At 40.2% G+C, this 61,447-nt stretch overlaps 2 protein-coding genes across 2 annotated transcripts; both read right to left on the bottom strand.

Moving 5' to 3' along the window:
* Positions 1-19,394: 19,394 nt before the first annotated feature.
* On the bottom strand, positions 19,395-31,128 carry LOC139212249 (protein LBH-like). The gene is made up of 4 exons (XM_070842755.1): positions 30,900-31,128; positions 25,293-25,371; positions 22,796-22,970; positions 19,395-20,486 (listed from the first exon to the last, which is right to left on the bottom strand). Exons 2-4 carry the CDS (start codon positions 25,368-25,370, stop codon positions 20,419-20,421), a joined length of 321 nt encoding a protein of 106 aa, XP_070698856.1. The 5' UTR covers position 25,371; positions 30,900-31,128; the 3' UTR covers positions 19,395-20,418.
* Positions 31,129-34,560: 3,432 nt separating this feature from the next.
* On the bottom strand, positions 34,561-54,840 carry LOC139212019 (neuroblast differentiation-associated protein AHNAK). Its single transcript, XM_070842459.1, has 9 exons — positions 54,648-54,840; positions 50,020-50,069; positions 48,625-48,735; positions 46,908-47,021; positions 46,631-46,784; positions 46,100-46,260; positions 41,374-46,011; positions 41,106-41,295; positions 34,561-40,925 (listed from the first exon to the last, which is right to left on the bottom strand). The coding sequence occupies exons 1-9, from the start codon at positions 54,838-54,840 to the stop codon at positions 34,576-34,578; spliced, it is 11,961 nt and encodes a 3,986-aa protein (XP_070698560.1). The 3' UTR covers positions 34,561-34,575.
* Positions 54,841-61,447: the final 6,607 nt, after the last annotated feature.

The raw sequence follows: 61,447 nt of genomic DNA, 5'->3' as shown, positions 1-61,447 counted from the left end.
CTATAGATTCATGTTCATGGACACAAGTTTTCCAAATTCTTCCATGACACTCAGCATGGTTTTCTTTCACAAAACACAGAAACATATATACACACCAAAACTAGATGGTTAGGTTTAGGAAAAGATGATGGTTTGAGTTAAAACATAAATCAAATAATCCACATGGGACACAAACAGCTAACCACATAGAAACATCAGCAATAGAAACTCATTGGATCTGACCATCACCATCTAACTCAGGCTAGTTTCAACTAATCTGATCAGCGTCTCATGTAATGTAGTTAAAACTGTTGTCAGATGGGAGAAGTGCAGCTCTTCGCTCCTCCTTCGATGAAGAAATACTGTCCAGTTCAGATTGTCACGTCTGGCTCCCAGGCCACAACAAAGGAAGAGATGCAAGAGAGGCTTTACTGTAAATAAAGACCATTTTATTACAACATGGGTGGCCGGGTGTGAAGAGAGAGGGCTCTGGTTCCACAGGCCGGCCTATATAACCTGGTACACTGGCCAGGTGTGCCAGGTTAGGTGATTGCATGCTCTGCCCAGCCAGGGACCTGCAACAGAAAAATAAGAGAGAGAGAGAGAGAGAGAGAGAGACGACCAAGGCTCCAGGGCCGTAACAAGATATCAACAAACAGCATTCATCCATCCATCCTACTCAGACTTTGTTGCTCTTTATGCTACTACGACGAAGGAATTTACTTTCTATCAGCATTGCTTCTGTTAGAGACATTAGAGATGAGCGAGATCGGTCTGGTTTGCACATGATTACGGCACATTTACCACAAAATAAATGGACGGTCGCTGTCGCCTGCACTCACTGACATCAAGGACTCGTTGTTAAAAACATTAACCTGGTCAACAGGTCAAGTGTTAACCTTGTTTACCAGCTCACAACAGAGAAACCCGCTGGACAGTTGGCGGATTTGAGGGTTTTTCATGTTTTTAATTCACATTTTAGTGAACTGAAAGCTCATGTGAAACAGTCTCATCTCAGATCATGTCTCAACAACAAAACGTTAAGTGCCTGAGTGGGATTTTTGACACTAAAAGCATTTTGGGAGCCACTGGGTCAAACAACAGAACAAATACAATATTCAGGAGCAAAAAGAAAAGTCAACAGGCAGATGGCAGGAGAGTGTCACCTCCACAAGCAAAGTGATTTTCTTTTCTTTATCTTCCTGGTTGGGTTTCTGCTTCGTGACTCATTCTGTTTTCAGTTTGCTCTGCTCAGGGGAGAGCAAAAAGAAAAGACAAAATAACAGGTGAGGTGGGGTTTTTTTTTACACTTGGTGCTGTCAGAGACGGTTTTATGAAAATGAATTTTGGGAGAAAGAGAGACAGAAGAGGAAGACAGAAACACAGAGAAGATGAGCTTCAGAGAAAATGTCAGGCTGACAGAGAGGAAGAGAGGGAGGCGGGAGTGAAGGCATGATGTGAAAAGAGAGTAAAGGAGGGAAGCTGAGGGGAACATGTAGAGGAGAGATGGTGAACTGGAGGTAATAGATGTATGAAAACTGGGTTATGGTGATAAACTGACACTGGACAAGTCCAACACACAGTCAAAATATGATATGAAGTAAAGTAAAGACAATAAAATCAATGCCTACCAATGGGTTTGGACTACAGGGAGTCATGAGATGAATCCAAAGGGTTGCCACAAGATGACGGGAGGAGAAAAAGATCCAGTAAAACAGCTGCAGGAGGAAAAAATCACTCTTTGAACTGCTCACAAACCACAAAGCAGGTTTCCATCCACCTGTTTTGAGAAACCTGAAGCATGTCAGATACATACTGCCTACGTTTGCACACGACTCATCTTGAACAGTCCGACTTAATCAGTGGATTTGCACATTCAAATATTTGTATATTATGTTATATTTTTGATTTACGATGGTATGATTACATTTTAGATATGTTTTATATTTAGATTACATAAGTAGGCTTACTTTTCAGATATAATTTGTTTATTTTAGATTCACTATAGTTGACGCTATTATATCATCTCATTGTGTTACACTTCCTGGAAGTATACATTCCTTCTTCTAGTGTCAGGGTTATTTTTTAATCTATCTATCTATTTTCCCAGTCTGTTTTAGGTTCGACTGGCACTCCTTTTAAATAAAACTTCATCTCGTTGTGCTTTCTTCTTTTATGATGGTACAACGCCGCCTGTCTGGAGCATCAGCACCACCTACTGCTCGTCTCAATCGTCACAGCAGCTCAGAGGCTGCAACAGAGCAGGAGACGGGACGAGAGGCAAATGCAACCAAGTGGCTTTATTTAAATAACAAAGAACCAACTTCTCTGGATTCTTCACATGTGGTCAGATGGTTCATAGCTTCCTTGGCGGATGTAGCTGCTGTACATGTCCGGTACTCAGCGAAGGATCCTGGTTCACTGGAAACTCCGAAAGGTGAAAAGTGACAAACAGCTCCTGTGTTGTCAAACGAGTTTTGTAAAGGCAAACACACACACACACACAAACACACACACACACACACACACACACACACATAAACACACACAATAACCCCCATAGAATCCAGCTGTGGGCTTTCTTCACAGAGGAAGGTCACAGATGGCTCCTAATGCCCCCATCACAAAAACATCAACCTCTATCTTCATCTCCACCACTGCAAGCTCTCTAAACACACACACACACACACACACACACACACACACACACACACACACACACACCATCTTTTTCTGAGGCTAAATTAACCTTAACAGGAGCTTTTTTCGCTGTCATGCGTTGCTCCCGTGTTGCAGCATAAAGTGTTGCCAGTGAAAACAGCGCTAAAGCAAATGCATTATGTAACACATTAGCAAGTTGTCAGTCACTCGTGTGTTTAATGTTGTCTGTTTATCAGATGTGAGACTGAGGGATTTTTAGAGGCAAAAATAAATGCAAGATAAATTTTGACGTGATATGACTTGTTGTGAAATACATGTAGGGTATGTAAGGTAAATAAATAAGCTTTACTGTTGTGTGTATTATCATTTATCACCTTTTATTTTCACTTTATATCGCTGCGATATTTATATTTTAGCAAACACTTCCCTTCTACATTGTTTATAGACTTTAGCTCCAGTCAGTCCCACATATACACCATCCTGCTGTTAGTAATACTCAGTAGAGCACCAAATGTGTATTAATCCACCGCTGAAAATAGTCCCTGACAAATAAACTATCTACTCTTATTTGCATAAATGTTTGCTAGGCGCTGCAGTGCCCAGCTGTAATAGAAAACTAATTTTTTTAAACTAAACGTATAGTTATAGTGAGGTGTTTTTAAATATTTACATCCTCAGTAGTTGCAGCATCAACATTAGAAGACATTTTTGGATTTGCTCTTTTAATGGGAACTGAAAATCGCCAGCGTTGTTCTTTAAGAAATCTGTTTTCTTCCATTTAAAGGAATGACACAACTGTAATATCCACAACATCTCAGGTATGTAGGACATTTTGACACCATGTTCCCGCTGAACGTCACCCCAATTTGCACAATCTATATGTCCCAGCCGTGATAATGAAAATCCAACTTTAACCTCCCTCCCTGCTTAATAGGTGAAATCAGCAAGGGACTTGTCCACCTGTGCTCACCTGTTAGATCTATTTCATTTAAAAACTGTACAGTCTGCGAGCATGAGGTACATTCAGGTGCTCTGTCAGATGTATATCCTCTCCTATATTTCGTTTATCCAGTGAAAGTGGCGTTTGACATCACAGGTCTGCTTTCAAAGACCTGTTCCCTGTTTAGAGGTTGAGCCGCCTCGCTGCTGCGTGGTGCAAACATCAAACGTACGTTCAGTCTCAGATGTATTTTTATTCCCTCAGCCCCCCACACACTCCCCTTGTCTGTGGTGAATAGACCCTTTTAGAGGATGTTGTCTGACCACTTCCTTTATTCTCGCCGCTGAAGGCTAATTGAGGTTGTGCAAATTAACAGAGGGAGCTGTCAGACGCCAGGAGGCTGGGAGCTGTGAGTTGAGGGAGGGGGGAGGTTTGGATGGCGGCGAAAATAAGCGCTTCCTCCTCAGTGGTTCCCAAAATAACCCGCGCCCCCGTGGCTTGATCGCCCCACTACTGAGGACCTGGTATCCCAGCTGTGAGACAGGCTGTCAGAGTCGCTTTCTCTCCGACACACACACACACACACACACACACACACACACACACTGAGTCTCTCCTCTGTTGTGCAAAGAGAGCAATATCAACATCTACACACATTCCTTCTCCATGATTTATTTATTGCTTCCATTTTTTTTTTTATGTTATTACATTTTTAACTTTGGTGTCTTTCTATGCTGATAACCACATCTTCTATCTAAGCAACGTGGCCAAAAGTCATGACGCCCAAACATTTCACCCATATGTGACAGCTGAACTGAACTTATTCCAGAGCGATGAGCGTCAATCTGCTGCTCTAACAGCCTCCGCTCTCCCGGTCCTCTTCAGTCCTTCCATCAGATATCGGTGCCCGGCTGCATCAAGCATCAGCGACGTCCAAGACTGATGTTGGCCGATGACGTCTGGCTCTCCTGGATGAGGCTGAGCTCAGCGTCTCTGTGCAGGCCGGTCAGGTTCTCCCACACCAAACTGGGAAAACTGTTTATTTATGGACCAGTCTTTGTGCACTAGATGTTTTTAGTCATGTCACCTCAAGAATGGATGTATTCTATTCTCGTTCTTGTATTGTGTAATGTGTTTTCATTGTTTCTTTTTTAATTGCCCAATTAAGCTGAATAGTGTTGATTTTAAGTCTTAATTTCTCATGTAAAGCACTTTTTTAAAAACTTTTAAAGTGTTTACATTTTAGATATGTTAGGTTTATATTTAGATTACATAAGTAGGCTAACTTTTCAGATATAATTTGTTTATATTTTATTTTAGATTCGCTACAGTTGACGCTATTATTTATCATTTTAATATTTATATATTATCTTATTGTGTTACACTTCCTGGATGTATATATTCCTATCTATCTATCCTAGAGGTATCTTTTTAAATGCTGCGTGTAACAGGTACCCATGATTAGGACACTTCTTTGATTTGATTTGCTTTTAATTCAAATGTAAGTAGCTCCATTAGTCAAGTAAATCCATAAATCAAACTTCATCACACCTCCTACAGTTCAATTTTTTCAGTGAAAGTGTCATTTTTCTCCTGTTCTGAGTTTGAGAGACGACGCTCTCGCTGTTCTGTGATGCAAACAACAAACATACGTTCAGTCTCACTGTAACGTTGGCGTACAGCTCTGTCACTCACATTTTCAAGTGCAAAATATAAAATATAAATAAATCATTGCAAACTCAGGCAGCAACACACTGTTCAAATACATCTTTCTGTCTATCTTAAACACACCATACTACTTAAAAATGGCACCAGTATTGCAAGTAGCATAACGAATGAGCAGCTTTCTTTACAACAGAGAGAAGAAATATGAGAGAAAATGAAAGATATAAATCACCTTCGTGTTCATGTCTGGATGAGGCTTCGTTATTTTCAAGTTTGCAGACAAAGCCTGAGAAAAGCTTTGCCGTGTTTTTTTTTCGATCTGATGTAATCCCCCCTTGTGGAATTTGTGAGCACTGACTTTTAAAACCTGGCTTTGATGTCAGAGGACAGAGTTGGTGAGAGCGGAGGAGCCCCAGTCATAGATATGTGGATGAATTTGCGGACCTGAAATAGTGAATAAAATCAGTTCAAAGAGGAAAATCTGACTGCAGAATCCACTGCAGGCTCCAAGGAAAGAGTGGCTGGATTGTAGGAGAACATGGAGGGTGAACCTGAGACGGTGAGTGATGCTTTTATTTCCCTCAGCTGGGGTTGAGATGCCCTCAAGCAGAGCGTTTGAATCCTGAAATGTCCTCAATGAAGCCGACAGTCAGGGGCTGCAGTTGTACTGGCCGGCATCCAGGTACGACGATGAGACTGAAGTTGAGAAAAGCAGCGAGCAAAGCAAAGTTAATAACATGAGAGCCAGATATTAATAAAACAATACTGGAGTCTTTATTTCCATATGTTGTGACCAAAAGCTTTAAGAACGACTGCAAGGTGAAAGTCATGTTCCACCTGCTGCAGGAGCTGATTCAGGTGATGCTTGGAGCTCGATAACACACCTGGACGCCACCAGGGGAGGAAATGCAGGGCGCCACTGGGGATTATTGCATGTTAGACATTACCGATCTGTCTCTGAGCATAGAGCAGGAGACTTAAGAAATTATGTTAATGACTCTAATTCAAATAACACTGTTGTTGTTAAGATTGTGCAGCAGAGCCTGATCAATGCCCCATATTCACATTATGATACAATTTGGTTAAAACCAATTTTACAATCTTCAGCTGTTTCAGAGGGGAAAAAAACAACTGAATGTTTTTATCCACAGCTGTGTTATTGGATATAAGAGGAGCAGATGCAATAAAGGCTGATATATAAAAAACAAAGACAAAAAAAAAACAGAACATCCTTCTGCTTCTTCTACTTTCTGTTAAATGTTCTGCGTTGCAGAAGAAGTGTTGCCTCCACACTGCTGCCAATCTGTTCCCTTAATGCTCAAGATGAGTATTCATGTCTGCATGTCTCATCCTACATGGACTCCTTGGGTGAAAGCAGGAGAGTAACTGGATCCATTTTGTCGTCTGTCTTTCTTTTCTTTTCTTTCTCCGTGAAAAGAATGACATCATGTCGAGATTATTTTCGAGTTCAAAAGAGGCAAAATATCACAATGTCAGCATCAGAGCTAATTGTCAGATTTTGCCGTCAATCCCTCAGAAGACAAACTGCTTCTCTCTGGGTTCATCACTTTGTGCCAACATTCATCCTTCCAGACAGAGAGGAATCCTTTACACAGCTGGAAAAACCTGTTTCCTCTGGAGGACGGGAGATAAATGGGGAGGCATTCACAGCAGCAGGTCACACGGCTCTACTGTACATCATCAAACTCCCACAGGAGCGGCCGTTCTCGTCGGCCATGTTGCTTTGGGAACAGGTTATGTGGGAAACCTTCGTCTCTGTCGGGTTTTCCTGAGAAACATCCTCAGCATGACATACAGGAGCGGGACGACACTTCACAGGTCATTTTAGCCAAATCCTTTTACAGCTTCCCTAAAAATAACTTATACTATACATAATATTTACCTTTATCTATATTTATATAGTTATATTTATTGACTGCACATCCAGCAGAGCAACATTAGCATAAATCTTGTGTCCACATTATAATTTGAAGTCCAATATTAAGGCTGTGTTCAGAATCCCATCCTAATAATCTGCCTACTACTAAAGCCATTACTTGTAGACTGTTCATACTGAAGCTGTTATGATTCAGTCTATTCTCTCTCCTTCCACTGTTGTTTTCCTGCTCTCCCTCCTCCCATGTGTCTCTCAGTGTGTGTGTGTGTGTGTATGAGCAGAGCTGCCAGCTCCTCTCTGGAGGATCACTCACCTGCAAGCCATTCAGCTGCACACCTGACGCTCATCCAGTCAGCCAGCCTACACAGCACTTAACCCCGGCTCAGCACTTCACCCATAGCCAGTCGTCCCTGGCCAAACCTCCTTCCTTGTGTTCCCGTGTTATATCCCAGTGCTACTTTTGTCCTCACCTGCTGCTGACACCACAATCTGGATCTTTGCCATCTGTTCGCTCCATTCACCATCAGGGAGATCTCCAAGCTCAAGCAACATGTCTTCTCTGCATCACATGACTGTATCGACACCACTGGTCTGAGCTGCAGCAACATTACCGCTTCCATTTAGTGCATTACTGTATTATCTTAGCAATCTAAAATTATTACAGGTTTTCTTCAGTGCATTATTTATATGTGGGTTTTTTCACGCTCACTCACCATCATTCCCAATTATTCTGTCCAGCGGTGCCTCTCACCAGCCAGTGTGGTGCTACAACCTTCAGGCTCAGAGATTCGTGGTGATGTAGCATAATACATCCCTGCATAAAAATCCACATACTAGATTTCAATTCGCAATACAGCCTCACTTTATTTATTTTTTTAGCTCTGTTTTGGTCTCCACCAGCTCCTATCTGGCTCCTTAGCTGCTAAATGTTCCACTTTCTTTACCAGCTCGTCACTAACTGTGTCTGTCTGCTGTTTGCTGCTGAGCAGGTGGTGTATAATGTGTTTATCAGAGATTTTGTTGAATGTTCAGGCATTTTGGTTCCTTTATTTTAGATTGTAGGAAACGAGGCAGTGAGAGAGGACATTGTGGTTCATGGTTCAAGTTTTAACACTTCATCAGAGCTTTTTAGCTAAAAACACCTGCCTGGAAATGAGGTTATGGGCTAAATGAATAGCTACATCACTGCCCCACTACCCATAATCATTTCATGCATCATATTAGAATAAAAGTATTAAGTGGACCTTTTTTGGTCGATAGTAAACAGGAGACACGGTAATTAACAGCAAAATAAGTGTACCAATTTAAAAAATTTACACTGGGAATAATTAATAGAAATCATTTGTCGGTACAATCAAGAATCTTTTAGTCCAAAGACAGTAAACACAATAATAATCAGTTGTTTTTCTTGGGTTTAAGTGGTTTTATTTGCAGGAAACGCATCACAAAATAACTGAAATAACAGGACTGCCTCTACTTTCCCTAAAATCACAACCAAATGTTACAAAAATGTTTTCAATACTTCCAGTAATTTCTGGACAACAATGAAACTGTGTAAAGTTTCTGCCACACAGCCAATGTTGTCGTTGGCTTTGGTCTCTTCAGGGAATTAACTGACAAAAATAAAAACTCTGCCTGTCAGCACCACCAGGGGAATGTAACAGAAGCCCTGCAGAGGTTGCAGATTAAAATGACACTGTGAGAGCTGGATAGACTTTAAATAATGCATGCACAATCATCAGCTCCGTGTCAAGACGATGAGCTGAAGATGCAGAGGCTCCGTTCGGCCTGAGGGGCCCCCGAGGCTCCGTGTGACCCGCTGGCTTGCCAAGATGTTGAGCAGGTCAATGAGCAAAATGAGGAGTTCATTTTCAATAAGGTGGTATTTACTTACAGCAGAATGACACATCGCATTAAGAGAATAGCTTTGTAAGTGTCTCTCCGCCCTTTGATTGCATCTTCTCCTTAAGACTAAAGCAGGTTTGAAAAGTAAATTACAATACAGAAATTATATATTTTACTCTTCTGTATTTTTCTACTGTTCCCTCATCACATTTCTGACAGGAAATCAGACAAATATTGCATCAGACTCACATTTAAATATAGTTCTGGTTTAGAAATCTTGTATCTGCAGTCATTTCTTTTCTGGGAATCTGGAAAAACACCCCAGTTTTGACTTGGTCCCCCATCTTTGGATCTGGTTTTTAAGTCAAACGCAGCTGATCCGACACAGCCTGAAAACACAGACATCTTCAGTGTAAGAACTAGGGCATCCTCCTGCAGAACAGCACGAAAGGCTTCATCTGCACGAGTTTGTTTTGTTTTTGTGGGCTTGCAGCGACTCTCAAAAGAGAAAATAATACAGTCTGCTGCTTGATTATGCTCTCCCTGCTGTCTACGCTCTTGTGTTTGCTGTTCAGGTGAAATTGCCGGGTGAGGTTTTACTGCTTTATTAGAGAGTACGCAGCAGACACAGAAAGGGAAAAATGAGAGGAGAAAACATTTCGTGAGCTGAATTTTGCCTCCTTATCACAGGCATGCACCAATATCATCCACAGAGCCCGCAGGACAACATCCAAAGGCAGATTTGAATTTTTATTTATTTATACACAGAGTGAGAATCAGGAACACTATCATATTCATTCACATTTCCCTTTCGCTGCTCTTCCTCACCCACTGCACTTCTAAACCCAGTATATGGAAGTGTTTGCATTCACCATTCAGCAGGACTCCATAGTGTTAAATCCCCCTCTGGTGGATGTGTAAATGGGGAAATGTGCTAATGTGCTGTGCTGCTCTCAAAGCTCTGTAGACCTCAGCTGTAGGTCATCCTACCTCAAACCACTGGCAGCTGAATCTGGTGATATCACACTGTGAAAATACTCCACAGCAACAAAAACCCTGCATTCAGATCCTTACTCTTCTATCTGAAGTTTCTGGATTAATATCTCTGCTGCATTAATGTGTTCAAGTTGCATTTTACTGTTGAAGATGTTTACGGTTGATCGATTTTTAACGCCTTTATATTCTGTTAGTCTGCAGCAATGCATCATGGTCTATATGATCACCACATGTTTGTAGTGTTGCTGTCCTGTGAGAACAACGCGTCTCCAAAAAGTCTTAAAACTTTTAGGGTTTTAGTTTCGTTTATTTATTCTATTTGTCTTAAGAAGGAGAGTTTTCTTAATAAAGGAACTGTAATCTGAAAAGTAACTAAAGCTGTAAGACAAATTTAATGGAGTAAAAGGTACAATAGTTGCCTCTCAGAGGAGTAGAAGTACAAGTACTCAAGTAAAGCACAAGTATAACATAAGTTATACTTGTGCAGCAAATGTGCACAACTGGAATCCAGGGATCTGCAGCCAGTTAGAGACCATCTGGGGCTTCAGAAAGATTGAGAGATGCTGATTTGTTTCATTTTAATTAACAGTTTACTAATGTAAGTTGTAGTTTTGTATCTTCCCAGAACATAAATCTCTTAAACGCATTTCCTTTCTCATAAATGTTTTACGTCCATATTTACGTGTGAGCAGTTTTCCTTACTCCTGTCTTTGTTCGTGCATTTCTTGGCGCGTTACCTACACTTGTGGAACAGTTGGATAGTGTGAAACCGTTGGCAGGGATGTGTGTCCCATCTGCACGTGCCTGCACAAAGACAAACACAACAGGAGGGGAAAAAAAGCCACACAGCATTATTAGTGGTCAAAAACCCCACGGGGAACCTTTAATTCCTGGCCAGGAGATTGCTGCCATTTTGTTTCCTTTAATAATGGTAAATATGAAATACAACAATTAATAAAAATGGAAATTCATACAATATATTCATACACACCATCTATTCCGTTTTTAATGTTTCTTTTTGAATCATTCTTTATCCTGAATATATAAATATATATATAAAATGGGGATGTGTGGAATGAGGAACTAGTCATGATGGGCAGAGCTGATTGTATGAGATAATGTGGGTGATTTTGTTATTTCAAGTTTCTCTGGATGAACTGCAGGAAAGGAGACCAAAGAACGGGATCAGATTGTCCCTCAGGGTTGATGTGAGCTTCCCAAGATGTGTGCGGTACGTTAAGAGATTGAGCCGGCGGTTCATTGATAACTCTGTTCTGTCTTTCGTAACATCGTTATCTTGGCCACAGTTAACGCTATTCAGACCAAGGTTTGGAGATGTGGGATTGTAAAAAGGGAGAGATCTTCTAAAAGAGCGATGGCAGATGGAGGGGGATGCTGAGGTTGAGGATTTCAGACTTTTCAAGGAAAGAAAACACTCAGACATAAAGAAATCACCTGTAAAGCTTGTGGTGCAGTCCACAGTGCAAAATTGGAGTATTGATGATTGATGTATCCCCAAGGGCACAAAAGACGTGTGAGCAGGAGCATCAACGTTCAAGGTGTGGATGTCTGTCCCATTTGTCTGCATGCTGCATGGACAGTGTGTAGATTACCAAACCAACACATCATAACAAATGTTAAAGAGATAAGTTTGTCATCCAGGATCACAGGCTCAGCAGTGTGTGATGAATAAACAAATAAAAATACCATTCTGATAAATAATACCATATCCCATCATAAATAGAATATGTATAAATTGCTATTTGGCCTCTTTAAGTCTCTGTTTACCTCACGACGCCTTTATAAAACCATCTACGGTAGGCGGGGGCTCACATCAGCCTCTCTTCCTCCTCCAAACCTGCTCCAGGCTCCACCTGCAGAGCCGCCCCATCTAAAATTGATTACTGTGACATTTACTATTCATAGAAAAGGTTACTAGAGTAACCCTGTGCTGTGCTGCATGTTTGAGAGGAACATTATTCCCAAACAAATGAAGAGGCTCTCTTCACTGAACAACTGTGCACCACAGCTGAATGACAAACTGGTTGTGTAATTATGAATAATATGCATTTCTGCTGTGCATTTAGTTAAGATCATGATTATGTTCCCAAACTCTGTTTAGGAGGGAAAAGGGGAAACAGTGAGCGTTGAAATCATTACTGTAAGATCAATATTCCAGTGTTTTGATGGAGCATATTTACCTGCAGCTGACTGACTTAAATCTAATATACTGCTGCTTTATGACATGAAGTCTGGGAATCTGATTGACTGACAGGTGTCGGTCAAAACCGTGCATCAGAGTGTCGCTTAACAGTTTAACCACTGCTCTTAATCACTGGTGAAAGGCGTAATATCAACCTGCTGCTGGTAACCATGGCAACGTTACATGTGTTTCATCCTACCTGAACTCTCGGAAAGTGAAACCGACCAAAACGCGGGTGAAAACTGACAACTCATGTTACAATAAAAGCACAGTGATTCACTCTGAGGTGACCTGGTAATGAAGAAAATCAGTGGACTCAACGATGACTCAAATTATTCTAAAAGTGTTTGAAAATTCATTTTGAAGTCCAGAATAAATCATAAAAGATCCCTTTTATAGTCAGATGTCGATTTTCTGATTACTGATATTAAATGACTTCTAATTTCCTACTATTGCTGCTTCACACCTGATCAAAGTAGGTGCTTGTTTGATCCACTGACAGGCTCAGATTGTTATTCTAAGTGTGTGGCAGCATTATGGAAAGGATCCCTACAGAGAGAGACCTGGAAGATCCTTTTGGTTTAACCACAAACAGCCGTTATATCGCTCTCTGCACACACACCAGACTACATTCACAAAAACAGGGATTTTTACCTCACTGAACACAAGGGCTGCTGATGTAGTTGCTGTGACTTTTGTGTTATAATATATTAGTTTGAATCTGTATTAAGTCTTTAAAAGACCAAAGTCACACAATAACACAAACAAACTAACCGATTGAGGCAACGGTAGACCAACAACACCCATGTTCTGTGAGGTAAAATTGCTGATTTTGTCAATGTAGTCAGGTGGTTAAACAAAAAGGCTGAGGTGATCTACTGAATCGATTCCAAACAATTTTGTACCAGTCATTTCAAACCAAAAATTCACTCACTGTGTGTCGCCAAATCAACCAGGACTGAAATCTTGAGGTTTAAAACTTTAATTTACAGCACGTCTATCACCACACTATTTACTTAGTATATACTTTATACTTTAATTACTTAATATGTTTATTTTGTAGTTTAGGGTGTAACGATGGATGGTGTCCTATGTTGTACAGATAAGAAAACCCATCTGCTTTATGCAAACAAGTTTTAGCTGTACAACCAACATGTTAAAAAGCTTGAGGAAGGTGTTTAATTGGATATTTACAAAAAATATATATCTGTCTTTCTGCGGGGGCACAAGTTTTTTCTCAAAAGAGAGCACAAGACATATTTTTCAGAGCAGATCTTTATGCTTTAGCAGAATAAAACATGTAATTTAAGTTGCACATTTACTCTTTACTGCACAAACCCTTCGAGGAAGAGGTCATTTTAAAGTAGTTTTTCATTATTATGTGAGTTCTGACATAAAAATGACATAATTATGAATAGTATCTCGTTAAATAGAAGATGGCACATCACAGTTATGATACTTTGCCATAATTATGAGTGAAAAAAAAGACACCACACATAGCTGCATGTGAGCTGAACTGTTTCAGTACACTTTGGTTTGATTTGGCTACCTGCAAGCATCAGCCGCACATGAAGTCACCCAAACAATTTCAGCAGCAGCTACAGGTTGGCGGATGAATGTTTATCTCTGTGATAAACACTTCCAGTCACAGCGCCGTGCTCTGCAGCCGCGATGAGTCGATCACGGGGGTGTTTTTACATGGAAGTGTGGGCGTCCAACTCGAAGGCTGAGAGGCCTCAGAGGAGACGGAGCTCCTCGCTGGCTGCCGTCCATACAGTAAGAGCTCTTCATACAATCAGTCACACTGCATCTCGCTGCTCTTTAATTCAGTCGGTGCACATTCAAGTGTTTCATCAAACTCACGCTGTGTTTCATCAGTTTGGCCTTTCAAGAAATCTCCGTACTTCTGCTGTGTGGCACAATATCTGCATCTACTCTTTGTAATGAGATCAAAGTTTTGAAACATTTCAAGGAAACACTTGAAGCCTCACAGCATGTTTCCCAAAGTGGTGCTTTTACTGACTTGTATGAAGTTACTGACGGCTAATCACAAGTATTTTAAAGAATGAACTACATAGGTGTAAAAACAGAATAAAGAAAATTAAAAGAATAAAGAAATATGCTTTCTCAATTTCTATCTGGGGAAAAAAAAACTAGCCTGTCGCTGTCTGAAGACAACAAAGTTCACCTAGCAGCATCTTTAGAGCTCTTTAATTGAACTAGTTATATCTGATTTGTTTCATTTGAACAAAAACTCAAATGACATAAACTCCAGGAAGTCACTGTTTCCAGCCAAGAAACACTCCTGACAAACTACAACTGAGAAACCACATTTTAACACTTTAATGTTTGCACGGATTAAACGACGAAGCTACAATGTGTTGATGAGTTAACTTGGTGCTGTTTCCAGTCTTTATGCTAAGCTAAGCTAATTGGCAGCATCATATTCAGCTTTAATTCATGTCCAAATACAGCCTGAAATAGGGACATGGTTTAAAATAAGATTCTCTCTGATTAGATTAATAAAAATGAATCTGAATCTGAATGATTTCATTTCACAAGCTGTCTTTCCACACTTTGTTTGACTAGGTACAAAAACTCACCCTACTGCCACCATCAAGCTAAATTTTTCATTATAACATAAGTTCCTGTTTTTAAAGAGACAGTTACCTCCTTATTTTATGCTATAATAACACATCTTCCTTCCATAACCAAATTATTCTCTTTTTTTAAACACTTTATCTTGTTATGTCAGAAATTGTTCTCGTTTTTCTCTACATATCTCATTAAAACTTAAAGAACATAAGCTGTCATGGAAAGAAATCTGTGATAACACGAAAAGGAAAACTGGGCAAATATTCATTCGCATGGTGGCAGAAATACACCGACATATTCTATAAATAAAATGTGTTTTTATTAACATAATTAATTCAAATTTATTTCTAGGCGGTATGCCATTACCCACAAATGATGCACTCACTTTTGGGCCAATCAGTGCCAGGAGGGAGCATCACTTAAGTATATTCAAACTAGCCTGGACTGCATCTTGTTTTGTCTCCAGTGTGTCACACTGCAGCCGTGCTAAAAGCCTCGTTATCCCGTGGTGGTGGGCTGTGAGCGGGCGCTGTTGGGCTGCAGGCGGAGGGCGGGTGTGCATTACCTTGGCCTATCACGGACTCATTTGAAAGACCTGTTTGAAGCCAGCAGGAGTGGGAGATGAAAGTCCTGGCACAGCACACTTTGACATCATCAAAACACAACTCCCTCACAACACTCAGCGGCTCTAATGGCTGTGTTAAAAGGTACTTTTAAATACACACATTTACAAGTGGCCGCTGGCATGGTCTGTGCGGTCTTTGTTCTGGACTGAACATGAATGAATTCTACATAATGAAACAGGAGAGCAGCCGGAGGAGATACAGCAGAGGAAAGTAATGGTTGTTTACCGAGATCGAGCCAGTTAACGGCCAGGTAAAATGGTGAATTTGTTCTGGAGATTCAAAGCAGTAAAATGCAAAGAAAGAAAGAAAGAATGAAGCCAGATTTAGATTTAGAAGGGGGGAAAAACAAAGAAGGAAAGGGGCAAAGGGAAGAGAAGAGGAAGCTGAAAAGGAAGAAGAGAACAAAGGAGTGAAGAGGAAAAACAACAAGGAAGGAAGAAAGGGGAAAGCGAAGGATAGAAGGAATAATATATCAATAATAATACTAATGTTTTATAGACCATATAAAATATACATGGAGTCATGATTCAGAAGCACTGATGTCTGTTTTACATGCAGCATCAGTGAATGTTGTTGCACAAATCTGTGGCCATGTTTAACCGATTGTTAAATGTTAAAAGCTTCCACCTTTGTGAGAATTGTGTGTGAAACACGAGCGAGACGGCGAGTGTGTGTGTGTGTGTGTGTGTGTGTGTGTGTGTGTGTGTGTGTGTGTGTGTGTGTGTGAAGAAGAGGAGAGATGAGTGCTTCAAGTCTTCATTCCTCTGAAAAACAGCATGTGACATTTGAGAGATAATTGACCCTCCTCCCCCTTCGCCAGCCTCTCTCCCCACAGTCCTCCATTTTCCCAGGGGTGACCCCGCTTGCTCCGATGAAGTGCTCTTCACAGGGCTGTCGTCAGAAAAGGTCAGATCCAGAGAGCGAACGAGGCATGAAAGGTATAAGATGGAGATGCGGCCATCCATCTCGCTGTCTGGATCAGGACACCCGTCTGACCTTTAGCAGTGTATCAGCCTCAACAAGCTATCAAAGTGTACGTGGGAGCGCAGTTCCTCTGAGTGTGTGCATACAAGGCCAAAGGAAGAAAGAGACGAGAGACACAGAGACAGAGTGAGACACGAAGCCTTTCGACTGCAAACACTCTCACTTCTAATATTTACCTATGCAGGTGTTGTTTTCTGGCTTTCACTGCCTCTTCGTCTAGCTTCATATTAACTTTAAACATGTCTTCCCTTTGAAGTGGACGTAGTGAACCAGCGGGGCAGCAGCATGAGGAAATTAGACAATTAATTCTCAAAATAACAAGAAACTTTCATCACAAGTCTTCAAAATGCTTGTTTCGTCCGATTAACCATCCAAAAACATTCAGTCCAAACTTGCAGAAGACAGAGAGGCTGGGACGAGAGGATATCTAGAAGTTTTTCTTGACTTAAACCTGAAGGCAGTTAGTTTGTTTCAGCTTTTATTGAACACTAAACCTTTAAACAACCAGAAAAGAAGAAAGCCTGAAGAGTCTCTACATACATTTGGATTAAAGCCCACCTAAAAGTTTAGTTATTTATTTAAAGTTTATTTAATTTATATCATAGTTTTTCTGTTCTTTTCTGCCTCTAGGAATTATCATTAGTTGTGTTTTATATTAGACATTCATTCATTTGTTTGTATCCTGGGTTAAAAACATACCAGTCACCAATACCGTCTCCATTGATGATAAGTGTGCCAACATGTGAGCCTATTTGTGTTTTATGGATGAGTTCTTGTTCAAAACAGACAGAGAGAAAACCATTAATCAAGAAATAATTGATAAATGTACAGCAATTATCTCTGGAAGCTCTGTGTTCTTTGTTTTGTTGATTTACTTGTTAAAACTTTTCTTTTATCATTATAATACGTTTTCAGTCCCAGTTTGGTTTAGGCACCAAAACTACTTGGTTAGGTTTAGGAAAAGATCATTGTTTGGGTCCAATATAAAAGGCAGCAGACATTAAACATATAATATCCTCTTTCCCACACACACCTGGTTGTCAGTAGCACCTGCCTTTATTTATTACCTTATTTATTCATACTCATATCTGTCCTGGCGCTGCTGGATCAACAGGATTTTAAGTTTATCTTATCTTCTTCTTCTGTGATCTGATGAAATCATTTGTTAAAGACGAGGAGCGTCTGTCGCTGTGTGCACTCCTGCTGATTTGTGGATGAAATTACTTTAGAGGTCACGCTATCCCAACAGGTGACACACTGAAATGCTTCCTCTTCCTCGGCTGCGACATGCGGCTTACTGCGGTTTGCTTTCCTCGAATAACTACGAGGCAACACACATAAATCAGAGACTAAAGCAGGAACAGAGAGTTTGGAGCCTCCAGCTCGGAGGAGAAGAAACACACCTGAACTGAAAAAGGTAGAGGAGCAGAAATATTGCAGAGCTACAATCCCACAGGACGTCATTGTTTTTGTGAGGGGAATATTTTCCACGAAATAGTGTGATTGTTCATCTCTATACGTCTAGTTAGTGCTGCTTTTTGTCAGCTGTGTCAGAACAAATGAGGTAACTGGAAGTAAATAGGTCTCACCTCACTCCTCGTGACAAAAGGGGACCACAGAGACCTGATGGATGACTTTGGACTCAGGACTAAGCCAGCAGAATACCTCAATATCAATATCAATACCTCAAACTACACCTGGACGACTCTTCTTCCTCAACATCTGCAACAAGATGCTGCAGATGTTCCACCAGTCTGTGGTGGCCAGGGGTCGAATTCACCTTAACCCTTTCATGTACAGAGGTCACTGCAGTGTGCAGCTCTTCAAAAGCTGTTTTCTTGTATATGCATGAGTTTTGATGGCGTAGCTGCACATCAGCAGCTACAGTGGAAGCTACTGCATCATCTCATCCACTCAGAGTGAAGCCAAGATGGCCGACAGACAGCCAGAAACACCAAGGTGCTCATTTTTTTCTGGTCAAAAAAGAAACCCTTGCAGGTAAGAAAAATATGGGGACATCAAGTAACATCTAAGGAGTGAGGCAATTGCTAAATCTTCCAAGTATTGGTTTTATATTGGGAGGAAATTATGATTAATCACATGTCCACTGAAGTGTACATCATGCATCAGTAGCTATATTTCAACTACTGGACATGTAAATATATCTTTGTAAAATTTGGGTTTCAAATCTTGTTTTTCATGCTTAAAGATGAATAAAAACACTTAGTAAAAAAATAATTCATGCATGAAAGGGTTAAAGGCAAAGTACAAAGTCAAGGCTCCACTACATTTACACACTTATTAAATTAAATGCGGTTTATAGAAGTACAGCTGGAACAATCTGTCAATTAATTAATCATTCAAGTGGCAGAAAATTAATCAGCAACCATTTTAATAATCACTAATTTAATCATTAGCTATTTTATCGCATTGAAAACATGTTTTATGACTTCAGCTTCTCAGTGTGACTTCAACAAGTCAGAATAAACACGAAAATTAAACATAGTGATTTCTTGACTTTAACATAACTGATATTATGTCAGGGTGTTTTTTTTACCAGAGCTTTGTTTTGGAGTTTTTCTTTCCTGTTACGACACAAACGACACTGTTGGATCCAGATGTGTCTCAGCATCAGGAAACATCAGCAGCACTTAAGCAGTGGTGGAATGTAACTTAGTACATTTACTCAACTTCACTTGAGTATTTCCATCTTATCCTACTCCATTCTTCTACTCCACAACACAAATATTGTACTTTTTCCTCCACTGCATTAACATTAAAGTGATTTATACATAGTGTATAATCCAATAATAGAAAATACTGTATATTATCCTGCATAATGAGTATTTTAGCACCAAATTATCTGAATACTTCGTCACTAAACGCCACTTTTTCACTTCCAGGAGACCGAAAATCTCGACCAGTCAGAGAACACCTACTGTAATCTTCCCTTTGACCATCACAAACCACAGGGACAATAAATTAAAGAGCGTTTTACGAATTTTGAAAAGGTTTATTACTTGTGCAATAATTTAGGCTTCCAGTATTTTAAAAAATATCATGTCTGTGACAAGCGACACACATCTAAAATATACTGGTCATTTTTTATTTTTTTTATTTAACTTCTGTACTCTGTAACAAAATGTACTACCTTTAAATTCATGTGAACATATTGCTCCAATAACTTAAGTAAAACAGCTCACGGTTACATTCCCTTTAACACCTACTGTATGAAGACAATGCTTACATATAATAATATATTAAAGAACGAATCATAATAACATCGAATAAAGTGATGACGGCTTTCTTAATCAAATACTGCTCTTCAAAACATCGTAGCTATTATTACAAAGTGAATAGTGAGACCAAAGATCACCAAACTACAGCAGTCAGCACTTAACACACAGTGATGTAACTTACATCTAGAGTTAATGTAAAAACTGTGCACAAAATACAGGAGCTACTATTAGTAGTAGTATGGCACACATGAACTAAATACTTAAGACAGCATTTAGAAACATCTGTCCAGATCAGATGTGATATCGTGAGTATCTGGACGGCGAGGGCTTGGAGCCAGATTCAAAATCTAGATTTATATTCAAACCACAAAGCTGGAAATGTGACAGCAGCCATATTAGACAGGGGGGGAAACATTATTTATTGTCTGTGCGCTTCAAAATCTGACATTAAAACATATTGCTGCCAAGAGTTAACGTATATTTTGTTAATTTCCAGGCAGCCAAAAGGAGAAAAAATAGGTTCAAGACAGCTTGATTCCTTCAACTATCTTTACATGCGTCAAAAAACAAACCCTCCCTCATCAGCGTATTGTAGATGAGCACATGAAATAAGAAAGAAAAACTCTGGCTCCAAGCCCGTGAGCTGGGGTCTGGGAATCTGTTTTTCTACCTTTCCTCCTCTGTCGCCGTAACCTTTCTACCAACGCTCCTTTAGTTGACTCCTTTTCGTTCATCCGAGTCCAGACGCACTCACAGTAACGGAGGATTCACGCAGGAGGAGAGTTCGTTCAGTTGGAGTCCTGCATCTCTGCCGCCGAAGCTTCTTCATCCACGCCGACGTTCAGCTCTTCTTCATCTGGAGATAACAGGCAGAGTTAGTGGACTGCTCTCTGATTTTTAGGATTTAGTGTTTTTGTTTTTGTGCATTCACCACAAAAGTGAGGGAGCGAACAGGACATAAAGCTAAATGTGAACCCTTTCTCAGATCTAGCTTTGACTGGGACGTCATACGTTTTGCAGGTATTTAGCCAAATAACAAGTTTGAGTGATGATGGATAGATAAAAAGTCAGAGGATCGTCAGAGTTATTACATTTCATTGCAAAATGCCATGGCAATCCATCCAATAGTTGTTTAGACAAGTCCCTGAAAACCCACAAATAGAGAGGAAAAGTCAGGAGATCACATTAGGATTCATTGTCTGGGGACCATGAGCGTCTGTGCAAGATTTCATAGTAATCCATCAAACAGTTGTGGAGATATTTCAGTCTGAACAAAGTGGTGGACCAACCACACACTGCCGTCCCTGAGGCAGCGCGGCAAAACATGAATTTAGTCTGGACTGTACTGTTATCCAATTTCTAACCCCCTGAATATTTTCATTAGTATCTGCCTCAAAAACCCCAGTATTGTTCGGGCTCTTCTGTGAACACTTTAAACGAGCAGCACAAGTCTTTTCATGCTCCAACATCTTTTTTTTTCTGATAGATCACAAGCTGGACCCAATTTCACAAAAGCAATTTAGGACTTCTGCTGGACACCGAGGGAAACGGTGGCAACGGCACATTCCACAAATGATTGTCTCTTGCAAATCCTGCAGACTTCCTGCATGTGCATGCACGGGCTGCAGGCATGGCATGAGTTTTACTAGTTTAATAAATATTAAAAAAAGAGGAAATTATCTCATGTTGCTAATCGCAGGCCCCAGATTCACACTTAACAGGAGATAAAATAAAATCTAGATAGAATGTAAACTTTAGAATAAAGCGCTAATGTCTGAACTCAGTCAAACAGCTTTGTTGGCTACAAATTTTTATAGTAAATGTGTTAAATGTTGCTGTTAAGCTGCATTTCACAACATCAGGTGGACTTAAAGGCAGCATGAAGGCTGGTAAAGTTCAGATCCACACTGGACGGCATGAACTGGGGAGAAAATGTGTTTCTTCTAATGATTCAATCGAAATGGAAACAACTATTTATCCCGAGTTGTAAAACTTCCAGCAGCCTGATGATTGGACTGGCTCAATATTTCCAACTCAGTGATGCATTTCATCACATTTAAACTAAGTGAGTAAGTAAAGTTTATTTAGTTTGTCATTAAGTCACAAAGGAGTAAAAACAATATTCATGATAAAACCATTTCCTTTCCTGTTCAGAGAGGCCTGCTGGCGATGTGAGGATGAAGCAGGCGGGGCTTAATGTGTGCAAACATGAACCTTAAAATGAATCCTGAACGTGATGGGGAGCCAGAGTAAAGAGGAAAGGACTGAGTACGATTTCTGAGCTAACTGTCACGCCACAGAGTATTTGTTGTTTCCCCTTTTTTGTTCAGTTCATCCGGTCAGGTGAGAGTGACTGCAAAGTGCCTCATTAGCATAACTGCAGGAAGTCATTACAGGAAATAACCTTTTACAGCCATCATGTTTGAAGAGACACTAAAAAAAGACAGCTGCTTGTATGATCTTTTACTCTTTTACTCAAGTACTGTACTGAAGTAGAAGGCCGAGGTACTTTTCTTGAACATTACCTATTTCTGCTGCTTTATACTTTAAATAAATATTGTCCTTTTTACTCCTCTACATTCATATGGCAGCTTTAGTTACTGATTACTTTGCAGATTATGATTTTACATTAAAAACACATGAGATTAGAAATGAAAAACACAGTTAAACATTAAACAAGTTGCTCCAAACCTTGTGACTCTTTACAAAAGTCATGTTTCAGATGTTGTTAGCAGTTCAATTTAAATATGGCACAAAGAGGTAAGATTATCTGATCTTTTTAAAAATAAGATCAAACATTGAAGAAGAGGCCAAAAGTGAACACTGATTTGTGTATCTGAACTTTATTTTTTCTTCTTTTCTTCCTCATTAATCAGCTCACGACCCCTCAGATTTATCTTGGGACCCTTTAAAGGGAGCTGAACCTCAGGCTGAGAAACACTGGACTGAACAACCAAACTGTACTTCCACTTTAAATGCAGACATTCTGCGTTTAATAGACGATCTTTACGTGGTTTTAATTACTATTTTTACTTAAATCCAAGCCCTGGTTCACATCTAATCATCTGATTTGAATCTAAATGAACCAAATATGAAAAATACTTTCCCACTGTGGCTTCAGACCAAAAGAAAACCACCTTTCAGTGACTTCACACTCGTCCTCACCTGCAGTTTGTTCCTCTGCAGCCTGCCTCTCAGTTTGGGCGTCCGGAGAGTTGGGCTCGTCCGGCGGCCAGCGGAGCTCGCCGCTCTCCACCTCGGCTGCGTCCGTCGGCTCTACCACGATGGAGGGAAGCCTCTTGGACAGCTTTGGATACCTTTCGTGGGTATCTGGGAAGATCTGTTTGAAGCTTGTGTAAGGTTAACTGAAGGGTTCATCATATTTGGTGGGATAAGAACATCATGAATCACAATACGTGAAAGAACAACAATGCGGTAAAGATCGGATTAGGAAAACTGAGTGCATCAGATAAAAGACGAACAGCTGAGTTGTTCCTTTGATCTCTAACTTCACATGCTCATATGTGATGCTTTCTTTTCTGTTTTCTGAATAAACTGTACATGAAATGGAACTGATAAATCGCTGGTCTAACAAGGATAAATAAAACTAGGACATTTTTTATAGAAGGCTTTGCATGAAGAAGCTATAAGCAACTTTTACCAAAGTGTGATTCTTCAGCTCTGACTGCAGCCAGAGTCTATTTGCATCAGGGCACAAATAGCCAGACAGACGCTATCGAGCTTTTTACATCCAGCCTGGTGACACAGTATAAAGACCAATAAAATACCTGCTTGGATTGATGTGGGTATGGTGGGGGAATGGTTTAGCTACAGGTGAGTTCACCCAGGTGAACGGGGTTCAAATCCCAAACAGTTCATTTGTTTGTTAACTGTAAACTATTTCAGTTTTCCTTTTATTATCAGTTTTACAGTTTGTTTAGTGTTGTTGATTACTCACACAAGGATGCAAATAGCATCTGCCTTTATAAAATAAGGACTACAAATATGCTCCCAAAATCCCCTCCATCAATCTCTCACACTCAGACAAGTGTGGCGTCCGTTTTGATTAGTGGAAAAATCAAAAGGAGAGGAAATTATCTGGTGTTGCAAATCACAGGTCTCACATCATTTATCAAATGAAACTGAATAGAAGATAAAATAGAAACTATCTAGACAAGTTTAAACAACAACAGGCGCCTGGACTCAGTTTGACTAATATTCTCTCCTTGTTAACCTCAAATAAAATACGGTGAGTACTGCTGAAGCGGTGCGCGTTGATATCTTATTAGCATGAATGCCAATAAAGTCAACGGAAAGAGCCGACCAGAGGCCTGAAGGGAGGTGAAAATGTGTTCCCTCTGATGATTCAGTGACTCCATCAAGCTCTGAATCAGCCTTCAAAGGTGACGTGTCAGATGCACATACTTAGCGTACAGTGTTGTGCTCATAATATCACTATACTGTGCATGTTACTGGGGATATAATTCATCTTTAATGAGTTCAACAGGAATACAGTTTGAGTCAGTGCCTCTTTATGAACAAACTACATGTTTAATAGATAAAATGTTTGAGTAGGAGTTTGTTTAAATGTTTAAACAGAGTTTGAGGAGGTCATGGATGAATGTAGAGAACTACAGGCACTAACAGTTACAACGCCTTTCATGTTTCTGCATGAATCTCTCATCAGGGAGTCAAACAGATCTCGTGGAACAAAGTGGACCTTTTATTGTAGGAATAGGAATCTTACAGGCATTTTAATTGTTCATGAGTTTTCTTGTGTTTTCTTTACATGTTTAATTGCCTCTGTTATTCCAAAAGAGATCATTCTGTTTCAAACTCAACATAATTCTTGAATTTCACAGCTAATATAATTTGTGTTGCATTCAATAACTGTCTGTTAATATGAAGCCAGGATTGATCGTATCATAAGTGTGGGTACTCACAAATACGGAAAATGTGTTTATTTAAGAGCAAATGTATGAATTCTCTGAGCAGCTTTTCCTTTTGCAGGACAGAAACATTTTTTAGTCATCAAAGTTGGTTTCGACTCCATTTAAAAAGCAATATTTCAGGGGGAAACAGATGCAAACTCCAGTGGTTATATGTGACCTAAAAAAAGGAAATTCAACCAAATGAAGCCCAGTTTTAACCTAGATGCCTTCAGCCCTGCCCTGCAATGAAAATACAGTGCAAACATCCTTCCTCAGTCCATTTCCTTGTAGTTTTCTTGTGCCCATTTCATCAAACAAGGTTTCTTTCAGTGGACATCAAGACTGAAAAGTTGAAAAACAGAAGTATAACACACAGAAATTGAGAGAATGTATCCAACAGAACCATAAACTAAAGCATGAGCGATCACCCTCTATGCTTCACCTAATGATGACACATTATGTTTGGGAAATAAATCGCACTGTAGTGAATGATAACTCATTTGTCCTTTTAGCTCAGCTGGATAAGACACGTACCATTTACTCACAGCGGGACGCAGTCCAACTAATGACCTCGGTCGTGTCAACCCACATTTTACTCCTGCTCATCACTCCTGTGACTCACCGCTGTATGCTTTACTCTACTCAAGCAAAAAAAAAAAAAAGAAGAGCTGCTTTGAAATAATCTAAACACACACGATCACGCAGACGCTCGTGCACGCCGGGAAGGATACTGCGTCCTGATCTGCTCCAGCTCCACCGCCGCTGAAGTCCTCCGTACCGGGCTCCAGAGAGTTCATCACCTCAGTCATCCTGGAGGGAAACACATGCTGATGATCTCAGCCGATAAACTGTCTGCACAGTGTTTCTCTACATAGACCCCTGATATTCAATCTGTAATCTGAATAATAGCCTGATCAGGATAAAAATGCCTGTTGAGGCCTCATGGGGAGCAATTTCCAATCAGGTTTAGAGGGTCGGTGTAAAACCTTGATAACCTTTTACTGGGAAAATATTAGTGCTTAATAACCATTTGTTCCCGTAGCTTTTCTCTGGTTGGAATAAATGTACTCTTTCTGTGTATATTTGCCCCTTGTGAGAGTAACAGTCATATTTTTTATCTATAGTTTTATTCAGATAAAATGCTTTGGGGCATGCATCTTATCATTCATCACTTCATTTGCATCCACATTAACGGTTAAGTTGGCATCTGTAGTCAGAGTGAGTTCAGTGTAACCGCAGCTTCTGCTTCCTGTGGCGTTTTTTTTTTTTTTTAAGTCGGCTGATTGTTCAATGCACTCTTACTTGAACTGATTTCACTCACAGCCAATAGATTTGTCCAATGTGTCACTCCTCCTCAGTGCTGTCTGTGACGAACCCTCCCACTCCTGCCTGTCTGTTGGCCCTGCTCGGCTGCCTGTTATGCAGATCCGGTGGGTGGGAGGGCGTCCTGCTCTCACCTGCCCGTCTGGGCGTGGTTTCTGAGAAGGCATAAAGCTACTTCGTCCTCAGCCATCTACCTTTGTTTGGTTTGCCGCACCATCCAGCACTCATTCATACATTACTAACATGACTGAAGCTTCTCCTACTTGCACTCTCCATTAGTCATTTGTGATGTTTATTAGTTTGATTTATTAGTTGAATAAATCACTTTTTGATTGGTTGGTCTGTGCGAGGCCTTCCTTTTTGTGAGCCGGATGGTAGCATGTCTGATTACCGACCAAAATATTCTAAATATTTTAATAATTTTCACACCTACAGTTTGTTTTCTCTGGTTTAAAGCAGAGACCAGTTTGTTACAGTGTTGTTTTTTTGTCTTGAATTTCATTTTTGTTCACACAGCAGCATTTAAGAACAGAACAAAATGTATGATGTGCGAGGAAACTGTTCTCTGATTGGCCGAAATTTCCATGTGGGAAAACTTGTGGATGTTAAAATAGACACCCCTCAGTCTGGGAGCCTTTCTATCTGATCATAGTTGGCTGTTTGTGCAACAGTAGTGACAAATTAGTGTCAAAGGTGCCACATGTGCCACAGAAACTGCAGCTGGCGGTTAAATAATAAACACATCTTAGGTCAGGTAATATCTAATAATGTAAAGAAGGTTGTTAATTTTCAGCACATGATGCTACAGAAACTTTTTGTTCACAACAATAAAAGTATTCAGGTTTGATATCCACCCTGATCTTCCTCCTCGCTGCTGTCAATCCCACCGACCGGCCACCGATATGCATCATGTTTCTTTAAAGTTTAGCAAACTTAAACCTGCAGTAACTGATTTTATTAAGGGGCAGCGGAGACAGCGAGGAACTCGTCACCTTATAGGTTGGCTCTTGTTGTCCACTTGATGAATGTAAGTCAGATATTCACTCCCTTTTTAGCTCTGTTTTTGGTCTCCACCAACACCTGAAAAGAGTCTTTTTGAGCTGCTAAATGCTCCACTATGTTGTTCACCAGCTAGTCTAAGCTAAAGGTCTCTTTTTTTTATCTGAAAACAGCTGCCGAAAGCAACCAAAAGGAGACGTCTGGTCGTGAATTATGACTAAAAATAATACTGAAAGCAGAATTTGTAACATAAATCTATGATTAATGTCTCTTTAAAAACAACACACACACACACACACACAGCGCCAGTCTTCTGCTCGCTACTGAAAGGCAGACTTTACATGTGACAAGTTATCAGAAACACCACTTTCCATACAATCGCACCAGCAGTTGCTGTTGCCATGGGGACGAGCGATTGAGATTGTATGCCTCTGATTGTCTGAGTAGTGCACTTTGCCTGAGCGCACGAGGCCGAGGGCTGATTTGGGGGGGGGTATTCATGTGTGCCGTTACGCAGCAATTACCGCCGTCAGGACGGGGCCGCGTTGTTGTGAGACTTCTCTGTGAAACCTGGAATCGCTTCTGCCCTTCGTGATCGTGGCGCCGAGACAATACAGCCTTTATTCCTCATCAGAGGCTCGTATTGTTCCTCTGGAGAGAGTCTGTGTGGTCACTCCAGCTGGTCTCATGTTCAGTTTTTTTTTTTTCTTCTTCTTCTTTTCTTGCACTGAAGGTAGCAACTGAAGAGGCCTGCACATGATTTCACTCTGATCTTATTTCTGACATGTGCCTTCATTGTGCGGTGACGTGAAGCGTAACAGACACGAGAATTTAAATGTTGACGCCAAGCGTGACGGTTCTTTCTTTTTTTTTTTTTTGTCTCTCAAGATGAATAATAATTCCTAATCCCAACCATCAGGTCTGAACATGGTTATCCATGTGTTAATGGATGCCTGATTACTCTGTGGGTAGCCGCCTGAGTTCTGCCTCAACAGAGCAATGAAATGTTGGTAATTAAACTTTCTTTTGGCTGGTTGAAGATGAAGCAGCAGGTGTTTCAGATTCTGGCTCAAATTACTGCATTTTGCATTGCAAAATATGCAGTGCATCCATTCTTTGGGATGAATTGAGAACAGGGTTTTGCCTAAAGAACCTCTTTATTTAAAGTAAATGCCACTTAGGTGATGATTCCATAGTCCTTGATTGACTACATGCTGCTTTAACCCTATATATTCTATATTCACAGCCCAAGAATCCCCTCATAACAAGTGTCAATACCACATTTTGATCTATTTATAATGTATAAATCGCCTGTTTGACATTAATAAATTGGAGATTAATCCTTAATCTTAACATTTTAGAGAGCAGCGAGAGTGTATTTGCTGTTTGTTGAAGCCAGAAGTGGCATTAATTCAACATAAACCTCCCCTGATTGGTTATTCACAAGGTAGTCTTGCTCTAAAGCGAGCGCTGCCATTCACGTCCATTTTCCTCTGGACCATAACTTACTGAATGAACATCATGTTCTCTTGAAGACGGCTTGAAACGAGACCATGAACTCATTAGGATAATGTTCACTGAGCTGATAAATCTACTGATAAGTCGGCTCATTTTCTCATTGACTTCCATCCAATCAGACTTCAGCCCCCTGCTGGACAGCAGAGAGAACGAAGACAGGCACTATGTGTCCACTTCTTGTATACAGTCTATGGCGATATAGAAACTATTAACTAAGGGTTGAGTTGGTAACTTTTATAAAAAATATCCTTTTGTCATTTATTTCCTGAACTGTATCTTCACAGTGACACATAAGGAAAAAATCAGCCTCCTCGTGCTCCCAGTGGCCTCTGCAGGCGTTTCCCTGAATAAAAACAACCAATCAGAGCAGGAGGAGAGGAGTCTCTAATGCAATGTCAATCAAATCGGAGGGGAGATGGCGACCCAGCAGCTCCACGGCATCTGTAGCGCTACTGATGTGTAGCGCTGTGGATGCTGTCGTGGTTAGCCTGCACGAGGATAACAGCCTTCCTCTGCTGGGAGGAGCTTTGGAGGCAGAATTGAAGCTCGGTGGAGGGAGCTGACGTCAGATTCTGAGTTTAGCTTTGAATAAAAAGAAGTTAATGCTAATTGCAGAAAGGTTTCAGCTTGGAAGAGCAGTTTAGTGACCTCTTGGACTGCCTTCATAGCCACATTTATATACTTATGACACAGTTTAGACACATAAAAGAAGTGGGCGACTCTGCTAGCTGCAAAATAAGTCGGAATGAATGGAAGTGAATGAGAAAATTAGCCGACTTCTCTCTTGATTTATCAGCTCAGTGAACATTTTCCTGATGAGTTTATGGTCTCAGTCACTAGTTTACAGTCCATTTAGAGGAAAATAGACCATAAAGGATCAATGTTGATGTGATAACCCAATCAGATGTGGTCTTAGATCAATGAATCGCACTTCTGGCTCCAAAAAACCAAGATGGCGACGCCCGTGAAGCCAACCTGAAAGCTTCAAAATCACTGGGTGACGCTACTTCTTATACACAGTTTAGAGTTTTGAGATTATTTCGTAACATAGCAGCTTCTTGTGCTTGCAGGTGCAGATCTCGAACTCAAACAGTACGTAAGGGTCATGGCAGTGGATCAAAATTGTTCAACATTAGTAAAACATTAGCAATAAGCAACGAGTTTGTTAATAGATTCACGGTTCAAATCGCCTTTTTCCAGTTTCTTAATTGTGAGGATTTGCAGCTTTTATTTGTCCAGCTGATAATAATCAGAATATTTTGGACTGTAAGACGTCATGACGCATTTAAGGAGATTTTAACAGGTTTTTTCACTGTTTTTTCTGATTTTAGAGACTAACAAATAATTGGCAGATTAATCAATAAAGAAAAGAAGTGTTATTTGGAGCCCTGAAATCAACTGTGTGAGCCAAAAACCCACAGGAACACCTTGATGTGCTGCTGATGTTGAATCGCAGACTTTGGGCTTGAAGCCACAAGCTCGCGCCTGCTGGTGTTTATTAGAGGAAAATATGATTTTCCTGCAGCCGCTGTCTCATTTCCATCCTTCACTGTTTGCTTTGAAAGATGTGCATCTGGTGTGACCTCGCGGATTAAAATTCCTCCTCTCTTCTGTCCATCATGAGATTCACCACGGTGGAGACTTTCCAGTTAAAGGGGCAGAACTGGCATCCTCCAGGACCACTCGATTCCAATATTTCATTTTTTCCACATATCGGATATTGATGGGATGCTGCTAGAATGACAGCTCTCCTCTCTTATCGCCGCAGCTGCACTTCAAACATTTCTTCCCATTTCTGCTCCAAAATCAGAGCCAAGAGCATCACCACCTCCTCAAATGCAGGTTTCCGCAGATAAATCCAGTAAGTTTTTACAGCCCAGGGACATGAACAAACAAAAAAAAAAATCAATCCACGGCTACATTTAGAGATATTCTTCTTTACTTACCACTCAGCCTTCTGAGATGTTCCACTGCTCTGGTTTTCTTGCAGTTTAATTTAATTTCTCCTGTGTTTGTTGCCTTAATTCAAATTCCCATCTATTTTCTTTAATTTCACACAGATGCACCTGTGGCACAGAAACTTTATTCACTGAAAAGTGTGATTAATAAATGTCTGCACTGTGCAGGTTTGGAGGTTTTGTGAGGTTTACCTGCATGGCACACAACAGGTAGCCAGTTTACTGCAGGTAGCAGATACTATTAATAGATTTAAATAGCAGTGAATAAAAGCACAGCTTCTGCTACACCTACACTTAAACACAGGCTGATCAATCCCACACACTGAGCATCACCAGTGCGGACAATCCACAAGGTAAAGCAGCTTTTAGGATTTTTTTTCTGCACCTCTGAGGCACAGTTTAGATAATAAACCTGATCAGGCTCTCACTTACTTTTATATCAAATAAATAAAAACTGCTTTTAGCTCAGTGTCTGGCATGAAAAATCAATAATGTGAGATTGTTTCCAGAGTGGTTAAAAGGCGGATAAAGGCTCCGTACCTGTCTGCGGGCTGATCCAGTGTCTCAGAGCAGGAAGGTCTCCGTCCTCCGCTGCTTCATCACACTGATGCTGCTGCTGCTGATGATGATGAGGATGATGATGGTGGTGATGATGATGATGATGATGATGATGATGATGATGATGGTGGTGATGATGCGGGCTGTTGTGGGCGACAGGCGGCGGGGCGCGCGAGGCTCCCAGAGAAGTTGCCGCTCGCGTTAAAGTGTTCAGAGGCTGCGCAGTGGAGGTGGACCGGAGGTGCGTTCACGGACTGTCGGAAAGATCAAGATTAGGAGAAAGAGAGAGAGAGAGAGAGAGAGAGCGTGTGTGTGGGGTGTTTAATGTAGACTGAATGTAGTGGTGGGAAGCAGCTAGGTGCTTTTACTCAAGTACTTTACTTAAATACACTTTTCAGGTACTTTTACTTGACTAATTTCTTATTCTGTCTGTTTGTGGTAGTGTCCTCTTGTTTTAAAGGGGTACATAGTGTAAATAATAATAATATTATTGTTATTAATATTGTTATGGTATTTTAGCAGTCTTTTTGTCCTGCATAACTTTTCTACTATTGTATTGTGCCTTTGTTGCTGCAGTAACATGTAAATTTCAATCAAGTCGATCAATAAAGTCCATCTTATCTTATCTTAATTTTATGTTTCTTTATACTTCTAATTTTCTACATTTCTGAGTGAAATATTTGACTTTCACTCCACTTATTTAAGAGATAAAGAGAGACTTTATTTATCCCACAAAATTCACTCGTTACAGCAACAGAGGCGACAGAAAAGGTGCAGAACTAGTGCAAATTAGTGCAAAGCTTTGGTCACCAGTTACTTTTCAGATTAAACTTTTATTAACAAAATATACCAGTTTATAAAATATACTACTGTGCTGTACGTTAAGCTAATCAACAGTATATGAAGTAGTTAAAATTAGCTCCACTTCCACCATTTGTAGCATCAAAATGCTATTTACATGTCAAAATATATGTATTTATATACAGTAGTAAGGAAACGCTCTGAAAAAGTGCTCTTACTCCAAAACTTTGTACATGTTGCTGTAAATACTTATGCATGAATGTCTCTAGAAGCAGCTAATAACTATCTAATGATATTTTAGACAATAGTTAGTGAGACTCCAGTTTGTGCCTCCTGTGTACTGCCTTTAGATTCCAGTTAGAGAGTAAATGCATCCTTATTTTCAAAAAAGAAATAACCATTGATCTTTACTTAAAACCCACTATAAACTATAAAAATGTAATGTCATACAATTTTAAATGTGTATAGACAAATACACCTGATGAAAACTTAAATATCAGAAGATACAAACTGACATATGTCCTTTGCATTTCTTTCTTACCTTGAGAAATTCATCAAAAATCTGTTTTATGGTGCAGCAGATAGAATATTTTCCACACAGTTGGGTTCAACTGGTGTTGATGCACATTTTTCTCTGTTTCTTTTAAGATTTCAGGTGTTTATTTGTTATTCTGATGCTTTGCACTCTGACTGTAATGTAATGAAATATGTATGAGCCACTGGACACTGGACACTGGACACTGTGTGTTTCCAGTTTGGAATCAGCTGTGTCCCGTTTCAGCGTGAGAATGATCCTGTGAACGAATGCAGGTCCACAAAGATTTTGGTTTTAACTTAATTGTCCTGCACAGAGCGATCTTAACTTCATTCAACATGGTTGCAGATTCATAAACATGCTTAAAGATGTTTCAGGTGTTCTTATTATATATCCAAACGTCCACATACTTTACATTGGATGCAGATCCTCTCTTATTGGTTATTTATGTATCTACTTATTGAGTGGTAACAAAGTTATTCCAAATCATATGCTAAAAACCTCTCAAACATTTCGCTCACTTCACAAATATATATTTATTTACTAATTATATTTCTTTGGAGTGTTAGGTTTTAACTGTTTTGGCCTGGAGTTTACATTTGGCTCACAAATTCTGTGTGTGTGTGTGTGTGTGTGTGTGTTAGCAGGCCTAAATATCCTAACTAAGTGATTAATTTATACCTGGTGTGTGGTGACCGTCATCCATCTCCTTCATTAGACACACAAGCCGTCAGAAAACTCGAATTTCCTGACCAAACACGGCTCTTGAATAGGTTATCCTCGAAGTTTGGGAATTTCCGAGGAGCTCCTGAAGGCAGCATCTAATCAGGCGAAGCTGCTGATGAATTCAAACATGCTAACGTTGTTAGCAGTTAGCTTAGCTGGACGTATCAGGTAACTCCACATTTTACTCCACAACGTTAACAAATAAGCACACGGAGGTGTCAGTGGTGTGTTTGTAGGCCTGTTTTGTGTTGTAACATTTAAGTAAAGTTAGTGAGGGGCTGTGTAATACTTACAATCAAACAGCAACAATGCACCTAGCAAGAAAATATGCTAATTTTTGTCGTTAAGCTAGCATAAGGAAGTTTGTTAAGAGGTGTGTTAAGCAGTTATTTCGCTTTTTAAACCGTTTTATTTAATCCCAAGACGACGTGTGATGGTACAACTGTACTTGTGAGCTGTGTCTCCCTCTAGTGTGCAAACACATGTGTATTAATGTATCCTGTGGTTGTGTTGTGTAGTGAGGAGATGCCCTTATGTTGAGTTTTGTCAAAGTTCCTCTCACTTTTGGTCATTTTATGGTAAAACAGACTAATTCTGAGCTTCACTGCAATACCAAACTGAGCAGAAATGCAGGATGAAGAACAGAGCACACCTCTCATCATCAGCTTCAGCCACAGGTTTGCATGTAAGTAATGTTTATTTATTGTAGATAACTTTGCAAACACATTGAAATAAAGCCTGTCCGAGCTAGAAGAGGAGCAATAATCAAATAAAACTCCAGAGATCATTAAAAGCTATTTACACAGCCAGTTTAATATTCCCACTTTGTACAGTGATAGTGCATGAGAACATACTGTTGATAAATATATCTATATATATTTATTTCTATTGTAGCAAATTAGGCTCTAAGCAAAATAATAAAAAATATAGTTGCACCATTACACTTGCTGCATAAGCGATTCATTTCAGCTTTGCGGTGCTATTGTTTCTTTACATTTTTCGCTACAGCAACACGAACATCTTGTTGATACATGTACATATTTATTTTTCCGACTGCTCTATAGGATTGTAAGTGCTCTCTACTGTCAGATTTACAGTAAAATTATTGTAAACATAACTTGGAATGTCAGTAGCATCGATCGATTGTTGCAACAGTCTTGTTCAGCCGTTCACATGTTTTTTTTTTGTTGGTTTTTTTAATCAAATGCACTGGTGATTATCATCCGATAAATAAGAGCACAAGTGAGTTCAATGTTGTACATTAAAAACTATGAAACGACAAAGATATTATAAGTTTTCATAAGCAAAAGGCATGGCTTACTTTAGTCCTCTACCACGATAAGCAAGGATATTCAGTGAAGACCTTCATAATTTGCATTAAGGGCACGCAGTTACACAGCTTATTAACAACTTAATCACATTGCCAGTGTAATTAATCCATCTCCTTGCAGGTCAACAACATGCTACCAGAGACTGGAGTTAACACCTGAACACGGACAAATCCTCTCCTGTGATTGATTGGTAGGTTAAACTTGATAACCTGTTTTCTGTCTCACATGATTTAAGGACAGTGCAATTAGTTTACATCAAGTCAATTCACTTTTCAGCTTCATCAAAGAACCTCATTTTCTCAGAGTGCACAGAGTCTCTCAGTCGCTGAATTGATGAAGCCGTCTCACCGGAGACGGGCTCAGAAGAGTCAAACATGTGTGTAAATTGTTTAGTGATAACAATTGTTTGTTTGCTCTCGCTTGTTTCACTTGATGTCTCCCTAACTGAATGCCGCTCAAAGACCGTTCTCTTGCCGCTGTGTGAATCTTGGACGGTCCATGATGCGGCTTCGTTAGCCTCTGATTTTAGCGGATGGCCTCCAGCTGATTGGACTTGGACAGCAGTGAGCAGCGTGGCATGCTGTGCGTCTGGGGTTGCTTGTATATTTGATGTTATGACGTGTATTTTTCCTGATTCCAGTCTGAGCGTGTCTTCGGATGAAGAGGAAACTCCAGATGACAGAATGGTGATTTTCTCAGGCAAGTTGGGCTCCACCGATATCAGCTCGGTCCTCGTTGTGGAGGTAATGATCTTACTGTGCATCTCTTCAAGCCCTGTGGGAGCATGAGGATCAGAGTATTTGACTGTTACCTTGGTTGGAGAAGATAGGGACAGGCCAACATGCTCACTTGTCATTGCAGAGCTAATATCAGCAAAAGCGTCCGATGAATGGACAGAACTGGTGGGGCTGATTTCTTCATCTACTGGGCTCTTTACATCCTTACTCTTGGCAGGCTCCGATGGGGAGGACAGGCCAAATCTGGGAAATTTAAACCAACCTGTCCTCTCAGGACTTTTGGTAGTATCTTGCTTGGTACTTGCTTCCCTTTCTTTTGCCTCTAACTGCTTTCCACTGGCCGCATCTGTTTCAACATCCTTTGAGGTTTCAAGATGTTCTCCCACTTTGTCTGTGTTTGCAACATCAAATTCAACATCAATATTCTTGAGGAGCTCACCAAATGATGTCAAAGTCATTTTTGGTGATTTACTGTCTTCGGCTTCCTTTTCCTGCTGATCTTTGCTGTCAGCATCAACAGGGACGTGTTCGTCGTCAACTTTGGTTCTCGAGAAACTCAGCTTTGGCATTTTGAATAACGGTAATTTGAATTTACTTGGGGAACCCACAGTGTCAGTCTCAGTCTTTGGCCTTTCTGAATCTGTCATTTCTTCTTTGGGCACATCTGTTTTAATGTCAAAACTTGGACCTTTGATGTTGACAGCAACATCTTCTTTAAGTTTAGCTCCATCAGTTTCAGCTATTTTGTCTGCATCACCTGCTTCTACATTGACATCTCCAAGTTTCGGCAGTTTCAATGCAGGCAATTTGATTTTTAATGGTGATCCTCCAACATCTTTTGACATAGCTTCAATCTCAGAAACTTTCATTTCCACACAAGCTAAATATTCTTTGACTTCATCTTCAGGGACTTTGACATCAGCTTTAATGTCTGGCAATGTGATGTCTGCATCTTTCTGTGATGCTTTTGGTAGCGTGATGCCGAACTTTGGCAATTTAAACTTGCTTCCTTGTCCGTCATGTTCAGCTTCAAACTCAGAAGCTTTAATTTCCATTTCAGGTTGTTTGACTTTCACCTCTCCCTCTGGAAGAGAAACATCAACATGTGGAAGCTCAGCACTGACTTCAGGTTCTTTAACACTTGATTTTGAGAAAGAAAATCTGGGTAGAGAAAATTTAGGTTTTCTTAAATTTGCATCAAGTTCTGCAGCAGGTGGCTCGTCCACTGAAATCGCCCCAGATGGTCCTTGGACTTCAACATCTGGCAGACTGACCTCTGCTTTGACCTCTGCTTTGACCTCTGGCGATTCAACATCGACTTTCGGTTTTTCAAGGTTGACATCAACATCAGGGGCTTTACCACCTGCCTTTGAAAATGAAAATTTAGGAAATGTCCAGTTTGGTCGTTTTGTCTTGGCTTCAACCTCAACTGTAGGTGCATCTGGTACTGAAATGGCACCTTCAGGTTCTTTGATTTCGACACTGGGCAGTTTGACCTCAGCTTTAGCTTCTGGTAATGTGCCATCGGCTTCTGTCTTTGATAAACTTAAGTCAATTTCAGGTCCTTTGACTTTGGGCATTGAAATGCCAAACTTTGGCATTTTAAATTTGCTTCCTGGTCCTTCAAGTTCACTTCCTTTAGCTTTCACATCAACGGATAGGCCTTCAGTGTCAATGCTGGGTGCTGCGACATCCACTGTAACTCCATCTTTAGGTACTTCCAGCTTTGCTCCATCAATTTTAATGTCTTTGTCCACATCAGGTCCTTCCATACTGACCTTTGGAGTAGCAACTCCAAATTTGGGTAATGTGAATGTTGGCATTTTAAGTTTTGATGGTGATCCCTCAACATGACCTGCTTGAGCTTTAATCTCAGGAGCATTAATTTCCACTTTGGCAGATGGTTTTTCTGTTTTAACATCTGGGAGTTGAACTTCAGCTTTGACTTCTGGGAGTGTCAGATCTACGTCTTTCTTTGATGCACTCAAATCGATTTCCGGCCCTTTTACTTTGGGCATTGAGAAACCAAACTTTGGCATTTTGAACTTGCTTTCCTGCCCATCTAATTCTACATCAACTTCAGGTTGTTTGACTTCCACATTTCCTTCTGGAAGAGAAACATCAACGTCTGGGACACTGACGTCAACACCGGACTCTTTTGTACTTTGCTTTGAAAATGAAAATTTGGGTAAGGAAAACCTTGTCTTTTTCACGTTGACATCATCCTGCGATACTGAAATTGAACCACCAGCCTCTTTGATTTCAATGTCAGGAAGTTTGACGTCAGCTTTTGTTTGTGATAATTTGATGTCTGCTTCATCCACTTTAATGTCTTTGTCCACATCAGGTACTTCAACACTGACCTGTGGAGTAGCAACTCCAAATTTGGGTAATTTGAATGTTGGCATTTTGAATTTTGATGGTGATCCCTCAACATTACTTGTCTGAGCATCAAGTTCAGGAGCTTTAATATCTACTTCAGCAGATTTTTTCAGTTCAATGTCAGGGAGTTTGACTTCAGCTCTGGCTTCTGGTAGTGTGACGTCTACGTCTTTCTTTGAAAAATCAATTTCAGGTCCTGTTACTTTGGGCATTGAGATTCCAAACTTTGGCATTTTGAACTTGCTTTCCTGCCCATCTAATTCTACATCACCTTCAGGTTGTTTGACTTCCACATTTCCTTTTGGAAGAGAAACATCAACGTCTGGGACACTGACGTCAACACCAGACTCTTTTGTACTTTGCTTTGAAAATGAAAATTTGGGTAAGGAAAACCTTGTCTTTTTCACGTTGACATCACCCTGTGATACTGAAATTGAACCACCAGCCTCTTTGATTTCAATGTCAGGAAGTTTGACTTCAGCTTTTGTTTGTGATACTTTTAAGTCTGCTCCATCCACTTTAATGTCTTTGTCCACATCAGGTCCTTCCATACTGACCTTTGGAGTAGCAACTCCAAATTTGGGTAATGTGAATGTTGGCATTTTAAGTTTTGACGGTGATCCCTCAACATGACCTGCTTGAGCTTTAATCTCAGGAGCATTAATTTCCACTTTGGCAGATGGTTTTTCTGTTTTAACATCCGGGAGTTGAACTTCAGCTTTGACTTCTGGGAGTGTCACGTCTATGTCTTTCTTTGATGTGCTCAAATCGATTTCCGGCCCTTTTACTTTGGGCATTGAAAAGCCAAACTTTGGCATTTTGAACTTGCTTTCCTGCCCATCTAATTCTACATCAACTTCAGGTTGTTTGACTTCCACATTTCCTTCTGGAAGAGAAACATCAACGTCTGGGACACTGACGTCAACGCCAGGCTCTTTTGTACTTTGCTTTGAAAATGAAAATTTGGGCAAGGAAAACCTTGTCTTTTTCACGTTGCCATCATCCTGCGATACTGAAATTGAACCACCAGCCTCTTTGATTTCAATGTCAGGAAGTTTGACTTCAGCTTTTGTTTGTGATACTTTTAAGTCTGCTCCATCCACTTTAATGTCTTTGTCCACATCAGGTACTTCAACGCTGACCTGTGGAGTAGCACCTCCAAATTTGGGTAATTTGAATGTTGGCATTTTGAATTTTGATGGTGATCCCTCAACATTACTTGTCTGAGCATCAAGTTCAGGAGCTTTAATATCTACTTCAGCAGATTTTTTCAGTTCAACGTCAGGGAGTTTGACTTCAGCTTTGGCTTCTGGTAGTGTCACGTCTACGTCTTTCTTTGATAAACTTACATCAATCTCAGGTCCTGTTACTTTTGGCATTGAGATTCCAAACTTTGGCATTTTAAACTTGCTTCCTTTTCCTTCATGTTCAGTTCCTGTAGTTTTCATATCTATTGATGCACCTTCAGTGTCAATGCTGGGTGCTGCAATGCTGACTGCAAGAACCTCTTCAGGAATTTTAATGTCAGCTCCATCGATTTTGACGTCTTTGTCCAAATCAGGCACTTCTACTGTGGCACTCGGCATACCAACTCCAAGTTTTGGTAGTTTGAATGTTGGCATCTTGAATTTTGATGGTGATGCTTCTTTATCCTTTGTCGCAACCTTGATCTCAGGAGCTTTAATTTCCACTTCAGCAGAGGGTTTTTTCAGTTCAACATCAGGGAGTTTGACTTCAGCTTTGGCTTCTGGTAGTGTCACATCTACATCTTTCTTTGATAAACTTACATCAATCTCAGGTCCTGTTACTTTTGGCATTGAGATTCCAAACTTTGGCATTTTAAACTTGCTTCCTTTTCCTTCATGTTCAGTTCCTGTAGTTTTCATATCTATTGATGCACCTTCAGTGTCAATGCTGGGCGCTGCAATGCTGACTGCAAGAACCTCTTCAGGAATTTTAATGTCAGCTCCATCGATTTTGATGTCTTTGTCCAAATCAGGCACTTCTACTGTGGCACTCGGCATACCAACTCCAAATTTTGGTAGTTTGAATGTTGGCATCTTGAATTTTGATGGTGATGCTTCTTTATCCTTTGTCGCAACCTTGATCTCAGGAGCTTTAATTTCCACTTCAGCAGAGGGTTTTTTCAGTTCAACATCAGGGAGTTTGACTTCAGCTTTGGCTTCTGGTAGTGTCACATCTACATCTTTCTTTGATAAACTTACATCAATTTCAGGCCCTGTTACCTTTGGCATTGTGATTCCAAACTTTGGCATTTTAAACTTGCTTCCTTGCCCGTCAACTTCTGCTTCATACACTGGTGGTTTCATATCCACTTCCCCTCCTTCCACTTCTACCTTTCCCTCAGGAATTGCAACATTCACATCAGGAACAATGACATCAACTTCTGGAGCTTTAACACTTGGTTTAGAAAAAGAAAATCTGGGCAGTGAAAACCTTGGCTTTTTCAGTTTTGCATCTACTTCAGCGCTTGGCTGTTGGTCTGTCACAACACCAGCTGAAGGCTCTTTGACTTCAACCTCTGGCAAATGGACTTCTGCTTTAACTTCTGGTACAACGACATCTGTGTGAGGCAGAGAGATGTGCATGTCAGCTCCATCAATTTTGATTTCCTTGTCCTTATCAGGTACTTCAATGCTAACACTTGGAGTTGCAACTCCAAATTTGGGAAATTTGAATGTTGGCAATTTAAATTTTGATGGCGAGTCTTTCACACTGCTTAATTGAACTTCAGGAGCTTTAGTCTCCACTTTAGCAGATGGTTCTTCAACATCAGGAAGATTGACTTCTGCTTTGGCTTCTGGTAGTGTGATTTCTACATCTTTCTTTGATAAGCTGATATCAATTTCAGGTGCTTTTACTTTTGGCATTGACATTCCAAACCTTGGCATTTTGAACTTGCTTCCTTGCCCATCAAGTTCACCTTCAAACTTCACAGGTTCAGTTTCCAATTCAGGTTTTCTGACCTCCATCTTTGCTTCTGGAACTGAAACATCTACTTTTCCAAGATTTAGATCAATTTCAGGGACCTCTGGAAGTTTGACATCAGCTTTGGCCTCTGGTAATGTGACATCTACATCTTTCTTTGAAAGACTTAAATCAATTTCAGGTACTTTTGGCAGTGATAATCCAAACTTTGGCACTTTAAACTTGCTTTCTTTTCCTTTGCCTTCAGTACCTGCCATTTTCAAATCAAGAGATGGACCCTCAGTATCAATACTCTTTGCCTCAACATCAACTCTTGCTCCATCTTTAGGCACTTTCAGCCCAGCTCCCTCAACTTTTATGTCCAAATCAGGTACCTCCGCACTGACATTCGGTGTGGCAGCTCCAAATTTAGGTAGCTTGAAAGTTGGCAGTTTAAATTTGGCTGGTGATCCTTCCACATGATCAAACTCCGTTTCAATCTCAGGAGCTTTAATTTCCACCATAGCCGAAGGTTCTCTTAGTTCAACATCAGGGAGTTTGACTTCCGCTTTGGCTTCTGGAAGTGTCACATCTACATTTGTCTTTGAGACTTTTGGCATTGTGATGCCAAACTTTGGCATTTTAAACTTCCCTCCTTGCCCATCAATTTCTGCTTCACACTCTGATGATTTCATGTCCACAGCAATCTTGGGAGATTCAGGGAGTTCCATCTCAGCTTTGGCCTCTAGTTGTGTCACATCTACTTCTTTCTTTGAGAAGCTAAAATCAATTTCAGGTCCTTTTACTTTTGGCATTGTGATCCCAAGCTTTGGCATTTTGAACTTGCCTCCTTGTCCTTCAAGTTCAACTTCAGTCTTCAAAGCTTTGATTTCCACTTCAGGTTCTTTAACTTCCACCTTTTCCTGTGGAATCAAAACCTGTGCTTTTCCAAGACTTTCATCAATTTTAGGGGCTCCCGGGAGTTTGACCTTGGCCTTTGTCCCTTCTAATGTGACATCAGTTTCTTTCTTTGATAAGCTTAAATCTATATCAGGCCCTTTGACTTTAGGCATAGAGAAACTGAAACTTGGCATTTTGAATTTTGAGGATGATGCTTCTGTATCTTTAGCCACACCTTCAGTTCCAGGAGCTTTAATTTCTACTTTGGTAGAAGGTTCTTTTAGTTCAACAGCAGGGAGGTTGACGTCTGCTTCGGCTTCTGGCAGTGTAACATCTGCATCTTTCTTTGAGAAGCCCAGATGAAATTCAGGTCCTTTAACTTTTGGCATTGACATTCCAAACTTTGGCATTTTGAATGTGGTCCCTTCAACTTCAGTCTGCAAAGGTTTGATTTCCAGCTCAGGTTTTTCAATTTCTGCCTGTGCATCTGGAATTAGAATTTCTGCTTTTCCAAGACTGGCATCAATTTTAGGGACATCAGAGAGTTTGACCTCAGTTTTCATCTCTGGTAATGTCAAATCTGCATCTTTTTGTGATAAACTTAGGTCAATTTCTGGCCCTTTTACTTTTGGAATTTTTATCCCAAACTTTGGCATTTTAAACCTTTCTTTCTGTCCATCAAGTGAAGCTTCAGCCTGCAAGGAATGCATTTCCAGTTCAGGTTTTTTAAACGTCATCTCAGCCTCTGGAATTGAAACATCTACTTTTCCAAGATCGACCTGTGGAAGTTTGACATCAGCTTCGGCCTCTGGTAATTTCACATCTACATCTTTCTTGGATAAGCTTAAATCAATTTCAGGACCCTTTACTTTTGGCATTTTTATTCCAAACTTTGGTAATCTAAACTTTCCACCATGTCCATCTATTTCTGCTTCACTCGCTGGTGGCTTCACAGCAATTTTTGGGGCTTCTGGAAGTTTTACTTGAGCTTCAGCCTCCATCTTAGCCTCTGGAATTGAGACATCTACTTTTCCAAGATCGACCTGTGGAAGTTTGACATCAGCTTCGGCCTCTGGTAATGTGACATCTACGTCTTTCTTTGAGAGGCTTAAATCAATTTCTGGCCCTTTCACCTTTGGCATAGAGAAACCAAAGTGTGGCATTTTAAACTTGCTTCCTTTTCCATCCTGTTCACTTCCTGTAGTTTTCATATCTATTGAAGGGCCCTCAATGTCAAAGCTGGCTGCTGGAATGTTAGGCTCCTCTGGGATATTAATGTCAGCCCCATCGATTTTGACATCTTTGTCCACATCCGGCACTTCTACAGAGATGTCTGCAGTGGCACTTGGAGTACCAAGTCCAAATTTTGGTAGTTTGAATGTCGGCATCTTGAATTTTGATGGTGATCCCTTGATACCTTTTGCCGCTACTTTTATTTCAGGACCTTTAATTTCTGCCTTAGCTGACGGTTCTTTGAATTCAACTTCAGGAACTTTTACCTCAGCTTTGGCTTCTGGCAGTGTCACAGCTCCATCTTTCTTTGATAAGTCAAATTCAGGTCCTTTTACTTCTGGCATTGACACTCCCAACGTTGGCATTTTAAACCTGCCTCCTTGACTGTCAAGTTGAACTTCACTTTGCAGAGTTTTAATTTCTAATTCAGGTGTTTTAACTTTAAATTTTTCCACTGGAAGAGAAACATCTGCCTTTCCAAGACTGACATCCAGTTTAGGAGCTTCTGGGAGTTTCACCTCAGCATTGGCCTCTGGTAGTGTGACATCGACATCTTTCTTTGATAAACTTAAATTAATTTGAGGTCCTTTGACTTTAGGCATAGAGAACCCGATGTTTGGCATTTTAAATGTGCCTCCTTTTCCTTCATGTTCGGTTCCTTTAGTTTTTATATCTATTGAGGGACACTCAACATCAATACTTGGTACTTTGATGTTAACCACAGGCTCCTCTTCTGGTATGTTGGCATCTTTGTTCATTTCACATACTTCCCCAGAGACATCTGCAGTTTCAACTCCAAATTTTGGTAGTTTAAACGTTGGCATCTTAAATTTTGCTGATCCTTCAACATCCTGTTGTTGAACTTCAACCTCTGGAGCTTTGGCCACTACTGTAATACCAGGTTCTGTATGTTCAGCATCAGGAAATTTGACTTCAGCTTCAGGCAATGTGACATCCACTCCTTTCTTTGTTAAGCTTAAATCTAATTCAGGCCCTTTTATTTTTGGCATTTTGATACCAAATTTTGGCATTTTGAACTTGCTTGCTTGTCCATCAGGTTCCTGGTCGGTGTTCAGAGGTTTGATTTCCATTCCAGGTTTTTCAACCTTCATCTTGTGCTCTGGAATAGAAACATCAATGTTTCCAAGAGTAACATCAACCTCAGGGACTTCTGGGAGTTTGACCTCAGCTTTAGCTTCTGGTAGTGTGACATCTACATCTTTTTTTGATGGGCTTAAATCAATCTTAGGTCCTTTCACCTTTGGCATGGAGATACCAATATTTGGCATTTTAAACTTGCTGCTCTTTCCCTGTCTTTCAAGTATTTTTATCTCTGCCCCATCAATGTTAATATCCTTATCTGCATCAGGCACATGTACACTGACGTCTGAAGTAACTGCTCCAAATGTGGGCACTGTGTTGGCGTCCTCCTCAGCTTTAACATCTTTTACTCCAGCTCTGATCTCTGGAAAGGTGATGTCAGCATTTGGCTTTGCAGCATCAAGATTAACATCAAAACCTTGAAGCCCAATGCCACCTTCCTTTTGGGCTGGTGAACCAGCTCCTGAATCAATGTATTCAATGCCGTCAATATCAGGTATTTTCGCATCAGATATGACTCCTCCAATCTGCTCCTTGCCTTTCTTTGTTGCGGTTTCTACTTCTTGGAGGAATATAGTCCGCTCTCCTTTAGATATATTTTGTTTTGGCAAGTCAATTCCAATCTTTGGGATTTTTATGTCTGGTTTTGAAATCTCAAAGGTAGGTGTTTTTATCTTTGCCTTCTTTGATTTCGTATCTGATTCTTTTGGGCTGAATTTTGCTGCAGATTCATATGCAGATTCTTGTGCCTGAAGAAGGGCTGCATCTTGTGTACTTTCCTTTCCAGGTATTATAATATCTTCTCGTTTATAAATCTCAGTTTTAATCTCCTTTTTTTCCTTAGTTTTGTATTTCTTCTCAGGTTTTTTCAAATCTACATTGGTCTCAACTAAAAGTTCCGCTGAGATTATGTCAGCAGGTATCTTTGGTAGTTTGACTGCAGTCTTGGGGATTTCTGGAGAGGCAGTTAAGTCAAACTTAGAGAAGTGTGCCTCTTGTTTTGTTTTGTCTACAATCTTAGTAGGTGTTTTCACTGATATTCTTTGTGCATTTGCGTCTATTACAGTGATTTCTTCAGGAATAGGCACTCCAGATGTGTCAACCTTAGGCAACTTAAATCCAGGCAGTTTTGAAACTGCTTCTTTCACGCTGTCAACATCAATTGACAGTGGCACAGTTTCAACTTGATTCTCATCATAATGTCCCGTAAAAGCAGCTTTAGGCTCTTTAATTCCTTTGGCTTTGGTCCTCTTAGACATGTCCTCCATCCCTGGAATCTCAATGTCTTCTCGTTTGGGAAGTTGTTTTCTGGAAATGCTGCTTTTCGACAGTCGCTCGTAAGGATCGTCTTTCACTTCTTTGCCTTCAGTTGCAAACGTCTCAATTTGAGTTGTGCATTCTTCAACATTTACATTCGTTTTCTGAATAGTTTCCTCAGTGGCAATGTCACCGAAGCCTATTTTAGGCAGTTTGAATGTTGGACATGTCTTTGTGTCTTGTTTTTGTTTGATGTGTTTGTCTGTCTTTGTTTTTTCATCACCTTTCTGTGGAGATTTTTGTATGAATGCAGCATCAGATATATCAAGTTCCACCTTTGGTACACTCATTTCCATCTTTGTTGTCACTGCTTTTGCATCAGGTGCAAGTTGATCTCCCTGTAGTTCTGTATACGACTCAAAACTTGGGATGACATCTGATTTTTCATTTCCTGGTTGATCTGCTTTTTCAATACTTGCCCCCAATGTTTTCAGCCTTTTTGGGGACGATTTTGCTTTTGCATCTTTCTTGTGTGATTTATCCTTCCCCAAAATTTTCATTTTTAATTCAGATCGCTCTTTCTTCTTTTTCTTCCCATCAGGTGACTTTATACCAGAGGGGCTTTCTTTATCTGCCAGAGCCACATTTAAATCAGCTGTTTTCAAAGTGCTATCTAGAGAGATGAGTTCCACCTTGTGTTGAACAGTTTGAGGTCTTAAGTCTTCCATTAATTTCACATCTTCTGTCACATAGACTTCAGGTGTTTCTCCTGAGGGACTTTCAAGGCGCTCAGGTGAGAGCATGTCTGATGCTTCATGTGTCTGGTGAATGCTGCCACTGATCTTCCCAGTTGTTGGCGTTTCCGTGTCCTGGTCTTCAGATGAACTTATGCGACCTCTCTTTGTCAGAAGAGAAAGCTTTATTTTATGCCTCTTCTTGCCTTTCAGAGCATCCTGAGATTTTATTGGTGACTCTGTATCACTTGTGGTGGGGCTGAGCTCAAGCTTTCTCTGCTCATCAGCCTCTGAGGAACTGTGAGACCTTGTAAAATGGGACTTTCGTCCTTTTCCAAAGGAGGGAAACTTAGGCCATGAAATGCGGGTATCACCACGCCTTTTGGTTTTTCCTTGCTCCCTCATCTCTGGAACATGGAGCTCTTCCTCCTGTTGAGCAACAGAAATATGAAAATCAGTTTTAGCCCCAAGACATAATTTCAAAGACACTCTGAGCAGACAACTTGAAAATAGTTACAGGGATGATGTCAGACTCTGTGACTGGTTCGGTCTCTGTGATGTCTGGTTTGCGTTTCAAGCAGAGCTTCACTTTGTAAGCCTGAGCGTGCTCCAGAATCTGAATGGCGTCCTCGTATGACACGTTGTCAAAATACACAGTGGCGCTCAGGATCTGATCACCTGCATAAACAGGAGCAAAATATTTCAGAGACACTGACATGAGAAGGCTTTCAGTCTATGAAGCTGTTTTAAGAACTGATAAGTGAAAATGACTTCAATGAAAATAAAAATGACAGATATAGTGTGATTAGTCTTTAGTGATTAGGCTTCCCCCTCAAGTTTGTTTGGACAAACGTCTTTTTGTAGTTTTTTATGGTTGCTGATATATGTAATGGTAAAATTTGTAAAAATATCAAAGGTTTTCCGATGCTCCCACTCAGAAACTTCTTTAATCCAACATTTCTCACTCAGATTATTTGGAGGATTTTTAGTTTTCATTGTAATTGAAATGCAAACGTCACTAGTTTCTTATTTCCAGCTGCTAGTTTACCTTCTTTCAGTTTCAGACTTTTTGAGGCAGGTGACTCTGGCACCACTTCCTTAATGAAGATCCCGTCTTTGCCCCCGCCACCATAAATGAGCCCCTCTGCACATCCATCTTTGGCGGTTTTCACTATCACCCCAGACTCAGGGCTGTGAACTTCCTGCCAGCACATCAAAATAAAAAGGATAATCATTTTACCTTTAGCTGTGCTATTTTCCGCTGCAGCACAGCATGAAGGGAATCACAGATACAGTACAGAGAGGAGAAGGCGGGAATGTCTCACCTTCAGTTTACTCATCTTTGGAGTTGAGCGCTTTTCAAACATGGACCCAAGCCCAGACTTTTTAGTTTTCTTTCCACTCCCACTTTTGTGGTGTGGGTCATGCTCTGCTTCACACTAAAAGAAAAAACAAAAAAGAATTATATGAAAAAAGATTACAGTTGCAGTCAGAGCTTCAGCCTTATTTAAACAGAAAAGGCAACAGAGATATTTCATCAGCAGGCTTTGAATGTATTTGCACTGAGAAGGAAGGGTAACGCACTGTATATACATACATTCATCTATGGGAGTAGCTAAGGGGTGGATCATTATTGCTGTATGCAACAGTAAATAAAACAGAAAGTCCATCTTACGCCACTCTCTCGACACAAATATGGAGCCTGACACCAGTAGTGGGTTAACCGCTATGTTGTCCCCTCAAATCACTAATGTGAGCACTCGGTGTGCTTGTCTAATTCGCATAGTTAAATTTGTCAAGAGATGTCAAGGATAACATTGTTAATATTACATAACTTGACAAAAATATTCACATATCTGAGTCCAAGATCAAAATAAATTTGCAATCAATCAATCTTTATATATATAGTGCCAATTCATAGCAATGTTGTCTCAAGACTCTTTCCATAAAGAGCAGCTCTAGACCAAACTCTTTAATAAAGAGAGAGACCCAACGATTGAGGAATTCAACATTACGGATTCAAGAATCCCCACATGAGCTAATGTCAGATATTATATTAGGCAACAGTAGTAGGAAAAACTTCCCTTTAACGTGAAGAAACCTCATTTAAATTAAATTCTAGCTGTCCATAGTTAGTTGAAGGTAAAAGAGCAAATGGGTGAATGCTGATAATTTGATAACTCCTTAATTTGTGGGAACAAATTGATGAAACAACTCAACAAAAATGTCCCTTTGCACCTAACAGGGTTTGTACAACAAATGAATGGTGGAGGCTGTGGCTACTTCAAGGTTGTGAAGAAAGAAAAACACAACAATTTCCTCCATCAGTGGGTTAGTTTTAAAAGTGCTGACAGAAAAAGCCATTTCACAGAGTGGCAGCCTAACACAGCAACATATTAAACTTAATGACATATCCTTGCAAACACCACCATGTAGCTTAGACTGTTCAGCGTCAGCATTTACACATTGTGATTATGACTTCACAGTTATCGTGATGTTTGGTTTAATTGTCCGCAGTGGGTGAGGCCGATAATAATAAATAAGGCATACAAGAATACTGTGTGAATTTCCTACTGACCTTTATATAAATCCAATAATTTTAGTCTTTGTCTTGGTCATTAAATATACTCTTCACACCTTCTCTGATTTTAGGACATGCATAGCTGTGTGTGATCCAAATGAGCCAAATACACAAGCTCGCTTCTCTTGGTCACAAGCTCTTTTTTCTAACTTCATTTGTCCACAGCCGAACCAAAATACACTGCAGAATCACAAGCAGGCTGTAGAGTGACTCAGTGTGTTTCCAAGTATTTAACCAGGTTATAGTCTGCTCCCTGTAATAACCTGATTTCTAAAGTTACAAAAAATCCAGTTTTTTAGTTGAGATTAAGGAAAAACCATGTGATTTTTGAAAAATTTTATTTCTTTTATATTTTAGCAGCACATTGAAGTGCAACGTTAACAGTTTCTCTGATTTATTGTCTTGACCTGATTTTCCCTGTGACCTGGTATCATGGTGGTGTGCTTGTCGGTGCTCTGTACCTCCTTGTCACTGTCGGTGTATTTTCCCGTTTCAGGAAACTCCTCGACGGGGGATGATCCCTGAGGGCGCGGTCTTTCTCCGCCTGTGAACTGAGACGGCTCGTCACATATCTGTGTGGACATACGGTAAGTTAGTCACATGGTTTATTTCCAAAACGGTTATTGGTATTGTGAAGGAATTCTTGGAATATGAGTTTCCCCGGGTCACGGTTGGGTCACGGTTGGCCTCCAGTTCAAAAAGGCCTGACTCTGTCCTTGCACAGTTTAGCTCTCTGATTGTTTTGAGTTGGCTGGCGCCTCCAGATAGGGAGTGACGCTGCGTTGTCAGAGTCACCAAGGTCGCAAGTGATAGCTGTGCTGTGCCCCAGATATCGCAAGACTGACTGTCTCCTGTTGGGGAAACATGCTGACGTTGACCTGGAGATTCATACAACGTGACCTGGGCTAACGTGGATGGTTATAGTTCCCTGATAAGATTTCAGAGAGCCAACAAACCACTCACACATATTTGTGGTACATGTAGAATGGCCACATTTGGGCATGGAGTAATTTTGGTGCATCTAGCAGCAGCCTTCAGAAGTGAGGTGGCATCAGGCGGTGCTCATACTGTTTTGCTGCTGTCTCCATTCACTCCACTCGGCTGAGCATCAATAAACATTGCTGTATAAGATATCAAGGTCTCCAGCAAGCTTTTCATCAGAGTCTGAGCTACCCACATCTGAAGATTTCCTTCACAGTTACTATTTGAGAGAGATATTATGATGTTTAAATCAGCTTCAGACATTTTTTTGCATCTACCTAAACAGTATCTCCTCTTCTTCAGCCACCTGATAAAGTGTTTTTATGTTAAAACTCGTGTAGCTGTGCCTGCAGCATGAATAACAAAGGAAAAACTGGATCGCAGATACTGTGATAACACCTTATTATGCCAAAGGCAGCAGTGGTTGTTTGGCACTCAAGAGTTGTCACATTAGTAGTGTGTTTTCAGGGATGGCGATGTTGGCCAGTCCAGAGCAAAATATCTCAAAGATAATTTGATTTATTTCTTTAAAATTTGGTACAGATTTTAGTGGTCCCCAGAGGATTGATCCTAATGATTTATAAACTTAATAGTATTGACAGATTCAGTTCCAGTAGCTCAAGAAAAGTAAGGTGCCAAATTTAGAAGACTACAGCTGGTATTTTAATGTTTTTATGAACATGTAGGTAAATATAAGCATTGGGTCAGACTGTATATCAGAGATACTAAATATTAAAGGACTCAGATCAGGAGCAGTCAAAAAAAAGTTGATCAAGACATCCCTACTGTATATATTGTGTTTTTATCTGTTGATTGAAACCATGACAGAAACAGTTGAAGAAATTAAACAGAAAACTTTAATTTCAGTCACTCACTGAGTCGTCCTCTATACCAGGCTCTGGTCCTCTCAGCCTTCGACCGCCTCCTGTTCACAAAAAACAAAAAAAAGACAAACGTGAATACTAAAATAACATCTCATTTAAATTTCATTACGTATTTGTAGCAGCATCAGTCACACAAATAAATAATGTTGTTAAATGTAAGTTTTCTAACAGGCATCACTTATTTACACAACAAATAAATTGCACTCAACAAGATTAAAGTATGTTATTGCTTAATGTTATTGTACTGGATTATATTAATATGAAAAGTACAGTCTGTAAGGTTATCTCAAACAGAGTGATGCTGAAACGGCACACATATAAATGCACAAAAACAAAAGTTAAGCACTGGTTTACATCTGCATCTCTATTTTTCAAGCAGTAAGCTGAGACTTCCACCCAGTCTGACTCTTGACGGTGGGTTTTTAGGCTCAGAGAGACACTGGAGCCGATGATGAGACTATTTAGAGTTCTTCCTGGCAAAAAAACCTCCAGGGACCTGCTGCCTCCATCGTCTGTTAAGCGATCCACCGCATCGACCCACAGATTAGACTCTGCAGCCTCTCAGCTCGGCCCTGTGAGGCTGCCAAAAATGGAAAGACTGACTCCAAATGAAGATGGTTTGTCAGATTGTTGTTGTTGTTATTACCTGCTCTGATTCCTAACCTCTATTTGATTTGATTCCATTTTAACCTAAATCTTTATTCAGGCTGTATCATGATTCCTAATTAGTCCATTTGTTAGTAGTTCAAATGTTTGGGATAAAACTTTGCTGACTGTTGTTTTATAATTTGACACAGTGGAGACAAAAAAATAAAAGTCTTGAAATGAGTAACAATGCACGCAATCAGTATCCAAAAGAGAAATTAATAATTGGTTAATAAATCCCTTTAATTAAGATGCCATTGATCAGCAGATATTGTGTTGTCGATGGAAATTAGTATTGAATGAAAGTAGTTGCGCTCCGTATGAAGAGTCTAATTATTTACATTGCAGATAAAATGTTTTTAGTTGATTAGCAGCTAATTAATCTTTTTCTATTTAGGAATCGCAAATATGTTGTGTGACTAAGACTGCAGTCTTTGAAAGTGTTACTGAAGAATCAAATCAATAAATGAAAGGAAAATATCACCCAAAACGTATAATGTTTGAATAACCTTCAACGCTGGATGAAAAGCTTTGTAGTTTAATTATTTCACAGCTACACAGGTTCATAAGAGCCTTTCCAAAACAGTAAAGTTAACCAGTGAGCAAGTTTAATGTAAAAACATCCAAAAAACTCTAAATCCCTGTGCAGCATAAATTGACCATCTTCATCTGTGCTCAGTGTGTCAATAATGGGAAGCCAGAGAGTAACGGTTACAAGATTTCACAGAAGGGTTTTACTTCGCAAATGTTCTTTTGTAGTTGCTGTTGGTAAAATCAAGAAAGAGAGAAACAGCTTCCTCAAGTAGAAGCTAAACATTCTGGAAATGAATTGGAAAACAAACTTTTGTCTTGCAAGTAATTAATGCAAAACCCAAGACTTTGTGGATAAGAAACTTAACTTAAAACCCTGAATAAAAGTGTTACATTTCAAAATTATATCCTGAAATATGAACAGTATTGAACTTTAACACCACACCCTCTCCCTTAATGCATGTCATGTGAAGGGCTCTGCCTGCCTGTGTAAATGTGTCAGAAGAGGCAAGAGACTGATTTTTAAAAAAAAAAACTCCCACTGCATGAGTGTTGCTGCCTCAAGGTTGACAATTCAGCTCAAGAAGCTATCAAATGACAATATAGCTCTGATTTTCTGATACCTGAAACATCACCTGTACTCATCATTGACCTGTATTGCCAGGATTAGAAGAAGACTTTTATCTGACAGAAAAGCAGATTCAGGCTGTGAACTCTGAGCGCGCCACTGTCTAGACACCTTGTGAAATACAATAATCAACGCTCTCCAAAGCTGCCTACACCATTAACCGAAGTACTGGATGAGTCTTAACCACAGAGTCGTCACCATCTCTGCTGTCAGAGCAGGTTTGACGAAGAAAAAACCTCTCACGATTTCAAACTTTAAAGCCCATTCTGTCGAATCAAACAGCTCACCTACCTGCTGCTGCTGTTTGTTTAATTTGTTTAACTCCCGGAGATAAAGGCGTCCCTCTCAAGGCGTTAATGTCCAAGCTGCCTTTAAACATTCCTGGTGTGAGTGTGGCTGCTAAAATGACTAAAGTCATTTGTTGAGTGTCAGATGGACAAAAGAGGCGGGACACTTTGGTTGCAGTCATACCTTGTCTGAACTTGTGTCACTCCCAAATTGAATTAAGTGGTTTATAAAAGTCCTTAAAAAGATCTTGGTTCAGAGACTTAACTCTTTGCATCACACATTCCTTAAAATAACCGTAAATGTACACAAAGCTCTCATTAGTTAATACCACACACCCCTTAAATTTACTTAATTAATTAAGAAAGGGAAACAACTTAATGTGTAAGATGACCGTGATGAAGACAGAGATGAACACGTTTAAGATAACCATGATCTCAAAACCTCATAATTTTTGGTTTAAGTTTGTATCAAAAGGCTTTTGCCATTGCAGCAAGTAATTGAGTATCTAATTATTACATTAACAAAAAGATATGGAATACTTTCAATTAAGTACAATCAAAGGTAATGAGTCAAGGGATATCTAAAGAGTAACTTTAGACCAGAGCTTTTTTTTTTTTACAAAATGACCAGTAGGTGCAAAAACGTAGTGGATCTGGTCCAGTAGATCGCCTCAGCCGGCACAATGGCTGCTGCATAATACTTTGGGGCGACTGCACCCAATCAAAGAACGTCTGCTAAAAGTGCTGACAGCTTCAGATTGTTACTCAAAGTGTCTGACTACATTACAGAAAGGATTCCCACAGAGAAAGACCTGTAATGTCCTTTTTGTTTAACCACAAACAGCCGTTATATCGCTCTCTTCAAAGACACCAGACTCCATTGACAAAAATGGTCATTTTACTTTGCAGATACCAGGAGTTGCTGGTCTACCGCTGCCTCAATCGGTTAATTTGCTTGTGTTATTGTGTGTTACACAAATATTGTGTTGAATCTGGACTATCCCTTTAAAACAGCAAAGTCACACACACACAATAACACATACAAACTGGAGTCTGGTGGCTTCTGGTTAAATGAAAAAGATCTTTTTGTGTCCATAATGTTGTCAGACACTTCAAATAACAATCTGAGCCTGTCAGTGGCGAAAAAAGAACTTTTAGCTGAAGTACTTTGATGATTTGAGTTGCACCAAAGGATAACATTGGAGCCATTGTAGCTTGTTTCACAGCTGTGGGCTGAGGCAGTCTACTGTGCCAACTCCAAAACAACAAATATAGGGCCCTTAAAGACAGGCATGGCTGTAACCTCTTCTGGTTAGCGTACAATAATAATAGTAATATGTTTCGTAGTTTAAAGTCTTTCTCCAGTTTTCACATCTGGACGTTACACATAAGATTAAGTTGTTCAGACTACAACCTACTGTGGACATATCACCTTTTAACTTAAGTTAAAGCACTGGAGTAGTTGTTTTTTAAAATACTTAAGTATTCAAAAGTAAATGTTCTTTTTAATGTCAATGCTTTGTTGTATTTTGCTGCAGTGCATTGACAGAACCTAATGACTCTGAAACAACTTCCTGACTTGTTTGCAGGACCTGCAGAGCAAAAATCTTGAAGTTTATGCTACAAAGCCTATAAAAATGCCTAAAGACAGGACACAGTCCCAATATTACAACTTGGCAAGGAACTCCAGAAAAAGATAATTTGACCAATCACAGCATAAAAAACTACCACAAGCACAGACAGCTTTGTTTAAAATAAATAAATAAATTTTGGTAGGCAATGATGAAGTTTGTGTGCAAAACAGAGCAAAGACTAATAAACGAATTTAAAAGAATACGAATCTTTATTTAAAACGATCTTAAACCTGAACTTCAGATAAGGCCACAGGTGTTCTGGTGAGGAATCGACATCGGCATCTGCTCTATCGATCATTACCACTGCCAAGTTTAATTCCAACTGTTAAAAAAAACCGCAACAAGCACTCTGACTGCGTAGGCGGAGCAGTTCGCTGTGATTGGTTTAGTCCTGTGACGAACACAGCGTAGTATTTAAGAAAAAAAGAGAAAAATGTAATACAAGTAATGTATATTTAAAGCATTAATACTCAAGTAAAGTGCAGATACTGTGTACCAAAGTACAGTACTCAAATATGCTTAAAAGAGCTTCTTTAAATGCAGAAAAAGAAGAAGTGCAGTATGATTGTAGCCACAACAACTGGATTAAATGGAGGAGACCCACTTAGAAACAGGAAGTAGTTTGACATTAAAATAGTGGAAGGAACAGTGTGGATAAGACTTTTTGATATAGATATATTAACTTATAGATATTGACAATCAAGTCTCACAACTGTGAAAGTGGGTTTACAGCTGCACCAATCCACCCAATGCTTAATTACTCGTAATTTTTAAAAGTAGTTGTATACGTTCATTATTCTGCTCGAGCTGTGGAGTGAAGTGGAGCCACTGACGGCCCAGTGTGTCTTCAGGAAGTTAAGCCGAACAGAAAATAGATAGATTCATTAAATTAACCTGAGTGCTTGTGTCCCTCAGGGCTGAAAACTGTCATGTGCCGCGTCCCGAGCACACAGCTGCTGGAGCACTCGATCGTGGCGTCAGTGTGCGAGTACAGGGAGCTTTGAGTAGGATTCGGGCACTGCTTGGCACGACTGGTTGATGTATTTCTCACATTATTCACCTCTTCATTCAAGCGTATGTCCAGCATTCCTGCCCCAACTACTGGCACCACACATGGAGAAACTCCTTTCTCAAATATTTGTCATGTGGGCGCTGCAGAGGGCCTGATAACAACTCTCACTGCTGCCTAATATTGCCAAAATAAAATCACGTAGTAGATCTAGTTAACTTGTTTGACTTATCAGAGATTAGATATTGTAAATATTCATAAAGCTGGTGCCTAATGTTCTAATTTGATGCCAATATTCTGCAGATATACAAGTCATAGATGCTGAAGTCCTTTGCGGTGCAAATCCTTGATGATTCACATTTGGGTGCAACTGCAGCTCTGGATTTGGGTGTGGCTCATCCCTCAGCCTGTGCTGATGTGAAGAGGAATGAGGCATATAAACTACTGTGGCTGTCTGCTCTCAAACAGCACAGCTGTGGACACTTGAACTCGTTTGTCCTAGCACAATGCTGTGACAGCGAACCTCTCACGTATGCACACGCCTTGGCATCGACTCAAGTCACAAGATCCTACCAAAACAAAACTGCAGTCCTAGAAATATAAATCAGTTCGTAGATTAACTCTCGACTGAAAATCCTAACTGTGTTGTAGTTGTTGTCCTCAGCTCATCTCTTACGTAACCACCTCCTGCTCCAGTTTGTGTTTCCTGTTCACAAGCACCTGGAAGGCTCCCTGAAGCTTCGCTCTTCACTAAACTAATATAAAGTAATACAGCTCATTATTTGTGCCCTTGGATTTGGATTCTGCTCCTTTTTTTGTGTGTAACAAACGACACAAGCTCCTTTCACTGGAAGGCAGTTTGTTCGGATCCAAATTATAATGAGATTTGAGTGAAGGGGAAAAAAAACAGAATTAGATTTTCTGCATGGATTATATGAACATGAGACTGTAAAAGCGCATGCTTCCAATCAATTAATCTGCTGCAAACTTGCAGAGAGTTTTATCACAGCTCTGGAATTCGTATCTTAATCTGCCTGTTTTCCCACGACATGCAATTACACCAAAAGCACAGAAACATGACATTATTTCAGGTCAGCAATGTACACCGTGGTTGAACTGTGTTTGCAAGCACTTCTTGGTGTTTGTTTTGCCTCGCGTGCCTGCAGCACCAAGTGACTCAGACTTCAACTTAACAGATATACCTGTATTAGGTCTTTAATTAAATGTTATTGAGCCAAGTATTGCCAAAGTTCTTCACTGATAATAGCTTTTATCTTGATCCCCAGCAGTAGAAATAGACTGCAGTTTAGACTGCTCTTTTCATTTATATTTTTAGAAATGAAAAGAGAAGGGGAAGATGAATGAATGAGTAATTGTCTAAAAGATGTTTCACTGGTCTTTTCCTCCCTGACAAGAGAGAAAATCCAGATGGAAACCTTTTTGGTGTCAGTATCAAGTTCCTAGAGCCCCCGTGGCTAAAATCATTGTCAAAATTGTAAATCTTTTGAAGCCGTGCAGTAATGTCCACTTGTCTGATGCTCCAAGCAGGTTAAAGCAAAGATCGACTCTTTCCAGCAGCTACACATACAAACTATTCAAGTGGTGTGATATTGATTCAACAGCAGGATTTGTTGGACTGAGGCTGATGGCTCGTAATGGATCAGGATCGCTTGCTTTAGCCTCACTTCTTTGCAGTAAACTAAGCTCTCTGTCTCTCTTCTCTCTCTCTCTCCCCTTATGTTTCTTTCTCTTCGACCTTGAGCGTCGCCCAAAGCCTCTCGGAGCAGCACAAACCTCTCCACATCTTCAGGCAGATTTCATTAAAAGTAGCAGCAGAGAAAATATGGGGAAAGGAAACAAAGCCCGTGTTTAATCATTTACCAAACAGCAGATTTACCTCCTTTTTTCAGCAAACATCAATATCAGCCAGCACAATAAACAAAATATGTCTTTGATATAATATATAATACTTTGATTACTACTGCATTTCCTCTGTACTTTTCTAGACAGTTAAACTAGATGCATTATAAATTCCATCAAGACTTCTTTGTCATTTTGTGATATGTAATCTACATGTCATGTCATTTCTTTGGCTCATTTTACCGTTTGAATTATTCATCACTGGTAAGAACACCTACTCTGTTGAGGCCATTATTGATTTTTACCTACAGTGTCTATAAAATTGTTGCTCAAGCACCCAGAAAACATCTGCTGAAAGCAATCAGCTGAATAAATCATACACAAGTGTGTAGATGAGATGTACAGCAGCTATTTCCGACACAATGTTTTAAAGCCAGTGTTTTTTTTTTTTTGCAAAAATACGACATGAATAATAAAATCATAGCTTTCTACAGACCTGCGGTTCAAACTTTCAACGTGATGGATAGTAAGTGTCTGTGTTTTCCCTTCATGATCTCAAGATAACAAACAAATTGCGTCATCACTAATGTAAACTGAAGGCAATCAGTTTCACACAAACTCTCTTCTATGCCCACATATGCGATCAGATCTGGTTTATTTACACGGCATGTTGATGTGTTAAAATATGTAAACAGATCATCAACATCCATTTGACGCAATAATGAAGATTTGATTAATTTGCTCCTAAGGATTTTCTGTCTGATTCCCTTAAACCCTGCATGTATAATTGTGAAAAAACCCATAAGGTGATCTATATCTAGAGAAACTGTGAGCAGTCAACCAGATTTGTGCTGCATATGTTTTACAGCTTTCAGCATCGTGAACTTTTCTAAGTTTTATACGATATATTTTTAGGTTAGTACTATAAAACTGATGCAATGTTACAGGTAGTAGCTCTTCCTTCTCTCACACAAAGCCTGCAGCTATAAAGCTTATATCTGTGATATTTTTGCCAGTGAAGTTATTATTGATATTGGGAATAGTGACGCTCCCACATCCCAGACTCCTTTTTCATCTTTACCCCCAGGAAGTTATCGCCTGCACCGTTTTCGCCTCGCTGTACTGCCACAGTAACAGAGTCTATTTGCCTTTCAGACTCTGCTTCAAACACACGGCAGGAGGGAAACGGGAGAAGTGCAGAGCTGCCTGACATCCTCGATGATGACATCTTCAAACACACTCCCCTGCGCTCCGCAGACACACCCAGCGCTTACTGCAGGTCAGCAACACAACTCAGCATCAGCACCAGCCGCCTCACGCTCACTCGCTGCCTCTCTCCAACACACACACACACACACACACTCACGAACGTAATCTCTGCAACAGCACTACTGAACCCTGCTGCTGAATCAGTGAATTGCTCAGGGGAGAACAGCAAAGACAAAGTCACAGAGAGTGAGAGAGGGGGAAAAGAGAGCAGAGACAGTGATGCCCACCCGTCCCTGAGGAGGCGGCGTGCCAGTTTGGGAAGGCCAGGTGGAAGCAGTCGCACATGATGGCAGCGGCGGTGGAGGCGGCAGCAGCAAAGGCGAGGTCCCGGGCCGGGCAGGGAGGGAGGGAGGGCTGGCGCGGTGGAGAGTTAGGCAGGTGCTGCTGCTGCTGCTGCTGCTATTGCTGCTTTCCCGGCTCGTCCTCTATCAGCCTGTGTGTGCAGGTCGCCAGTCGCAGCACAGCGAGGGATGAGTTGCAGAAATAATCAGACACCGAAGAGAGTGAGAGAGCTCTCTGCTGCCTTTTTCCGTGCTCAGAGCTGTCCACCGAGTGAAGGAAACTCCCTCGCCTGCCCTGTAAACATGGACCTCCAGTGCAGCACACTAACTTAATTATGGGAGGAGCTGCCCCCCCACCCTCACACCCCCTCCTTCAACTCACACAGACTCATCCCTCAGTTCTCCTTCTCCTCCTCCTCCTCTCTCTGCTCAGTCTCATTGATCGGCCTAATCGGACAAGGACAATCACGATGTCAGCTTCTGGCACCAACACTGACGGGAGAGGGGGGGGGTGAAACAGTTTATTGACATGGAACTGTAACTCAATTTGACGCTGTGTACACTTAGTTTAAAACCCCTTATTGTGGACAGGGAGGTGAGATGATGAAGATTTCAGATGGGAAAGTGTGGGAGAGGAAACAGGAGTGAAATCAGAGTAAAACTGCACACGTTGTCAGTCGTGTTGGACTGTGAGGCTCCAGGCTGATAAAGTTTAGTTTATAGGTCAAAACAAGCAGATAAGCAGTCAGACAAGTCCGTTACAAGAGTTTGCAGCCTTGGGAATCCACATGTAAGATATCATCAATACATGTTAAGAAGGTTTTGAGTTACCTCAGTACTGTCTTACAACATTGTGATTAAATGTTGTAATTTACTTTTGCACTAAATTCAACTTTAAATGATTTTATTGCTGAAAATGAGTTGATCAACAGAAAAATAATACACAACAATTTTCATAACCATGATTAATTCAACACTTTTACTGTAAATCAAATATCTTTGTTGGGTTGTGGACTAATGTTTGGATGAAACAAGCTATTTAAGGACATTACAACGATTTATCAATTAATCAAATTAATCATCAACATGTTGATCAATAATTAAGCAGTGAGTGAGTGAGTTAGTTAGCTGGTTAGCTGGTTAGTTAGTCAGTTATAGCCCTAAATTGCTGATCTCCTCTTTTACTAGCAGCTGCTCCTGTTAAGATAGTATTTCTGCTTCCTCTGTGATAGATTTTATTGATCTATTAAGTCAGTATTGAATGAAAAGCTTAACATTACCTAACGGCAGACTCCCCCAGTTGTGAGGATTTGCAGTTTGTTTGCTTTGGCACTGTGCTCTAGGAGATTGATCTGATGGACTCATTTTACCATTTTCATTTCATTAGGAATTGATATTAACTGTTAGTTTCGTCTCCATCCACATTTGTAAGAAATATATAATATATAACAAGCAACAACGTGGACGTAGTAGTTTAATAGTTGTGTTACAGGATTTTGAAGTGGATTATTCCTTTAGCCTGCCTGTCCTCAAATCCTGAAGCTACAGACTCATTAGGAGCACCGTCTTTCCCTGAAACAAACAGGGACTTCAGGTAAAAGCAGGGATCCCTTAGTGGTTCAGCCATTACCTCAATAACATCATGAAGGCCAGATGAACACGAGGGAGCAGACGCAGGTTAAGAGCTTTTAAAAACTGGGCAATTAAGACATAGCTGCTGAGCAAAAAGTGTCTGTAAGTCTCTCAGGAGGAGGTTATTAATGCTGACAGTATATTTGTCACCCAGGTGGTGGTTTACAGGATGGCTTCCCCCAAAATTCTGCACACATCCTATCTGTCAGCATCAGGCTTTATTGGAAAAATCTACGTGGACGTTTTACCTGCCTGCTGGCCAATATCCCACAAATCTGATCATGAAACGATCGCTGCACTCGGCCCGTGTGCGGGCGCTCTTTTGTTTGATCGTCAGCGCTAAGTGATGTTTGGGCCTGAGAGTGAAGCTAGCAGTGCATTAGCCATGTTGGGCCGAGCTCTCTGATCAATACAGCAGAAATGCAAGGCAGCATTATGGTGTGACAGGCAGCGCAGGTATCAGGTAGCTTGTACTGTCTTGTCTCTAATATACGTTTCTTCCTCTGTAGTGTTTTACATCTGTGTGCTTAAAGGAACAGCAGAGCAAGTATGAAAGTGCCCCAGATGGGTGTGTCGACCCCAGCGGGGCAAAAATAATGCACTCAGGTATCAGGTTCTGATATGTTAGGCACGTGCTCAAGCTCTGCTCTCTGCAGCATGCAGTTACTTTCCTGTGATGCAGCAATTCGATCTGATAAAACAAAATGAGCGATTATTCAAATGTGAGGGAATGAATGCATTGAATCACACATCAGTTTAACTAATGTAGTGATAAAATTCCTGTCCCTGTTTCTCTTTCTGCCTTTGTAGATGTTCTTTTTCTGAATCTGCATGCAAGTCTCGGCAAATCCCGACAAATGAGATCATCTCTTTACATCTTTTTTTTTTTTTTTCTTGGCTACGGGCACACTAAGTGACACAGCATTTAGTTTTGGCACCAGTTCAAAAAACATTTCCAAACCTAAATCAATTTCTGGCCGGACAGAAAAGGAAAAAATATTCACCAGCTGCGTTCTTCTTTGTCTGCTGTGAGCAAAATACAAGGAAACAATGCACCGCCACATTCAGGCTTTTTGTTTATTGTCGGATTATGTATGCGTTAATTTTTCAAATTTTGAAGGATTTATCAAAAAGCATGTTACGTGAGAACGCTAGGAGGCAAAAAGACATGAGTCAGGTGGATGTGGACATCAGTACCAGAGGCAAAAAGGCAGATTGTGCTGTTCTGTGGTTTGTTGTTTATGCTTCTCCGGTAACACGCCCCACTGTCCTTCAGAAATGTCTCAAAAATCCTATTACTCATGTTTATTATTATTATAAACTGTATTTATATAGCACTTTTCAAAAAGACAGTTACAAAGTGCTTCACAGATCCTAATTTATTAAATAAAATACATAAACTAGCAGCAGCAATAGCAATTAAAATACAATATAAAAGCAGAAACGGGCACAAAAAAAAGAGACAAAATTGCAAGACAACAACCAGAAGTTATAAAAATAACATTATATTATGTACCACTGAGAGCAAGATTTATGATTTAAGTTGTTATGTTTAGATTGAATCCAGTTTTATTTACACACAGCAATTTGGATCGTATTCCCACAATTAGTCCAGCAGATGTTTCATCCAATACTGATTCTGT

The sequence above is a fragment of the Pempheris klunzingeri genome, chromosome 13, assembly GCF_042242105.1.
Source record: "Pempheris klunzingeri isolate RE-2024b chromosome 13, fPemKlu1.hap1, whole genome shotgun sequence".
NCBI classification, from domain to species: Eukaryota; Metazoa; Chordata; class Actinopteri; order Acropomatiformes; family Pempheridae; genus Pempheris; species Pempheris klunzingeri.
Note: the sequence above shows the minus strand (reverse complement) of the source record. Positions and strands in the feature narration are given on the sequence as shown.

What these genes read in the sequence shown, in the direction of transcription:
- LOC139212019 (XM_070842459.1), bottom strand. Translation starts at nt 54,840, where the DNA reads ATGCTGGACATACGCTTGAATGAAGAGGTGAATAATGTGAGAAATACA. An exon ending in CTGGTATAGAGGACGACTCA is followed by an intron (nt 48,736 to 50,019) that starts GTGAGTGACTGA and finishes ATGTCCACACAG; the next exon opens with ATATGTGACGAGCCGTCTCA. An exon ending in TATCAAAGAAAGAAACTGAT is followed by an intron (nt 41,296 to 41,373) that starts GTCACATTAGAA and finishes GGAAAAGCACAG; the next exon opens with GTTTTGATTCCACAGGAAAA.
- LOC139212249 (XM_070842755.1), bottom strand. Translation starts at nt 25,370, where the DNA reads ATGACTGAGGTGATGAACTCTCTGGAGCCCGGTACGGAGGACTTCAGC. An exon ending in CTGGAGCAGATCAGGACGCA is followed by an intron (nt 22,971 to 25,292) that starts GTATCCTTCCCG and finishes AGCTTCAAACAG; the next exon opens with ATCTTCCCAGATACCCACGA. An exon ending in TGCAGAGGAACAAACTGCAG is followed by an intron (nt 20,487 to 22,795) that starts GTGAGGACGAGT and finishes TGTTATCTCCAG; the next exon opens with ATGAAGAAGAGCTGAACGTC.